Genomic DNA, 72,089 nt, shown 5'->3' on the forward strand with positions numbered 1-72,089 from the left:
TGGAAATGATGTAGATAATTTTGATTCAGGCGATGTAGATGTTATAAATGTTTCATATGATTATGGACTTAATTTATCTACTAATTTTGATCCAACTTCCTTTGAAAAAGTTTCTTCTCATGATGAGTGGAAAGAAGCAATGCATGACGAGTATGATGTTCTCATCAAGAATGGGACATGGAAGTTGGTGGACCCTTAAATTATAACTAAACCAATAAATTTCAAGTGGGTCTACAGGAACACGTATAAATTAGATGGCTCACATGAAAAGCACAAAGAAAGGCTCATCACAAAATGATTTGCACAAAAAGAAGGATTATGAGGATACTTTTCCCCACAACAACATGGGCTACCATTCATACTCTATTTTCCTTGAGATCATAGAATGGATGGAAAGTTCATTGAATAGAAGTGAAGATTGATTTCTTCAATGGGGACTCAAAATATAATGTGTTCATGTCTTAGATGGGAAGTTTTGTTATGAAAGGTCAAGAACAAAAAGTATGTAAACTCATCAAATTCTTATGAAACAAACATTGCAAGGTTGGTATGAAAATTTGAATAAGCATCTTCTCAAGTTTAATTTCAAGAACTTTAATCTTGATGATGCAACTTTGTTTTTCAAGGAGGTTGACAAAACAATTGTATATCTTGGAGTATATATAGATGATCTAGTGATAACATGGAACAATGAAATATATATTGCATCCATAAAGAAATAGTTGAAGAAAGGATTTGAGATGAAATACTTGGGACATCTTCACTCTACATGGACATTGAAGTGTCTCAACGTCTAAAGCACATATTCATCTCCAAAAATAAGTACATTAGAGAATTTTCGAACAAGTTTGGCATGGTTTAATTTAACTCTCTTTCACTCTAATGCAATAGATTTTTAAGCTCACATCAAAAGAAGGGAATGAATTTGAGGATGAAATGAACCATAAATAACTTGTGGGAAGTCTTATCTACCTTACCACCATCAAACCATATATTTAATTTATTATTGAGATTCTTTCTAGGTTTATGCTAAAACCTTGTGAAGGACATTTGTCTATTGCAAAAATAGTTCTGAAATACTTAAAGGGAACTTAAAAATTTGGAAAGGTAGATGACTCCAACCTAATTGAATATTCTGATTCAAACTTTGATAGGGATAAAGAAAATGGAGTGTCAATTTTAAGCTATCTCATGAATCTTGGATCATTTGTTGTCTTCTAGAGGTCAAGTAAATAGTCAATTCCAACAATTTCCACGACATAGGCAGAATATGTGGTAGCTAAAGAAGCAAGAAAGGAAATTGTGCAACTCAAGAAAAGGATAAATAAGTGACTACTAATCATCTACTAGTCGACAATATTTCTGCAATCAAGTTGGCCAAGAATCATAGATTACATGATTCAACTACACATATCAACAAAAAGTGCCATTTGATTTGATATCATGTAAAGACAAAGACTATTCATTTAAGTAAGACATTGTTCCACAAATGAGCAAATTGTGGACATCTTAACCAAAACTCTTAGAAAAGAAAAGATTTAAAAGTTCAGAATGATACTTGGACTCACAAACACCCCATCGACTTAGGCGAGGAATATTAGACACATAATTATTTAAGGTTATCATATTATTATTATACACATTACAATGGTAGATGAAATGAAGAGTCATGCGGAAGACTTATACTCCCTCATAGAAGGTGAAGTAAATAACCACCTCCTTGTATATATGCACCTTTGAGTCAATGAAATAAGCAATAAAAATGTGGTTATTCTAGTCAACAACGATATTAATATCTATTAATTACTCTAATAGACATGTATATTTTGGAATTGGAAGGGATCTTCAAGATTGAATGGTGGGGATACATTTAATCATCATCCTCCATTTTAATCTGCATTGTGAAATGTTAAATTCAATTGAAAGTTAATAATGTTATATGTAGCAACCTCTAGTATTCCCTATTGGCTGTGAATCCAGTGGCCCTCCAAAACAACAATTTTTATGCCAATTGCTTGAGGGGTTTTTTCACAAAGTGAGGGGATCTTAACATCTCTATTGTCACCTCTGAATGGGACATAATAACAATGGGCATAGAGCCCAAGCTAAAAGTGACAAGCTTCTTCATGCCATGAACACAAGTCAAATAATTGATATTCCGATGGGAAAGACCCACATCATGTCCATCAGACTTCCAGTTATCAACCATACTTTGGGCCCATGAATGACTACACATTTCTTGCATCAATGTTTCCTACCAACCCATTCGCAACCTCCCGAACTCAACTAGTGTTACAGGGAAAAGTGTCTATATAGAACTGCTCTATCCCACTAAGGTGTGACAGCTGCCTTAGAAACAAACAGAGAAAAGCTACTTTCGTTTTCCCTTTATGAATTATGGATAGAGAGGAATAAGAAGACCAACCTCTGTCTTGCGCTAATCTCCTGATTTGATTCCTCTCTTCTTTGATAGTCTTCAGCTACCTGCTCCCTTGCACGCCCAGCTTCACAAAGTACCTGTAAGATCACAGAAGCATAGCACTATACAAAGACATGGATCTATAATCATAAACAATCTAGGATCAGATGTAAATTGACCATACAAATGTAACAAGCATCAATGACACAAGAGCATGGAGGAAAACTTGAATAGCTTTTATTGATAAAACAAGAAAGAGCCAAGAGGAGTTACAACTAGTTGTTCTGACCCAGCATCAACCTCCCAGCAAAGAAGCCCCTCTTCACCTCAAACAAAGCCTAGATCACCCAACAATCTGATGTTTGTCTCAAGAAACCAACAACAATTCCTTACAATATGCAAAATTCCAGCCTCTGGATCTCTGGGATGAGGGATCCATATATAGATGTCTGTAATGGAGATGAGTAAGCTCATGGTTTGATTAGTGTCTTCCCTCTGATAGTTCTTGCTTCCACTTGGAGATTGATGGTCTCTTACTCATCCTTGGTCGAATTCAGTGAGGCAAGTGTCACAGGAGAAGATTCTGGAAGCTTCCATTGCCTCTCCACCTTGTGGAATGACACTGCCATTTGTCATTTCTCGCCCATCGCACCCCACAGAAGGGATATTTGAAATGCAACGCACCCTCAAAATGTATTTAGGTGAGATGCAACGCACTTGGCCAGTGGAGCAGCTGAAATGATCCTGTTTTGACCAATTCTAAGCAGTTTTTCATGGAGAACTTCTGGGAGAAGCTGTAACCTATTGACCTTGTTCCTTTAGGGGTTAGAACAACACTTTTAGGGACTTAGGAGCCCTTGGTTTATGGAAATTTCATGCTTGGGGTTGTAGGGCCCAAAAATGTCTATAACAGTTGCCCCCTAAAGCATGAGGTCGTTAATCTTTTGGTGTCGGGTGAAATGCTTTATTATGAGGATCTGAAGTTCTTTCAATGTTGGGAGGAGACCTGTAATAAGATACAATACAATACATTATCTTCATAATATTTTCATGATCTAGATGAGGCGGGCATTCCCATGCTCAGCTTTATAAATTCATTTTCATGTACATAGGACAGACAATCGTCTGAGTGTAGACTGATGATTCTGATAGAGCCATCATCCTTTTGATTGGATGATTATCTGTGCGGAAATGATGTACATTTGATGTCTTTATTTCCCTGAATATATATCGCAACCCGAATGGATGAAACTAGATCCGGGGTCTTCAATCTCGTTCGATCTTCACTCGAAGTACAAGTCGATCCATGTGAAAGTTGTTCTGGAGTCGAACATGGAAAGACATCGCCTGATTACCAGCCAATGATGTAAGTTGTTAACAGGCGCGAGAGGAATCACCGATAATGATAATGACCCTCAAGGTACTATAGTACAATTCACGTGGTGTGAATAAAGGACTTGGCGTCGAACACCACACAAAATCTTTCGGTCGAAGGCCATTGATGTAAACCTGTCGCTGGAAGTGAGAAACTTGCCATTGAGGCATGCAAGCTTCAAAGTACTAAATGGGGTGTTTCTAGATCAACTTCTTGGATAATGAGTTGATGTCGACAAGAAGTGATCCGTCACAGGAGGGCCTTAATGAATCCCACATCAATGACACGGAACGGAGCAAATGACTTTAATGGAGGTGAAAACGATCTGGTGATATAAGGTTCAGGGTGGCGGTCATGAAAGAATGGAGTATAAATGTATGGTAGTGGGTGAGACACAGGTGAATTCTCTGAATGACTTCTCTTGAACATATCAGTGACACTGTTGTGATGGATTGGTAGCATTAACCCCAAATGTGGATGGTATGATGGGACCATGGTGATGTGACCGGTGAATGAAACAACCCAACCCGACTCGGACACGGAGTGGAAGTGTCATGTTCAAGAGCGACTTGCTACCAACAAAGTTTCTTCAAGTTTTCTTCCCAATTTTTCCCCAGTCATTGCTGACCAGTACCTCTTTATTTTTGTCAAGCTTGAGGAGGATAACATATGCTTGTTCTATAATTTGCCCTTCGAGCAAACCCATCGCTATGTTTTAACGAGCCTAGCGATAGTGAAACTCGTTCTCGTCTATAGACAAGTTTGTCGCTATTAATCTTTTTAACGAGTTTAACGACAAAGATAACTTGGTCCTTTTCAATTTTAGAGAGTCTGAAAAGGAACGTAAAGGTAACTCCAAAATTCCTTTTTCGTCATCTAATCCCTTAAGTCCGAAAAAGTATAAAACAATACAAAAGGGATGAATTTTCGATACTTTTAATGAGCCAAATAAAACAAGCGCTCGATCTTTTTGTGTAATAATCCCTCAGGTCCAAAAAGATTAAAATTTAGAGAAGTGATAGCACTTCCTGTCCCTTTAACGAGCTGGAGAGGCCAATGGCTCAGCAATCTTTTCATATTTTACGAGTCAGTTGAAAAGAGCTTAAAGGAGACTCGTCTTTTGAGGAACGAGTGATAAAATGGGTAGCAACTGATTCCAGGTAAGGTTTGGAATTTTCCAATCACGACAGTGTTACAAGGATGGCTAGTGAAATCACTCTTCGCAGCTGTTCCTCAAAATGGGTAAACAATCAAATGGAGGTGAATGATCGCCCAATGCAAAAGTGGAGGTGATGGTGCAAACACGACCAAGGCTTTAATGGCTGAAGTATTACATTCACGATGGTTATTTACCGGGGAATAGTTCATTTTTTAACGAGCTTAAACGTGGGGGGAAACATTTGCTCATGGCTTATGTTTATTTTTTAATGAGCTTGAACTATGTGCTAAAACTGCTCGATGCGGGTTTATTTTTTAACGAGCTTGAACCTTGCGGTAACACTGCTCGATTAATCCAGTCATGTGATAAGAATGTCTCATATAAAAACGGAAACTTTTAGATTTTTGCCCCACATCCTTTCTTTATGCAAGTTAGGAAACGACCAATCCTACGAGTTTAAAGGGTTAGAGGACCTACAAATTTAAAAAATAAATAGTCATTCTTCGCTTGCACTCCAAAAGGCTTGCATGCCCCCAGGTATAAAACAAAGTTTCAAGGTTGCCCCTTCTTTAGTCCGTTAAAACATTTGTTTTACCGAGAGAGGCCTACCTCTTACAGGTTACCCAAAGATTGTTCTATTCACAACGCAAACAAAACACTTCTTCGGCGATGTTTACCGAAATAGACAAAGGTGAGTGAAGGAGGGTACTCCACTCACATAACTTTGACAAGAGAATCTTGTTCTACAATAACCCCCTCTTCCAATCACGGACGGGAGTACAGACTAGTCATATTTTCTCGCAGAAACCTACCCTATACCCGAAGTTTTCCTGCCGAAGCAGACCAGGGTGCATACCCCTGGGTTTCAGTCATGTCCCCTCGAATCACTCGCACTCATCGGGTGGACGGACCGGGGATTGAGACATTTCTTGCGTGAAAATACCATTTAGGGATGGTATATGACTATTTTCTCTGTATGATCCGGGGAATGAAAGCTGGTCTACGAGCTTGACCACTCTTCCTTCGTGCGGAAAACACATTACTCTAAAGAGTGAGGAGACAATTGCTCCCATGCAATAAATATAGTCTCGTCCAAGAAGTAGATTGTAATCCAGGGGTCCTTGAACTACCATTATGTTCATGTGAACTGTTTTCCCTCTCAATGTTATGGGCACATTGGGAAGGATCCCTAACGGTCGACTAGTTCCTTTATCAAAACCTGTTAGATTTCTCATCTCAGGCAAAAGCGATGGTGAACCAAGCGCTTTCCAAGCAGTTGAGGAAAGGATACTCACAAAAGCCCCCTCATCTATGATGGTACCAGCCATAACCATTCTATATATTTGAACAATGATTCGAAATGGTACACTAGCTGGTAAACGGGGTCTGCCTAGTTGATTCCAGTCGAAGGAGACAACTAGGTTGCTTGGAGGTGGGACCGAATAGACGGCCAGGTATGACTCTGACGAACTTCCTTCCTGCGGTAAAGGAACGGGTAAATTGCCCCCATTTTCGTTGGAGTCTGTGCTTATGAAAAGAATTTGGACAATGTCATCCTTGTTCTCTTCAGTGGCTGTATCATCTGAAGATGGAACCTCTGAAGGCAAGACCGAGTCAACTGCTGCCTCGACCTTTTGACTTTCGTCTATTATGGGTTCAGATGGTTTATCTTCAATGATAGATGCTTCAGCCGACCACTTGAGCGGGCTAGCCGTATTTTCAACCAGTGACGGACTCGGCAAGAGTTTTTTATATCCAGGAGGAAGTCGTAACGGTGAAACTGGACAATCGTCCAAAACTTTTTTAGCTTCATCTAAGAAGGGACAACTGTGGATGACATTATCGCCTTCGCACAGTTTACAAGGAAATCTATATTTTCCTTTTTGTCCTGGGGCTTCACTTTCACTAGTTGACGGTGTGTTTTCAACATGACCATCAGAGGTTGACGACACCGGGTTGTGAAAACGAGGAGACCAGTCCCTTAAGATCCGAGGGATGCAAGGACAATCTATGTGATAGTGGTCTCCTTTGCAAATGACACATGGCAATTTAGGCCTAGTCGGTGCAGTGTGTGGATTTTCGCTAGACGACACTCGTTTGCCCCCATTCGCTTTTGGCTCCTTCTTCTTCTTCTCTTTCTTCTTCTTCTCTTTCTTCTTCTTTTCCTTCTTCTCCTTAGGTATTTGACTTTTGGCTTTACCAGCCCCATCAAGCGAAGAGGAAGGAGGAGAGGAAGAATTAGAGGAAGTAGAAGGTTGGTGGGTAACTCTGAACTCGTCTAGTTGCTGATTCGATTGTTCAGGAATTGTGGTGTTCTGAACGACAGAGGTTGAGAAGAGCCATACAAGCAAACCAATTGTCAGTCCTGAAGCGACAATGTGGCCATATGGGGTGCACCAACATCTCCCCAAGAGCAGAAGGGACTAGGATTTCCTTCAAGGGGGATTCCTTGGTTGGTGGACTCCATTTTCTCAACCCAAGATCAACGTAGGAAAGGGGTAATGAGTATTCCGTTTAAAATAAATTTTAGACGCTTTGACACAACTTGTTTTTTCAATTTTTAAGAGTCGAGAAAAACAAAAGATGACTCTAGTCTCCTTCGATTTTTAATGAGCCTGAAGTGACAAGTGCTCAGATGGAACTTTTCTGTTAAGGAGTCTGAAAAGGAACGAAAGGGACTGCTCTAGAAATCTAGGTAGAGGGATTACAAAACCAATCGCAAAACTGCAAAATACATTTTACGGTACGGCAGTCAATCTTCCCGAATGCTGTGTTCAGTGCATTGCGATCGATAGGGCGGCAGACACGACTTCCTATGGATAAAGGATTAAGCCTATTGGGGTCTCCCAAAATATACTAGATGGTACGTGGGAGCAGAAGTCCGTACTGGCACTTATCGTCTCAAAGTGTAGGAATCACCCAACCATCAGTGGGAACAATAGTTACCAGGCTTTACGACGCCGGAATACGTCTCTAGCCTAGACGTCTAAATGTTGTGCGTTAAGTTCCAAAGCGTTGTTAGATTCATTGAATTTATTTTAAGTTTATCTTGTTTATGAAGTTTGCCTTTCAGGTTCACCGCGAGATGTAGATGTAATTCCTAAAATGCAATCTAAGATGATAAACAAACTTTTTATCTTCTTTGTGCAATGAAAATCCTAGCTACTAAGGAAAAGAAAGACAGAATCTTTTCACAAAGAGCTAAGAGCACACTCTAAATGCACTTTCCTAAATCAAGCCAATCACACTGTCTATATGCAAATGCACATGCATGTATTTGTTTTCAACTTTCTTAGTATATGAATGCTAAAAAGAAAGTTGATGCACAAATCTGAATTTCTTTTCAAGCGACAAATATCAACAAGTTTCTTTTCGAAATCAAAAATGGAGACGATCACAACACCTTACGATTTTAAAATGAATACTTGTTCTTGACACTACAAAATTACAAATTCAGACCAAAAACAATAGTAATAGGATAATCGACCATCAACAGCAATCAAACTCTTTCCTACGATTGAAATCGACACTTGCGACAGTTTCAAATCAAAGGAAGACAGTACGATTATGCTACTTTTGCAAAGGAGAACTGTAAATGACTCAACAAACACACAAAAACATCTACAGTTCTTTTGTACAAAGGAGGCGGAATAACAGCAAGGAAAAGGGGTTTCAAACAGACATATACTGATCACAGGCAGCAAAATTCAGGAATAGAACTGTAAAGAATGAATCACAGAAACCAAAACTGCACAGGGCCTAGTCTGATCAGCGCACCTGTAACACAGAGAATTTGAAATGCAGCGCACCTTATCCACTCGGGAAGTGCGTTGAAGTTCAGGTTCTCTGAACAGTACCTGCGCTGGGCCAGAAACGAGACTCTGTTTGGGTTCTGGGTCACAGTTTGCAGTTCAGTTCTTGGGTTTTGGCTGAGCAAAAAGCAATCAGTAATGCAACAATTAGGGGTAGATCTAAGGAGGATCTAAGAGCTATCACAAGGGCAATCAGATAGTTTGTGAATCAGTTGTTTAACTCGTAAACAGATCCAGTAGATGGATTGAAATAGCAGTTATCTACTTTGCATTTGTTATGGAAAATGCAGTGCGAATGCTACTTGTAGGTTTATGAAACAAACAACAAAGAATGATAAACAAACAAACTAATTATCTCCCCAACGGAGTCGCCATTTTGTTACATGGAAAAGTGTCTATATAGAACTGCTCTATCCCACTAAGGTGTGACAACTGCCTTAGAAACAAACAGAGAAAAGCTACTTTTGTTTTTCCTTTATGAATTATGGATAGAGAGGAATAAGAAGACCAACCTCTGTCTTGCGCTAATCTCCTGATTTGATTCCTCTCTTCTTTGATAGTCTTCAGCTACCTGCTCCCTTGCACGCCCAGCTTCACAAAGTACCTGTAAGATCACAGAAGCATAACACTATACAAAGACATGGATCTATAATCATAATCAATCTAGGATCAGATGTAAATTGACCATACAAATGTAACAAGCATCAATGACACAAGAGCATGGAGGAAAACTTGAATAGCTTTTATTGATAAAACAAGAAAGAGCCAAGAGGAGTTACAACCATTTGTTCTGACCCAGCATCAACCTCCCAGCAAAGAAGCCCCTCTTCACCTCAAACAAAGCTTAGATCACCCAACAATTTGATGTTTATCTCAAGAAACCAACTTCAATTCCTTACAATATGCAAAATTCCAGCCTCTGGATCTCTGGGATGAGGGATCCATATATAGATGTCTGTAATGGAGATGAGTCAGCTCATGGTTTGATTAGTGTCTTCCCTCTGATAGTTCTTGCTTCCACTTGGAGATTGATGGTCTCTTACTCATCCTTGGTCGAATTCAGTGAGGCATGTGTCACAGGAGAAGATTCTGGAAGCTTCCATTGCCTCTCCACCTCGCGGAATGACACTGCCATTTGTCATTTCTCGCCCATCGCACCCCACAGAAGGGATATTTGAAATTCAACCCACCCTCACAGTGTATTTAGGTGAGATGCAACGCACTTGGCCAGTGGAGCAGCTGAAATGATCCTGTTTTGACCAATTCTAAGCAGTTTTTCATGGAGAAATTCTGGGAAAACCTGTAATCTGTTGACCTTGTTCCTTTAGGGGTTAGAACAACACTTTTAGGGACTTAGGAGCCCTTGGTTTATGGACATTTCATGCTTGGGGTTGTAGGGCCCAAAAATGTCTATAACAACTAGGAGACAATAATAGGAAAAACATTAGCAATAAGTAGTTCAATATACATATAACACTCACACCAAGCAGAAACATTATAAGGGGATTGCAAGAAGTAGCCATGGCCATCTTCTGTGAATAGAGGAATTGTGTAGACCCACCACCCATCTTCTCCAAAGCTACAACGATTCTCCATTCCAGAAATGTCTTGTGAACGTTGACTTCAATGCAACTACACCAAAAAGGGAAGAGGTAGAGATGTGTGACTCTACCAAAATAAAGAAGGCAAAGTTGTGCATGGATATGAGAATGCTAAATGTGAATTTATAGTATGTTTGGCCTAGATTTTATTCCAAACCAACTTGGAAAAGGAAGAAACATTTAAAAAAACTAAATGAGACTCACCAAAGTATGCTAGGTCCCTAAAATACTAGTGTATTCCCTTATTGTTATTGTCAGTTTAGCCCCTTTATTGTTATTGTTTTGCCCATGTAGTACCTATATTGTTATTATTGTGCCCCATTGAAGCCCATTATTGTTATTGGTGTGCCCTTACATTATTATTTTATGTCGACTCTGAATATATTGTGACCCCTTAGACTCCTACATATACAAAGGAGGTTTTGTCATTTAAATCATCCAAGAATTCATTTATGTAATGTAAAGGAGGTTTCCCCTATTGAGATTAATGTAGAACTAGCTTAATAGAGTAACAATTCAAACTGAAACCTAGTTTAGGATTATGTTCCTATTTTCTAGGAGTCTGTTCAACTTCCCTAAATGTGTGTTTGTTATATATATTCCTCATGTAATGAATGGAGGTAGAGCATGTTCTGCAGTGCCAGTCTTACAGGTGGTGTTCCAGACCTGTAAGTTTCTCAATTGATTTAATAAAGTTGATTCGTATTTTTGTCATGGTATCAGAGCTACAAGGTTGAGGACGCCTGTACCACTTACCCTAAGTGGAGAGAGAGACCGATGCATTTGAAGGGATCCCAACATGACATTTGATGTAATAGTCGTTTCGATTTCACTTCTTCCCTTACGTGAATTTTTATCTTAAGAACGGTGTGAGTACACATTGGAAAATAGTGCTGACCATCTGTTGTAAAAACGTTGCGAGACTGTTCAGGAGGCTACTGCTGCCTGCTTTTTTTGCTAAACAGAGGCTGAGATCTCTGATTGTGCAACATTTTTGGATCAATGTGTTTTGGATGGCAGTGACAGTCTCGAGGCCACGCATTGGAGGGTTGGTTGACGTGGTGGATTCAGTCTCAAGGCTACACATTTGAGGGCTGACTGATTCATTCAAATCGTGGTGTTGAGAGTGGAGATCCAGCCCAAGATGCTCTTGGGCATACGATTGGCAAAAAAGTTGCTCGCGTGAAATTCATGGAATTGCTAGGAAATCAAAGCCTTGCCAACTGTGGATCAGCGACCAATCAACCATATCGTCCCTTACCTATCGCTTTGAGGCTGCAGGAGGATGAAAGGCGCTCGGATTGCTGAGGAGTGTTGAAAAGTGTGCAACAAGAAATTCTTGTTGAGATTGCAACAAGATGATGGAGCTTAGTGAAAAGAGTCGCCTTCACTAAGTGGGCCCGCAGGCTATTTTTGGCGCAAGTCTATTTTTAGACTATGTCTATTTTTAGACTATGTCTATTTTTAGACATATGGATCATGTCTATGTTTATGGATGATTGATCAAGTTGGGAAAAATAGATGGACTTCTATTTTTGATGAAAGTGTGAGTGATTACAGTGTGAGTGATCACAGTGTGAGTGATCAAAGTCAAAAATAGAAAAGTCAAATATTATTATCTCACAATAATATTTGGACTATAAACTTAATCTTATTCTCTTGGAGCACTTCAGTTTGAGCTACGAAAGTGGCACATGCAGCTGTCAGAAGGAAATTCGTTTTTCTTATGAGTCAGTTGAGTTGTTGCATGCATGACTTCAGTTAGAACTCAAGTGAGTTGAGTTTAGTGGACTGGAGGTACAATTGATGGAGTTGTGTTCAGTTTAGCTTTGTTAAACTGGTTGTATTTAGTCTAACTGATCAATAGACTAAAGATGAGTTGGGTGAATTAGTTATTAATTAATTCACAAGTTATTAACTCATAATGCAACTATAGAATACATCAGTTAACTCAGTTGCATGTCAGTGCATGTTCAGTTCAGCAGGGACAGGTGTTAGAGGATCAGATTGCTATCAGTTGTGACTATAGCTGTGCATGATGATTTGCACAATCAAAGGATTGAGTATGCCAATGAGTTTGCTCACGTATCTTCATGATATTATAGCTGTTTCTCACGTCCAACATAGTGTGGGTGACTATTTTGCAGTGTAAAATCGAGTTTGGGAAGCTATTCTCATCAGTTCTCGAGCAGGTTTGAGCAGTGGAGGCAGGCAAGCAGCGGGAGAGATTTGGAGATCAAATCTGAGCTGTATTGTGTGTAACAGGTGGAGATACTTGTGAGAAGTATTATGCTTTGTATTGTTACATGATTCAATCAATATAATATACAGATAGTGTGGGGTTTTTAGCGAGATGCTTTCCCCGGGATACATACTGTGTTTATGAGTTTGATTGATGCTTCTATGTGTGCCTGTGGATGTTTCTGCTTCTGTAATTTGATGATCAACGTAGAGGAGATTATGTATTATACATGTTCCGCTTAAATTGTATGATCAGGATAATCTCTGTTGAATATGTGTCATATTATTCAAAATTTCTACATGGTATCAGAGCTGGTTGATTTGTAGAAAAAGTTCTACATGGTATCAGAGCTGGTTGATTTGTAGAAAAAGTTCTACATGGTATCGGAGCAGCTTGATTTGTAGAAGAGATTTTTACAGGATATCAAGCGAGGATTGATCATCAGATCTACTATTCAGTCACGAATTCTAGATCGGAAGCAGTTGAGTTGGTTGCTGGTGGAATTTGAATTTGCAGCAGTGTTTTCTTGGTGACAACGCAGCAATGTCTTTCAACGGATTGCGATTGGAGTATGCTCTTGAGGGCAGCTCAAACTATATTGCATGGAAGGATAGGATGGAGGCAATATTGGATGATAACGGGCTGAAGGAGTTCATAGATACGGATATCCCAAAGCCTACTGATGCTACTCAAGCTGATGCTTGGCAAAAGAAGATCGCAAAATGTCGAAGAATTCTGTTGGAGGGTGTGAAGGATCACATTGTGTCCAGCCTCCATGGAAAGGCTACTCCATATTTGATGTGGAAATCACTAACAGAATTATTCCAAAGCAAGAGCGATCAGAGGAAGCTGGCGCTCAAAGATAAACTCAGAAACATCAAATGCGAGAAGGGAGACAATATTCCCAAGTATCTCACGAAGTTCACTCAGTGTCGAGATGAGCTGGGAAGTGTGGGGGTTACTGTCGATGATGAGGGCTTGGTGAGCTTGGCTCTCCTTGGTCTTCCGAAGAGTTGGCATTCCTATCAGGACTCTGTCAATGGTCGGGAGAAATTGCCAGGATGGGAGAGACTTTGGTCGGATCTTGTGCAGGAGGAGATCAGGCGGAGCACCAGAGACGGTTCTTCATCCATGCAGGATGAGGAGAACTGTGCCTTAGCGAGTAAGGCGAGGAAGGGGAAGGGGAAGGTTTCTCTTTCCGAATCCAGTTCTTCCAATGATGGGAAGAAGGTTGACAAGGCAAAGGTGAGATGCTTTCGTTGTCATGAGTTGGGTCATTATGCTACTAATTGCCCAAAGAAGAAGTCCAAGAAGGGATCCGGGGAAGGATCTGAAGGTGAGGCAGCCTCACTTGCTTCACAGTTTGAGTTGGACTTCACACTCTTCGCATGCATGGTTTCATCCATGATGGGAAGTGGTTGGTTTCTTGACAGTGGAGCTTCTTTCCACATGACCGGTGACAAAAGTTTGTTCAGTACTTTGGAGGAGAAAGATCTCCAGATACTCATAGGGATGGGTAATGATGAGAAGTATAGTGTCTCAGGTGTAGGCACGGTTATTTTTCAGAGGGAGCATGGAGCTCGCCTTACCTTGACCGATGTCAAGTATGTACCAGGACTGAAGAGAAACTTGGTGTCGATCGCGATGTTGGAAGACAGAGGATATGATGTGGTCTTTACTAAGGGAAAGGTTTTCCTTAGACACATCATCACTAGACAGGTGAAGCAGATTGGTTCACGGGTCAAGAACCTGTATGCTCTTGAGGTTCAAGATGCATGCAAAGCCTTGAGCAGCAAGGCAACTGATGGAGACTTGGTGGTTGAGAGGGAGCGTATATTACCTCTCAACATGCAGAGCCAGAAGAAGTCTCAGACGATTGTGGAGGAGCCACGATTGGTGCAGCAACTTCAGGAGGTTGTGGAGGAGCCACAACAGGGGAAGCTGTGTGGAGATGGAGTAGAGACATCTACTCATCCAGAGACCTCCAGTAGGGGGAAACTTCGAGCCAGGTGGGCTGAGGGATCGCATGCAGCCATACCTCCAGGTAGGAGGTGGGGTGATGTGGATTGATTGTCCCAAGGAGGAGGGGCAGGATCCTTGAGGTACCCAACCTCTTGGATGAGACCTTGCTACGGGAGCCCCGATGTGTAGTAGCAAGAACTGACTGATTGGGTAGAGACAGATGCGGATGGAGCGGCAGAGAGAGCGACAGTGTAGGGAATCCCAGGACAGCGCATAGATAGCAGGCTGTAGCAATGCGAGAGGCACAAGTGTTTTGCACAGTGCTAGGTGGCACAGAGAGGTGTGCAATGGTGTGAGATGCATGGAGATGTTGCAGTAGCGCAGATGTCAGAGAGGGAGCACTTGTCAGCAGCAGGTAGAGCTTCAGCATCAGAGGGTGTTTCTATCCCAACAGGGAGGTCAGTTGGGAGGTGCAGTGCGGATGCAATGCTGGGAGATAGAACCAACAGCAGCACGGATGCAGTTAGAGATCAAAGTGACAGAGGCTAGAGCAGTCAGATACTGAAGAGCACAGAGATGCAGAGTTTCAGTCGACAGAGGCAATAGCAGTCAGAGACTTTGATGACAGAGCAAGTGGACCGGCCAGATGTGTTGCATGGAGAACATTCCAGAGTTACAGGATCGGGTTTGAGAGGAAGCCTTTCTTGTTGAGAGGGAGTGTTGAAAAGTGTGCAACAAGAAATTCTTGTTGAGATTGCAACAAGATGATGGAGCTTAGTGAAAAGAGTCGCCTTCACTAAGTGGGCCCGCAGGCTATTTTTGGCGCAAGTCTATTTTTAGACTATGTCTATTTTTAGACATATGGATCATGTCTATGTTTATGGATGATTGATCAAGTTGGGAAAAATAGATGGACTTCTATTTTTGATGAAAGTGTGAGTGATTACAGTGTGAGTGATCACAGTGTGAGTGATCAAAGTCAAAAATAGAAAAGTCAAATATTATTATCTCACAATAATATTTGGACTATAAACTTAATCTTATTCTCTTGGAGCACTTCAGTTTGAGCTACGGAAGTGGCACATGCAGCTGTCAGAAGGAAATTCGTTTTTCTTATGAGTCAGTTGAGTTGTTGCATGCATGACTTCAGTTAGAACTCAAGTGAGTTGAGTTTAGTGGACTGGAGGTACAATTGATGGAGTTGTGTTCAGTTTAGCTTTGTTAAACTGGTTGTATTTAGTCTAACTGATCAATAGACTAAAGATGAGTTGGGTGAATTAGTTATTAATTAATTCACAAGTTATTAACTCATAATGCAACTATAGAATACATCAGTTAACTCAGTTGCATGTCAGTGCATGTTCAGTTCAGCAGGGACAGGTGTTAGAGGATCAGATTGCTATCAGTTGTGACTATAGCTGTGCATGATGATTTGCACAATCAAAGGATTGAGTATGCCAATGAGTTTGCTCACGTATCTTCATGATATTATAGCTGTTGCTCACGTCCAACATAGTGTGGGTGACTATTTTGCAGTGTAAAATCAAGTTTGGGAAGCTATTCTCATCAGTTCTCGAGCAGGTTTGAGCAGTGGAGGCAGGCAAGCAGCGGGAGAGATTTGGAGATCAAATCTGAGCTGTATTGTGTGTAACAGGTGGAGATACTTGTGAGAAGTATTATGCTTTGTATTGTTACATGATTCAATCAATATAATATACAGATAGTGTGGGGTTTTTAGCGAGATGCTTTCCCCGGGATACATACTGTGTTTATGAGTTTGATTGATGCTTCTATGTGTGCCTGTGGATGTTTCTGCTTCTGTAATTTGATGATCAACGTAGAGGAGATTATGTATTATACATGTTCCGCTTAAATTGTATGATCAGGATAATCTCTGTTGAATATGTGTCATATTATTCAAAATTTCTACATGGTATCAGAGCTGGTTGATTTGTAGAAAAAGTTCTACATGGTATTAGAGCTGGTTGATTTGTAGAAAAAGTTCTACAAGGAGGAGGCCAGACTCATTATCTATGGAATCGACAAGCGATGCATCAAGATCCATTGTTGAACGTTGTGTTGAGGCTACTATACGATCTGTGACATCCACTGCTATACGATTTATTGAAGCTATTGTAAAGCTCGATCTGATCAGCGAAGGGCAGTTAGAAAGAAAACCTAGAGGCAACGTACTGGACTACATTAGTGCCGGTGGCGGAAGGTTATAACAGTTTTGTGGCAAGGCCATTGCTGCGGGTTCGGGTTCCTTCATTGTTGTCATGTTGTGCTATGGAGTGTTGGATCTGAATCCACGTGGAGGAGGCAGCTAACTGCGTGGTAACATCTGCTAACATCTAGCCAGTACTGCATGGTAAGCAGTTGGTGCGTGGTAAGGAGGAGAAGACCGCAAGAAGTCGAGACAGTCGTGGAGAAGACCACTTGGAGGAGGTCACGGGAGGCCGAGACAACCATGGAAAAGACCGCGTGGAGGAGGTCACGGTGATATTTTTTTAAGTCACGTTGAAAGGAGACTCAGTTTTTTTAATTGAGTTTTTTCTTTTTAATTAAAAAGTTTAATTTAATTCTTTAATTGAAAAGAAAAGGAGGGGCTTTGTATTATTTTGAGGGGCTTATTATTTGATAAAAGGGGGTGTATTTAAAAAAAAAAGGAATTTGGAGTGATCAGTTTTTTTAAGAAGGTCCGAGGTTATTTTTTAATTGTTAGGGCTGAAAGTTTTTTTTATTCATTCAAAATGAATAATCAATTAGCAGAAGCTTACCTCAATGAAAACCACAAGCTGGATGGATCCAATTAATTTGATTGGAAATTCAAGCTGCAGACCCTACTTGAGGGACACAATGCATGGACAATTGTGAATAATGATGAGGTGAAGCCGAACCTCATTGCAGGAGGAACAACAGCAACAATCCAAGACTAGGAAAAGATTGCATTATTCCCCATATCCATGATTGCAAGACTGCACCAGAGATCTAGAAGACACTCAAGGATCTCTATGAGGTCAAGAACACCAATCGATTGTTGTTCTTGAAGAGCAAGATTCTCTCCATCAAGATGGAGGAGAATGAGATAGTTGTAGCATTCATTTCGCGGATCAAGGAGCTCAAGAACAAGCTCGATGACATCGGTGAAGCTGTTTCAGATACAAATCTGGTCATGATTACCATGAATGGTATGACTGATGAGTATCAGATGTTCATCACTAGATTGAATGTAAGAGAAAAAGCCCAAGTGTTTGAAGAATTGACAGGGATCCTCATGCAAGAGGAGGAAAGGCGACTGAATCATAAACCTCAGAGTTCAGATCTAGCCTTAATGGCGAAGAAAAATCCTTTCAGAGGAAAACCCAATGCAGCACAGAAGAGCAACGCAGCGCAGCCCCACAGAGAAAGATGCCTCCACCTCAAGGTACGTCTTTCAATAGAAATGACTCTGCGACCAAATGTTCTTATTATGGTAGAACCAACCATATAGCCAGATACTGCATGAAGAAAAAGTTTGATGAAGGCTGGAAGAGACATAAGTAGCATGCAGGTCATTTTGTTGATGAGGAACAAAGTTAGAACATCAGACTGTTCATATCTGACTCTACACTTTCGGCTAAGGAGGATGAAGCAGATACCTAGTTTGTTGACTCAGGGGCATCCATCCACATGAAAAGGAAGAGACAGTGGTTTGAAGAATTCAAAGAAACCAGTAGTGGAACAAACATCTATCTTGCTGATGATAGAGGGTACCAAATCAAAGGTTATGGTAATATTCCTGTTGTTTTTCTTGATGGAAATATTAGACATATCCACAATGTGATGTATGTACACAGGATCAAAAAGAATCTAATCTTTGTTTCTACTATAACTGATCAGAATATCAAGGTAGAGTTTTATAAATTATATTGTGTCATTAAAGACCTGTTGGATTGTATGAAGCTTATTGCATCAGGCATTCATGTGGGAGGATTATACAAGCTAAATTGCAAAAGCGCACCACATCAGGCATTGAAATCATCAACCATGACTACAGTGGACTTATTGCATCAAAGGTTCAGCCATATTAACTTCAATGATCTGCTGCTATTACAAAAAAGAGGTATGGTCGAAGGTCTTCCTGTTTCAAAACCTGTTCATATTGACAGTGATGCATGTGCACTGGGAAAGTTGCACAAAGATGAATTTACCATGAATGTTGAGAGAAGGAAGGGAGATATACTCAAGTTGGTACACACAGATTTATGCAGGCCTATGCAGACAAGATTGCTAGGCGATGCATACTATTTTTTACTTTTTATTGATGACTGTAATAGATTTACTTGGGTGTATTTCCTGAGGAAGAAGAGCAACACTTTTGAATACTTCAAGGAGTTCATAAGTATGGTTGAAAAGAAGACAGGTAAAAGCATCAGGATTCTCTGCTCGGATCAAGGGGGAGAGTACAAGAAAGCTTGTGTACTAAAATACTGCAAAGATAATGGGATACAACAACAGTTTATAGTACCCCACACTCCTGAACAAAACAGGGTTGCACAGAGGAAGAACAGAACCCTTGTGGAGTGTCCTCGTGGTATGTTAAAAGGTAAGAATATTTCTAATGGCTTTTGGGCTGAAGCGATTAATACTGCAGTATATCTAAAGTATAGGAGTCCAAAAAGAAGTTTAGATTTCAAAACTCCTTTTGAAGCTTTATTTGGTTATAAGCCTGTAGTTAAGCATTTAAGAGTTTTTGGCAGTAAAGTCTTTGCTCATATCCCAAAGGAAGATAAAAGGAAAGTGGATTCAAATTCCATCAAATGTATTTTTGTTGGGTATTGTACAAAATTTAAAGCTTACAAATTGTTTAATCCCTTTACTCATAAAGTTTTTGGGAGCAAAGATGTAGTGTTTCATGAGCAGGTTAATGATGGAAGCCATGAGAGTGCTAATCAAGATTGGCACGTGCCCTTGTTGGTGGAAGAAGGAAGTGATGAATCTGGTGAAATCAATGAGCAGATGTAGCAATAGCAGCAATAGGAAGGGAAAGAAGATGATGCAGTTGTCAAGCCAAGTCCAGAAAATGATGATCAGATGAGGTTTGAAGCTACCCCACCACTCGGGAGATCAGGTAGGAAAGCTCAATTGCCAGCATGATATAGGGAAAATTATTTTATAACTAGTATGATGAATGTTGTTGAACCCTCTAGTTATAAAGAAGCTAGTCAATATAGTGAATGGAGGGTTGTTATGGAAGAGGAATATGAATCAATTCTCAAAAACAAAACTTGGGATTTAGTTAAATTACCTAAAGGAAAACAACCCATAGGATGCAAATGGTTGTATAAGCCTAAATTTAAAGCAGATGGGAGCATAGATAAGTATAAATCTAGGCTGGTTGCAAAGGGGTATTCGCAGCAAGAAGGCATATATTATGATGAAACATTTGCCCATGTAGCTAAACTAAATACAATCATAATGCTAATTTCTTTAGCTACCAAACACCATTAGATGATTCACTAGATAGATGTTAAATCTGCATTTTTAAATGGGGACTTAAAAGAAGAAGTCTACTTAGTGCAACTTAAGGGGTTTGTCAAACAGGGTGAAGAACGTTTAGTTTGCAGATTGAACTAAGCGATGTATGGACTAAAACAGACATCCAGGTCATGGTATGACAAAATTGATTCATTTTTCCTGCAGCATGGTTATAAAAGGAGAAAAAATGACCCTAATATTTATACCGTGTTTGATAAAGAGGGGAGGATTGTTTTGATTTCTTTATATGTAGATGATCTAATCATTACAGGCAATGTGATAATCTCATTAAAGAAATCAAGGAGCATATGTCACAAGTCTTTCAGATAAAAGACCTTGGAGAGCTACATTACTGTTTGGGTTTGGAAGTTTAGAGGGATTCTGGACAAACTTTTTGCCACAGAGTAAGTATGTCAAAAGTTTACTGGAAAAGTTCAGAATGGATCAGTGCAAAGCTGCAGCAGTACCTTTACAACAAAATTTAAAACTTCAGAATGATGATGGATCTAAGGAGGTAGATGCGACGTTGTATAGATAGCTGGTTGGGAGTCTAATCTACTTGACTACAACTAGGCCTAATTTTACTTATGCAGTCAGTGCATTGAGCCAATTTATGTCAAAGCCCCTTGAGAGCCATTGGGTTGCAGCTAAAGGTGTTTTAAGGTATCTCCAGGGAACCTTAGATTTTGGTATTGTTTATACTGATTTGTGTGATGTTAGATTGACAGGTTTTTCAGACTCCGATTTGGCTGGAAATGTAGATGACAGACGATCCATAACAGGCTATGCATTCAACATTGGATCTGGGGTCATTACATGGAGTAGAAAAAAGCAAAACACAGTATCCTTGTCTTCTGCAGAAGCTGGATATCAAGCTATGTGTGCAAGGACATGTGAAGCAGTTTGGTTGAGGAGGATTCTCCTTTATGCTGGAGAAGAACAACAGGTTGCAACAATGATTAAATGTGACAACCAGAGCTCCATCAAACTTGCAAATAATCCAGTATTTCATAAGAACACAAAGCATATCGATACACAGTTTCATTTTGTCAAGGAGAAAGTTCAGTCAAAAGAAATCCCCATTGAATATTGTAATAGTTGTGACAATGTTGTTGATATTTTTACCAAACCTCTTGGTAGAATCAAAGTTGAGTTGTTTAGGGAAGTGTTAGGCATATCTATGAATCCATTTTTGTGTTAAGGGGGAGTGTTGAGATTCATGTAGAACTGGTTTATTAGAGTAATAGTTCAAACCAAAACCTAGTTTAGGATTTTGTTCCTATTTCCTAGGAGTCTATTCAACTTCCCTAAATGTGTGTTTGTTATATATATTCCTCATGTAATGAATGGAGGCAGAGCGTGTTTTGCAGTGGCAGTCTTACAGGTGGTGTTCCACACCTGTATGCCGCTCAATTGATTTAATAAATTTGATTCGTATTTTTGACATCCCCCTCGAAGAGGCTAATTTTGAATTCGTTAATCTATCTCTTCTTCTATTTTGTGAGCTAGTTGCATGACATTTGGTATCAGAGCTTTGGATTCTAGGGTTTCGCTACTTCAAACAGGGCATCGTGGAATTTTCGCTATAATTTTTTTTCTACGAAGCTTCAAAAGCTGAAATTGAAACCACATGGAGAAAAAATCTTGGTGAACCTTGTATACGAATTTTAGATCTTGTCTCGCTATATTTTCGAAGATATGATCTGAGGAAGTTAGGGTTTTTGTAGGCTCAAGAATTCCATCTCAAACAGGTTACCTTGGGAAAATCGTAATCACTTTCTCTCTGAGAAACAGATTTAAATTTCATAAAAAGTGACAGAAAATAGGACAAAGTGTGTTTTTTTGGGTATCATTTTCAAGGCCGAATGTCGAAACAGTGACATGTGGCACTCCGTACACGTTTGCTCTACTGAACTAGTCTATAATTAGGTCATCGTGGGAGATTGGGCATAACTATTTTATGAAGAATCCAATCTCGATCAAACTTGTGGGGTTGGAAAGAGGACCGAAAGGGATATCACAAGATGAAATTTTAGACCTTGGAGGTCCCAAATTACAGAGATACAACAAATTCAATATCGAGCTCCTACAAAGCGAAAAAAAAGTGTGTAGTTTTAAAATTTGCGTAAGTTTTGTTTAAGAAATTAGTTTGAAGTAATTCAAAGGGCAGAGTGAAGCATAATTATCTTTTTTTTCCCGTAGAAAAAGTCGTAATTTATATTCATGTTGAAATAAATTACATTTTGTAGATGCTTAGAGCATATGCTGATAGCTGTCCATGGTTAGGACTAAACTGAAAACTGAAAAAATAAAAATAAAAAATTTGCAAATACATCAAGCCTATATTTTCCTGCCCTTCTTCTTTTCCACCCTACGCCAACCCTGTGAGTCAGGAGGGGGAACAATGATGGCCTGCGGGTGCTCTTGTATGTTCACTGGAGATTCTTTGTCGGATTCTGATCCTTCAGATCCATGAGTTCTTTTATTGCCACTAAAATCCAGCTGTGGAATTATCTGCTGCTGAAAATGGTCCTCCATTTGAGGGTCTGGTGCTTTTTCTTCCTGTGTGCCGTTCTGTTCCATATTTGTATCAGGTTCCTCTTGGTTCACTGTATGCTCTGTCCTCTGCATATCCTCTTTTTCCCTCCAATCGGTGTGCTGCCATCCATTCGGCTTTTTTGGTTGTTTCTTGTTCACTTTGGGGTCCTTCTTGCCCAGAGGGCAGGTGTTTTGAAGATGCCCTGTTTGCATGCATCTAAGGCACCTGAATGCTGTATTTTCATAATCAAGCGGTTGTATCCTCTGCGTATTATTATAGTTCAATGTGATGTGATCAGGTAGCCCCAGACTTAGATCCACTTCTACACATAATCTAGCATAGGTGAATATTCCTTGGTTAATTCTTTCTTCATCTGTTTTAAGGAATTTCCCCAAAGAATTTCCAATGGCTGATAAAACTTTGTTGTGCCAGAAGTGTAGAGGGAGGTTATGCAATCTCACCCAAACAGGAACTGTTGTTACTTTCATAGTATTTGCATCAAATTCAGGGAACCAGGGGATGGTGAAGAGGCCAGCCTTTCCCCAAAACCATGGCCCCTGATTGATAATGTTGTCACGTTCTTGTTCTGTTGTAAAGCGAACTATGAAGAAACCCTTTGAGCATAGGTGAACTTCACAGTCCTGTGACCATGTTGAGAGGATCCAGTGATGCAGGGCATCTGATTTTGGCCAGAACCCATTAAATCTACATATAACAGCATGAGTGGCTAGATCAGTGTGTATACTAGTTACCTCCGGTGAAGTTACTTGGATCGTTGGAGATTCCAGTGTTTGTTCCACAATATAGGGACCTGGTAGCTCTGGTGCTGGTGCTGGTTTGGGTTGAATGTTTTCCCCTTTACCGTTCACCGCGTCCTTGAAGGAGCCTGTATTCTTTGAGCTGGACCCATTGACTGCATCACGAAAAGAGCCTGGAATCTGTGATCCGCTGGCTGCTGCACCTCCCCGAAGCCTCATGTTGACTATAATGTTAGATCCTGGCTTAATGTTGTAGTGGCCTATTGTCCAGTGATCTTGTATCGATCTGCCTTCTGAGAGCAGATGTTGGTATCCTTCCGGAAGGCCAATGTGATTGGCAATGATTTTCTTCAGTTTTGAGACTTTGTCTGAAGCTTGTACCCAGATTGGGGTTGATTTCCCAGAGGGGGGCTTTATAAAGATTTGGAACCATAGATCTGTTGAGGATGCCTTCAGATCCACTGAGTCTGCCTTATCCAGGTCCGATTTTATGGGTTTGGTTTTTAGATCTGGCGGGCTCCCATCTATCTTCTGCCTGGATCTGGACAGATCAGATAGATCCTCCCCAGATCTGCCATATTTGGCCCGATCTATTATGGGAGAGGATAGAACTGCTGCATGCAGGTCCCTTTCTTTGTTTGCCGCTTCCGGGTCGATGTAATCCCTACCGGATTTTGCCTGATCTGTTGTGTATGAGGGCAGATCTGCTGCTTTCGGGCTCTTTTCCTGTGAACTGAATTCCTGGGGAGGACCGAAACCCTTGATGGACTTCTTGTCGGTGGGATTGACCATGACGGAGACGTTGCTGACTACGTCTGAGTTGTCCTCGTATCTGAGTACCTGTCCAGGGTACTCCTTCTCTTTGCTGGGGTTCCATTTTGACGGGATTTGTAGGGTGAAACCCTCGCTTCTGTAGGTGAGAGCGGGCTGCCTGCTCGTTGCGAGAGTCCTTGTGATTTCTGCGTCGGCCCGCTTGAGAGCACGGCAGGAGACTGTATTCTTGGATGGAATGAAGGACGAAGACTTGAAAGGACTCCCGCGGGAGGAGAAAGAGGGAGTGCAGAGCACGATCGCTGGTGTAGCAGAAGCCATTTTTTCCTAGGGTTGAGTTCTTCAATCAATTCTATCTCAGCCTATCTTCCAATAGGAATTAGTTAAATTCGAGTGAAGCATAATTATCATTAATTGATGACCCGAATAAATAAAATGGAAACCCCTATTAAGAAACCCAACATCTCTAGAATAAATGCAGCATGATATATCAAATTTATGAGACCAAGTGCAACAAATTTCGCTCTCGCAAAAAGTAATGAAAAATGAATTGGAAGCCATGATAAATGTTAAGATAGATGGTATAAAAAGGGACATGGGAGTTTTGAATGATGGTTTAAAATTAGACATGGAAGCAATGATGAATGGCAAGATAGAGGGGTTGAAGGAAGGTTTGGAAAAGTTGCTAGAAGAAAGGCGTCCCAATGGTGACAAGGCAATCCACGAAAATCATGATGAAGACAAAAGGAATATTAATTACAATTTTAGAGACTCCAATGTGGGGTTTATGAACCACCATATTCCAAATATAGATATGAAGAAGTTTGATAGCAAGGATATGGTAACTTGGATACTACAGATGGAGCAATATTTTGATGTACATGATGTGCAACCCTCACAAAAGGTACGTATTGAATCTTTATATTTAGAACCCGATCAGTTTGTATGGTAAAATGACTTTGTTCTCATAAAAAACTTGTCACCTGGTCAATTTTTACGGAGGAATGATAGCACATTATGAAGACACAAAGAGCAACACGTTCTTTAGCCAATTGATAAATCTCAAACAAAAGGGTTCAATGGCGGAGCACATTGAAGACTTCCAAAAATTGAATATTAGGGTAATCGACATTCCAGAGGAGCATACGATTGATGTCTTCATAGGGAATTTAAAAGATAACATTCAACATGAGGTTCGCCTTTGGGAACCTAATTCATTGGAGAAGGCATTCAGGATGGCAAGAAAAGTTGAAATCAAAATTATGGCAACTAGGTAGTCTACCACTCACAACTATAAAGATGGAAGTGTTTCTAGTCCTAGTCTTCAACAACCTACAAGGTTGAAACTGCAACAATTGGAGGAAAAAAGAGCAAAAGCTATTTGTTATAGTTGTGATAGAAATTACACTAAAGGTCATAAGTGTGTCGAGAAGAATTTTTTCTACATAGATTGTGAATACGCGGAAGAAAATGAATAAGAAACATCAAAAGAGGAGGATATACACTAGGAACCAACCCCAACGAAAGAAGAAATGAATCTAACCATATCTTGTAATGCATTGGCAGGAATTACCACTCCTCAAACTCTCAAGATAGAAGGACATATCAAGAATAAAAAGGTAATAGTGTTGGTTGATTCGGGTAGTACCCATAATTTTATTCATTGTAAGATAGCCAAGGGATTGAATTGCTTCCTATATCTAGCACCAAAGTGTCAAGTGATGGTTGCAATGGAGGAACCTTAAATTTCTCTAGAAAGTGCCATAATATCAAGCTATCCATGGGATGATATGTATTGAATAGTCCAATGCTTTCCATTCCAATGCGTGGTGCTGATGTTGTACTAGGAGTCCAATGGTTACAATCTTTGGGCATGATAGCTTTTAATTTTCAAGAACTTTCTTGATTTTTTTTTGGGAAGGAAAGGAATTTGAATTAAGGGGTATCGCAGGGAAACCAGGAAAGATAATCAACTCTAATGGCATGACCAAGCTTCTAACGAAATAACAGCGGGGAGTAATTGCACAATTATGTTCACTAGAGGTTTAAACAACAAAATCATATATTTCTCCAGATCTCCAAAAAGTCTTGGACAATCATTCCAAGGTATTTGACACTCCCAAAGGCCTCACACCTATTCGTGATCATGATCATGCTATTCATTTGATTCCAGGAAGTGTTCCTCCAAACATCAAGCCTTATAGATATCCCTATGCCCAAAAGAGTGAAATTGAACGTATGGTTGTAGAAATGCTAGAGGTTGGAATAATTAAACGTAGTCAAAGTTCTTTCTCTACTCCAATAGTATTGGTGCATAAGAAGGATGGATCATGGCACATGTGTCCATATTATAAGGAGCTCAAAAAGCTCACTATTAAAGATAAATTTCTCATTCATGTCATTGATGAATTAATGGATGAATTACATGGAGAAATTTACTTCACCAAGTTGGATCTTCGTTCAGGATATCATCAAATAAGAATGAAGACTAAAGACATTCTGAAAACAACATTTAGAACTCATGAGGGTCATTATGAATTTTTGTCATGCCTTTTGGCCTTACCAATGCACCTTATACATTTCAAGGTTTGATGAATTCCATTTTCAAACCCTTCCTGAGAAAATTTGTGTTAGTGTTTTTTGATGATATACTAATCTACAACAAGTCTTGGAATGATAATGTTCAACATGTTGGCAGGGTGCTCAAACTATTGGAGGAGAAACAATTATATGCAAAAACCTCGAAGTGTTTGTTTGGAGTACAAGAGGTGGAATATCTAGGTCATATTGTATCTCATGAGGGTGTTAAATTAGACCCTAACAAAACTAATTCCATTAAGGAATGGAAAATCCCCACATCCATAAAGAATCTGTGAGGATTTCTCAGGTTGACAGGGTATTATCGCAATTTTTTTAAGAATTATGGGAGAATAGCTACACCTCTAACAACATTACTGAAGAAATGTGCATTTTCTTGGACTCCAAAAGCAACTAAGGCCTTTGAACATCTTAAAAAGGCAATGTGCCAAGCACCGGTCTTAGCTACGCCAGACTTCACAAAAACATTTATGGTGGAATGTGATGCCTCAGGAAATGGAATTGGTGTTGTTTTAATGCAAGAAGGAAGACCCATTGCTTTTGAAAGTCGTCCAATCAAAGGAAAGTATTTACACAAAGCTATTTATGAGAAGGAAATGTTAGCAATACTACATGCACTTAAGAAATGACGACCTTACCTAATGGGAAGACACTTCAAGGTAAAAACAGATCATCATAGCCTTAAATACTTTTTAGAACAAAGATTATCTTCAGAAGAATAGCAAAGATGGGTCATAAAGATGTTGTGTTATGAGTTTGAAATCATCTACAAAAAAGGGAAGCAAAATTTTGTTGCAGATGCACTCTCAAGAAAGGATGAGGATGTGGAAGCATTGCTTTGTGCCATTTCTATTATCCAACCAGATTGGATAACTGAAGCAAGGGAAGAATGGAAAAATGATGAAGAAGTGTGGGCACTCATTCAAAAATTGCAGCAAGATCCCAATACGTATGATACATTTAGCTGGAAAAATGATTCATTATGGAACAAAGATCAGCTATACCTTTGTAATAATTCCCAACTTAAACAAAAGATTCTTCTAGAATTGCACACCTATCCCTTAGGAGGGCACTCGGGATTTTTAAAAACTTACCATAGGGTTAAGAAGGATATTTTTTGGGATGGCCTTAAATTTGATATTCAAAAGTTTGTGGCGGAATGTTTGGTTTGCCAACAAAATAAAGTTGAGACAATTAAGATCACAGGTCTGTTACAACCTTTATCCATTCCAAGTCAACATTGAGAGGAGATTTCAATTGATTTTATCACAGGCTTTCCCAAGTCCGAAGGAAAGAGCGTCATCATGGTGGTAGTTGATAGAATTACCAAGTATGCACACTTTTGTTCATTATCTCATCCATTTAAAGCCAGTACACTTGCTACCGCATTTATGGAAACAATTCAAAAGCTACATAAAAAACCAAAGTATTGTAAGCAACAAAGATCCCATTTTCACTGGAAATTTTTGGACAATTATTTTCATGTCTGGGTACTCAATTAGCTCATAGTTCATCTTATCATCCTCAATCTAATGGGAAAATTGAGATAATGAACAAATGTTTGCAAGTATATCTTCATTGCTTTGTATCTGATAAACATACATAATGTGTTAAGTGGTTACCTCTGGCTGAATGGTGGTATAACACTTCCTTCCATACTGCAGCAAAAATGACCCCATTTATGGAAATTTATGGATATCATCCACCGTCCATCACATCATCTTTAAGAAAGTTCTAAGGTTCAAGTAGTGGAAGATCACATCGAGCATCAACAACAAGTTCTCCAACTCTTAAAGGATAACCTCACTTTGGTGAAAAATAGAATGAAACAACAAGATGATAAACATCACATCGAAAGAAGCTTTGATGTAGGCGACTGGGTATTTTTACGGCTACAACCATAAAAACAAATGTCCCTCAAGCAAGCTAAGAAGGATAATGAATTATCACCAAAATATTATGGTCCTTACATGGTGTCGCAAAAGATTGTTACTATGACATACGAATTGGAGCTTCCGTCATCTTCCTGAGTGCACCCAGTTCCATGTGTCATGCTTAAAGAAGGTTATAGGTGGTAAGCTCCTAGTTCAAACAATATTGCCAAAACTTAACGAGGAAGGAAAAATCGTATTGGAACCTGAAGCAGTCACGGAAACAAGAACTCGACAACTATGAAATCAATCAATTGCAGAGTATCTCATCAAGCGAAATAACTTACCTGCTAAATATTCCACATGAGAGGATGAGAATTTTATATAGAAGCATCCAAAACTACTCAAGCATTGAGGAAAATAGCTTTTTGAAGGAGACGGGCATGTTAGGTCCCTATAATACTAGTGTATTCCCTCATTGTTATTGTCGGTGTAGCCCCCTTATTGTTATTGTTGTGCCTGTGTAGTACCCATATTGTTATTATTGTGCCCCATTGAAGCCCTCTATTGTTATTGTTGTGCCCTTACATTATTATTGTTATGCTGGCTTTGGTTATATTGTAACCCCTTAGATTCCTATATACAGAAAAGAGGTTTTGTCATTTGAATCATCGAAGAATTGTTCATTTATATAATTTAAAGGAGGTTGGCCCCTTGAAGAGGCTAATTTTGAAGTCGTTATCTATCTCTTCTTCTATTTTGTGAGTTGGTTGCATAACAGAGTACAACTTTAACCAAATTTGAAGATCAACACATTCACATTATAAATTAGTGATAAGGTTAGGCTTTATGGAGTGACTTCAATCTTCGATTTCCATTTTTTTTCATCACATGTTGATGAGCTACTAAACTGCCACTCTTTTTGTCTGTTTAACTATCTCCTTTTGCCCCAATTTACCTTCTTTTTTCGACCTCTGACCATTATATACTCTCTTTATTGCTCTTAAGCTCACATGTATATACATATACCTGGCTACAACAATGACAATTTTGATCAAGCACCAAGGACACAATCTTGATTAAAGGACAAAGAAATTTATTGTTTTGAACCAAGGAGCTTATTGTTATATCAAAGATTGATGACTTTTACTGTCACAATCAAAGACTACAAAACACAATTATTCTGAAGTCACACGGGACATCCTTGTGAAGACAGTTGGATAGGTTGAATTTGTATGCTGGCACCAAGCATCACATGCCATTTGGTCAATTTGCGCAACACATATTTGGTTAACACCTGTGAGGAACCATAAATTTTTACAGGGATTAAAATAATGGTATTTCTCCAATATCTGATCAAGTCCTAGCATCTCAAAAGCAGCGAAAAAACATAGTTCCAAGATGAGTGAGGGCTCAAATTGAAACCCTCACTTCAACTCGACACGCAAGGTTGTATAGCCACATACAATTTCATATTAACCACAAGCCTAGATATGTAACTGTCTTTTTGTCTTTACTTTAACTAGAATCACTAGATTGCTATTTTTGTTTTTGTTTGGTCCATTGAAAGAAGTCTTTTTGTTATCCACATTCAAATGAAGATTCTTGTGAGAATTTTGTGTATGTATGTATGCATGTATATATGTGCTATCAACGAATTTGGGACTAAACATAAGCTTGTGTTGACAAACTAATAGTGTGAAGGCACAAGCTAACTGTGGGGAGGGGCCCCTCAAGGTGTGGTACTCTGCCAATTTATTTTTCTGTTTATTCTATAAGTAGGATTAATTCATTGGTTGTTTTGCAATAGTTCTTATGTGTTTAAGTGCTTTTATATTCAACTATTTGGTTATTGTAATTTTTATCACATTAGCTAATGTGTGATTTTATGCCCTTTTTTTTACTTCATAGATTAGTAATTATTTCAAATTCGGCTAATTAGGGGATGTACTAGCCTACTCTAACGCAGATGTTGTAGAGTTGTTAGGATTCGAGTTCACCCAATGACACTAAGCTAGCGACCCTCTAGTGACATCTAAGTGCATGAGGCGCCATTTAACCATATAATGGGCTATCCTTAAACCTCTTCTTCCTTTTGAACATGTGTCCCATCAATTTTCTTATTTAAGTCAGAATTTTATTGTTTAAATCATTAAAAACGTAACTTTCCTAATGTATATTGCACAAAGTGGCTCACAAGCTTACCAAACCTTGTTTGACGAATTAAATGCATTATGTAGCTTGAGTCCCTATTGAAATAAGAAATATATAGATCCACGGTCACCATGCATGCTATATGCCCTCCGCTTCTGTTAGGGCTTATCTACGTTGGTAAGCCATTTATACCATATGAGTAGGGTAGTATATATAATAATTGCCCATTGACTTCTTTAATTATCGCATTCAAATCAGAATATGTATCACTTCACCATTTTCCCAGGCCGAAGCCTCTGAGAGCCTATTTTCTCATTTCGTATTCTCCCAGTAGAGTTATCTGAAACAGTCCTTCGATGTCTCGGCGCCTCCTCATCCTTATGTTTACTGGGTACTGTGCTTCCCTATTCCCCTGCTTAGTATGTTTGGACGCACAGTATGAGATTTGCCAAAATACAGGCAGTGCATGTGGAAGTATGAATATCACATATCCTTTCGGTGTAAGAAATCGTGGATGTGGTCTCCCTAGCCTTCAAATCGACTGTGTGCAGAACTCAAGTCCAGTAATTGAGATTCATGGCCAATACTACACAATACTAAAGTTTGCCGATGATACCAACAACTTCGTTATTTTCAGGAATGAGAGCTGTCAGTTTTCAGATGCTCCCATCAACATAGGTTCAGACTCTGCAGACACTGTCTTCAAATTGACAAGTACAACCAACTGGACTCTAAACGTATTCAAGTGTAATAAATCTGTGCATGATACAATGGAGGGGAAAATCAAGGAATGCAATGCTAGTGTCTATTACTCTTCTTCTTGGGATAACCCACTTGCAGGGTACTCGCTTCCGGGATGTGAAAGGCAACAAGTTCTGGTTGGGGTGGGAAAAATGGAATGGGTTTCCAATGATACAATCAGAGATGAAAGCTGTTCATCAAGTGGAGGGATACGAGGTTACAACATCTCTGATTCAACTGAGCCTTTCGTCTGCTATTGCAAGGATGGTCCCAGTACCAACAAGTGCCCCGGCCACAGTATGCTCTGTTTTAAATTTCTGTAAAAGATGTTATGAATTTTACTCTTTGAAACCTAGGAAATGGGTTGTTGAAATTAATGTGATTGTAACCTAGGAGTTTTAGATCAGTTGGGTCCATTGGTTTAGTCTTTATCAGATCATAGGTTTAAATTTTGTGGGGAAGAGATGAAGAAGAAAACTATTTGGTTTAGTCTTTATCAGATCATAGGTTTAAATTTTATGGGGAAGAGATGAAGATGAAAACTATTTAGGGAATTAAATTTCCCAAAGGGTGTCTGGACTTGACCTGCTCACATAATTCCGGTGAATGGCATATCATTGTGGATGAATGTAATGGTAGGTTTTGAAAGTATTCTGGAATCTATCTAATAGACAATCAATCTTTGAGCTGCCCATCAAATCTTGAAATATCCCCAAAATCTACAATCTAATTAAGAAGAGGTTAATGTCTGCCGATCTTGATCACTTTCATTTGAAGCTTTCAATCTCACTGAAACCTTGACATCTCAGACAAGAAGATATTATTAAATGTATGTGTGTACCCTTCCCGTTATTTCTGATAGGTGTTATGGTTGTATTGCAGGTCCAAAAAGCAAGTCGGCCATTATAATAATAGGTAAATTTATGATTTCTTCCTTTTCTGTCTCTGCGCTTTAACCTCGAGTTGATATGTTCTCTATTGTTCTCTTGGGGTTCGACAAAGATCATATTGATAGATCAATTTGTTCATTCCATCACAGGTTGCTTTGCGGGAGGAGTAGCGCTGACAGCAATAGCACTGGTACTGTTCTTAACGTTTTATGTGAAGAAGAGACATCCTCCTCCTGGTAGCTCCACTTCAAAAGTGGAGAAATTCCTCAAGGAATATGCTTATGAAATGCCAACCAGATATTCACTCTCTGACCTCAAGAAGATCACAAACAACTTTGCAGAAAAGTTGGGAGAAGGAGGTTATGGTGTGGTGTATAAAGGAAAGCTTAGTTCCAACGAAGCTCCAGTGGCTGTTAAGATTCTTGATAGGCATAGACACAGCGAGACCCAATTCATGAACGAAGTGGCCACCATTGGACGGGTCCATCATGTCAATTTGGTTCGTCTGTTGGGATATTGCTTTGAAAGCCCTACAAGCGCACTGGTATATGAGTACATGGTTAATGGATCTCTTGATAAATTTCTTTTTGCAGAGGAAGAGGGGCAGCAATTCTTAGGGTGGGAACAACTGTACTCAATAGCCTTGGGTGCAGCTCGTGGAATTGCATATTTACACCAAGATTGCGAGAAGCGCATCATACACTTCGACATCAAGCCTCACAATATATTGCTGGATGCAGACTTCACCCCAAAAGTTTCTGATTTTGGTCTGGCAGTACTTTGTGGAAAGGAAGAGGACCATATATCAATGACAACAGCAAGAGGGACACCAGGATATGTTGCACCAGAGGTGTGTGACAGTGATATGGGCCCTGTTACAGATAAATCAGATGTCTATAGTTTTGGAATGCTTTTGCTAGACGTTGTTGGGGGAAGAAAGAATATCGATCCCCTGGTGAGCCGTCCGAGTCGGTTCTATTATCCTGAATGGGCTTTCAAGATGCTTCAGAATGAGGAGCTGGGGATGACATTGGGAGGACGAAGAGCAGAAGAAATTGAAGCAGAAGATGTGGAGGAGGCGAGGAGGCTGATGACTAAAGTTGGGCTCTGGTGCATCCAGTACAAATCCACAGATCGTCCATGTATGAGCAGGGTTGTTCAAATGTTGGAAGGAAATGGAGGCAACGTGAGCAACCCTCCTTTTCCTATCAATTGCTTCTTGGCTGCATCTGAAATGCCTTTATTTTCTTCCACTGGAGAAACTTCTTCCAACCCTCCCTTTCCTCTCCATTACTCCTTGGCTGCCCCTGAAATACCTTTATTTTCTTCCACTGGAGGAACTTCTTCCATGGAGGTTAATTTGTAGACTTGTATGTGGGTGTTTACATTTTGTTGACATGTCTTTTGGCTATGGTAATGAAAGGTGCGACAATGTTTGCAGTACAGATATGGCAACCATTTAGATTTTTTAAGTAGATGTCTGAATGCCAAGATAATATTTTAGACTGAAAGTATTCTGCCCCTGCAGTCATTTAGGTAAACAAACGATTCCATGGTTAAGAGTATTTCAGGCCAGCCCATAACATGCAGTGATTGGTTTATGTTTTTGATCTTTCACATCATGTTTTGCTCGGATAAAACCAGTCCAGTCACTCCTCGATGCCATTTCTTCTCCTGCTAACTTCTATAACTAACTACGTGTGCCAGTTTCGAGAGGAACATTCGCTTAATTTTGATCTCTTTTTGTGAATTGATTACCTTTCTAGAATTGACTAATATTGACTAATATGGGACAACTGCAAATCAATTCTAAATACCAAACCTCTTCAGAAGTTGGTGGAGTTGGTGTGAGACTTATTTTTATATTACTTATATCTTTCTACACTATGACCTATTTGAGAGGAACAATCTTTTAACCTTGATGATCAAGATATGCATCATGCTTCTCAAATTATTTTTGCAGATTTATGGAAAAGAGTTAGGTAAATTGATTGACCTGGGTCTCAATTAAATTCTAAAATAGTTTTGATTGATCTAACTCTTATGAATTAAATTGTAAAATATTTTAAATCTTTTTAAAATCTGCAATGGGCATAAATTCAACACTGTGGCCCATACTTTTATTGACTTCTCAAAATATTTTTGAAATGTGCAATCTGCAGAAATTCAACACTATGGCCCTACTTCACTGACTTTTCATTTTATTAAGTTAAGTTCAATAATATGATGATATTGTCCTACTTCACTGACTTTTCATTTTATTAAGTTAAGTTCAATAATATGATGAGATTTTTTTAAGGTGTATTTCTGCTGGATTTTGATTAAAATTAACTAGAAAATATATAGTGAAAATATTCATTTTGTCTATAAATTAGACTATCTCGTTTTTTCTAAATTATCTTTTGTAAAGAAAGTAAAATAAATAAACATAAATTATCTCTGGTAAAAAAAGTAAAATAAATAAATAAACACAATCATTATATATAAGTTAAGTGATGATGTTTTTTTGGAAATGGAGAATAATATTGATTTAAATTTTAATATTGAATTTTAACATTATAATTAAAATTAACCAAAAATATTTCGTGAAAAGGGTCCTTTTTTTTAAACTACCTTTTGTAAAGGAAGTAAAATAAATAAACACAATCATTAAGTGAAGTGATGATGTTTCTATAAGAAATGGAGAATACTATTGCAAGTTTAAATTTTAATATTGATTTTTAACATTATTAAGGTGAGTTTAACATAATTAAGAAGTTTAAATGACACACAAAAGTGTCAAAATCAAGAGGATGTTTATTTTTATACATGTTAAAGCAGGTTATATTCAGTTATCATTCAAATTACTTTGACTAATATTAAATCTTAAAAATTTCTAAAACAATTGTAAAGTAATCCGAAATTATTATATTAAAATTGTTTTTTTAATTTTTTAAAATTCAAAAAAAAATTGATTGATACAAATTATTGAAAAGACTATTTTTATGAAATTTATTTTAGAAGCGTTGGACATAAAATTTATTTTTGATTGGTACAACTGAAAAGACAATTTTTATGAAAATTATTTTAGAAGTGTTAGGCATAAAAAATATTTTTTTTAAAATGTGAAAAAGACATCTGCCCTATAATTATAAATATAAAGTGACAAATCACAAATAAAAAATTATTTAAAAAATAAAATAAAAAACCTTATAAAACCAAATTTCCACAAAGTTAATTATAATTATTCAACCTGACGTGATAACTGCAAGAATGATTTCCAGATTTAATTTTTTGGTAGTGTCTGTCCCAAATCCTGATTTTTTGCTATCCGCACAGACGTCATTTATGTACGTCCCACTAAAGGCTGCACCACGTCCTATTAAAAGCTGCACTGCACTTCACTAAAGCCTGGAAAATCTCACTTGCAAGTCGTGGGATGGAGTAAATTCAAGCGAGGAGCCATTGGCCTGGTTTAGTTATTTTATAAATTTGGCAGGATGATATTTAATTTTTAAATCTCGTTAGATTTTACCATGTTTATATTTTTTAATATTTATTTTATTTAAAAAATTAAATGATAAAAGAAATTTTAATAACATGTTATATTTAATTCATGTTTAATTTTTATTTTTTTTTCGAGTTATATTTAAAGGACAATTTTTTATTAATCTTTTCATTTCTAAAAATATATCTAAAAGACCAATCTTAATCAACTTATTACTATTAATGATTTTTATAATTATGTCATTTTTATAGAAAGTATTAAAAGATTAAGAAGTAATTTGGTTTAGAATGTTTTGGTTTAGTATTAAAAAAATATTTTTATATAATGGTTTTCATTTTAATTCTTCTTCTCATGTATCATTATAATTATAGTTTTACTTATAGTGTTATGAGTTGGATTTCTTTTAACAATGTAATACATTTTCAAATGTTCAAGTTAAGAACTTATTTTAAAGGTATTTTGTGGAAATTGAATCTGCTATCACATGATATTTATGTGTTTCTATAACTCTATATATAGAGTTTTATGGGTTGGATTTCTACTAGTGACATGTGAAGATAGCAGATATTTATGTGTTTCTATAACTCTACATATAGAGTTTTATGGGTTGGATTTCTACTAGTGACATGTGAACTTTGGTTAATGTTAGGCTTTGGTTAAGAACTCATATATATAAAGGAGTAAAAAACTCTGGAAAAAAACCATGATTCATTTCAAAACTATTTTTAAGGTATAGTTTAATTATTTTATTCTATTTTTTGTAAGGTTCGCAGTGTAATTTTGGTTTTCTATTATTTAAAATGTATTTTTTAAAATTTAAAATTTATATTCAAGAAGAATATCAATATTATTTTTAAGTCTCAGGAGACACTTAAACAAATTTTCAAAGGTAACTCGTCTCACTATTAAAGCATTCACCAAATTCCCTACTCTTATGGCAAATCTTATTCCGTTCAAACCCTTCTCAAAGAACATATCATTTACACCCACCATAATCACCTCAACCAATATGTGATTATTGAACACTCTAACAACACTAACATCATATTTGTCTTGATTACACTAAAGCCATGACGTATGCTCCTCATTATGACCTTTATTGTAACTTAGAGAAACCTTATAAAAAGAAAAATATCCTAACAACTTCAACCATGAATATATAAATCTATTCAAACTTGGCAAATTATTATTCAATGTCTTCACCTTTAAATTAATAGTTTATCAATTTATTATATCTTTTTATTTCATCTTTGGGTTTTTCTAGCTCCATTGATTTCCATCTTATTCTTATGTAATTATGCCATTACCTTCAAATTTGATAGTGTCTCTTTACTTCTCTTATTTCTATTATCATCCCCTTACTTAAACATCATTAATCATCCTTACTTTGATATTCTCTTTATCTATCGATTACTTTTTGCCTAAGAGGCAGGTATTAAGCAACAACGCTGCATATTACACTTGTTAAAATTACAAGGAAGTAAATCAAATAAATATACTATTATATAAGCGAAAATGATGATGTTATTGTAATGAATTCAGATTAATATTGATTTCTAATTTTAATATGGAAATAGGGCTCCAACAAGTGGGTAAACCCAAATAAGCTAGTGACTTCTGAATGAGCGCGCGTAGGTCTGACCTAGCCGCCTCCGCAACCTTCGTTGCCTCTTGCAGCCTCCCCACTTGGCAGCCTCCTGCTACTGGGCTTCCTTCCTCTCGACCTCGGCCCCTCCTCGTGATCTCTCACCTTCCTGGGCAGTCCCTCGCTCTCCTCCCCTCTCTCGGCAGCCTCCTGCTGCTGAGTTTTTCCTCCATCATGCCCCTTCTGGCAGGGGAAGACTCTTCTCCTCAGCAAGGAATCGATGATCAAGAAGCAGCATTTGCATCATTAATAGCAGAATATGGAGCTCCAAAAGCCAGGCCATCTACAAGCAAATTCGTGAAAAAGTTAGATGACATACCAGAGATATCCTTACCTCCAAATCTCCCTAGAAAAGCTGCCATATCTTTAGCTGAACGAGGTTTGGTTGGACAATTTACAGGGTTGTGGCCCTCCCCCAGAGCAGTTCAAAAATGGGTGGAGAGAAATTGGAGCGCTAACATACAAGGGAAAATAGCTATCAGGTTCTGTGGAAGGGGATATTACACGTTCCTATTCGAAACTAAAGAAGACAGGAATCTAATATTCAGAAATGGACCATACTTCATGGATTCAAGAGGCTTGTACCTGAATAGATGGTCACCAGATTTCGACCCCGAGATGGACATCCCAAATGTTGTGTCAGTCTAGGTCAGGTTGCCACACCTCCCCCTCCACTGTTGGGGCGATGAGTCGGTCAAAGCTATTGGAAATGTGGTTGGCAAGTATATAGACATATGTGAGCTAAAAGATAACATGCACGCTTGCGCTAGAATCTGTGTGGAAGTAGATTTGGGGAAAGGGCTATCGGAGGCAGTAAAAATCAAGGTGAATCAATGGACTCACATCCAACAGCTGGACTACGAGCAAATTCCTTTCAAATGCAAGGTATGTCATGAATATGGTCATTTTGCAAATAGATGTAGCAAAATAAAGGAAGTAGAGAATGCTGACAATGTAGAAGCCTAAGAAAACACTTGGGAACAAGTAAAAAGGAAGAAGCCTCATAATAAACAAGCTGCTCCGAACCCTACTCAGTCCCATGAAAACACTGCTTCAACCTCTATCCCTCCCATAAGCATGATCCCTTCAGTAAATATGTCCCCCAACCCATTCGAACTCCTGGAAGAAGACCTGCCATCCCCTCGTTCTCTTACACAAGTCAATGCTCTAGCCATCATCTCATCTCCCACTCAAAGCTTATCCTCTCCCCCACCCACCATTGACCGAATCCTCACTAGAAACAAAGTTAAAGAATCCAACATCGCTTTGGATCAGTCGAAAAAAGCTGGTAGGAAATCCAACAAAGAACTTAGAGACGAGGCAGCAGCAAAGGAAATGGCCATTGGCACCCAACAGCCAATGGATTCCTTCCTCAGCAAACAGAAAGGAAGTGGGGAGAAAAATCAGCAGAAGGAAAAGGGCGGAACCCACCACAAAGCAAGTAAATAATGATTATGGTCTCTTGGAATAGCAGGGGTTTGGGCTCTGCTTTCAAAATCAATGCAGCACGAGACTTAATAAAGTAGGAACATCCAGACATTTTAATGATCCAAGAAACCAAAATTAGCAATCAAGAGATTCAAAAATTGATAAAAACTCAATTTTTTTTGAAGGAATAGCTATAGGAGGTATTGGCACGCTGTGGAACAAATGGAAATGGGAACCTGTCAATCAAAAACTCAACCACTGTTGGGTCATGACAGATTTGAAAAACAAAAACACAAATGAAGAGTATACCTTTATAAATATTTACTCTCCAAACCACTACAGAGACAAAGCTCTATGTTGGGAATCAGTAAAAGAAGAAGCACAAGAAGTTCAAAGAAGTAATCTAGTCATAGGAGGGGATTTAAATTTGATTCGAAATATAGATGAGAAGCTGGGAGGTAATTACTTCAGCGATCCTTCAAGAGTAGCCTTGGAAGATCTTATAGAAGAGCACAAACTACTAGACATTCCTCCAAGTAATGGGAAATTCACCTGGAGTAATAAAAGAACAGGAGCACATAATATAAAGGAAAGACTAGATAGGATTCTAATTCAAGAGAATATAGCAGCAAGCTTTTCGTCCATCAAAAGCAAAATAGTGCACACTTCAGCCTCTGATCATAAGCCGGTGGTGCTGATTTTGGACAGGTTGGAGAACCATGGACCGATCCCTTTCAAATATAGCAAAATCTGGGACAGCAAGGAAGATTTTGGTAAAATAATAAAGGAAAGTTGGGAAACAGATGTTATAGGCTCCCCCCATTACGTTTGGGAAACTAAACTAAAAAATGTAAGAGAAAAATAAAAACATGGGCAAGAGAAAATGCTCTTAAGGAAAAAAATAAAAAATAGAGCTGCAAAAGAAACTTGAAAATTGGAGCAAAGAAAAAGAAAATCAGCAAGACACCGAACAAGAATATGCCCATGAAAAATAATTTTTTTTTGGACCTTTACAAGAAAAACAGGCAAGAAGAGGAGGAACTCAGGCAAAAGTCAAGATGTCTTTGGCTAAAAGCGGGGGACAAAAACACCGTTTTTTTTTTCACAACAATCTTAAGATAAGAAGAGTGGGCAACCAAATCGATAAAATCCAAGTGGAAGGACAGGAAATAAAGGGAAGGGAGGAAATTAAAGAGGCAGCTCATAATTATTATAAAAACCTTCTATCAGCAGGGGATTAGCAAGTGGAGAGCGAAGATTTCCTTCAACAAATCAACAACAAAATTAATGAACAGCAAAACAGTGAACTTGAGAAAGAGGTCACAGAGGAGGAAATAAGAGAGGCAATTTGGAGCATGCACCCGGAAAAAGCCCCTGGGCCGGATGGTTTCACCATTGCTTTCTACAAGAACCATTGGGATACAATAAAAAAAGATCTAGTTAGAATGATTAAGAACGTTTAAAAAAAAAATAAAGTGGGAGAAAACACCAAAGCTTCTCATTTGGCACTCATCCTGAAAGAGCCAAATCCTATCTCCTTCGATAGATTCAGGCCAATCTCCTTATGTAACTCCTTTTACAAAATCATCACGAAAATATTGGCAAATAGACTGAAAAAATAATTGCCTTGTATCATCTCCGAAAATCAAGGTGGCTTTGTCCCAAAAAGGCAGATAACAGATAATGTAATTCTTGTTCAAGAAGCCATTCATAGCAGCATCCAAAGAAATGAAAAGGGTATGGTCATAAAGCTGGATATGGCCAATGCTTTTGACAGAGTAAGTCATCACTTCCTTGTTTCTGCTCTTCAAAAGTTCGGCATCTCTACCAAGTTCATTGAGATCATTATGGCTTGCATCTCCAATCCTTGGATTGCTACGTTGATCAATGGGAGGCCAAGTAGATACTTCCGTAGCACAAGAGGCTTGAGACAAGGATGCCCGCTCTCCCCGTTTCTCTACATCTTAATGGCGGAAACGTTAAGTATTCAACTTGAAAGTCAGAGAGAAAAAAGGAAAATCACTGGTATTAGAATAGCTAGAGGGGTTAAAGAAATAAATCATTTGCTCTTTGTTGACGATACTCTTCTTATTGGTGGAACTTCTAGTGTTATAGCAAGGTGGTTCAAAAATGTTCTAGATGACTTTCTTGCTGTCTCAGGAGGTCTTCTAAATAATAAAAAAATGCAGAATCTACACTTGGAATGTGCCAAATAATACTATGCAGAGGATCTCTCAAATTATGGAAATCCTGGTTCCGCTGAAATGGGGTCATTTCATATATCTTGGGTTACCACTGGCAAAAGAAGTGGTAAAGACAGAGATTTGGAACAAACAAATTGAAAAAATGAGGGGAAAAATTCAAAGTTGGGGGATGATGTGGCTAAATCTTGCAGGCAGAACTATCTTAATTAAAGCTCTCCTTTCAACTTTACCAATTTATCAGTATGCTATAATTTTGGCCCCAACTAGCATACATAAGCAAATGGAGCTTATCATTAGAGGTTTTCTTTGGCAAGGTGGGAAGCAAGATTCCAAAAAATTTAGTCTTGTTCGTTGGGACCAAGTGACCCTCCCTTTCGAAAAAGGAGGCATCTCTATTAGACTCCCTAGTTCAACAAATAAGGCTCTCGGTATCAAGCTTGTTTGGCGAATGCTAAATGGGAAGGATCATTGGTGGGGCGAAGCTCTGTCTAGGAAATACCTCAATTGTCAGAGGTCAAAGATGCTTACTGAATTGATCCCAGATCATCCGTGTACCCAAGTTTGGAAACTTATCAAGAAAATTATCCCTCAAATCAAAGAACATATTTCTAAGAACCCGGGGAACGGGAAAGACACTTCCATTTGGAATGATAGAATAATGGGGGCAACTCCTTTGACTCAAAATCAAAATTTAAGAGGTCTGAAAGATTGGATGGAGGAGAAAGGCACAACCTCTTTATACTCTATCTCTGAGTGGGAACAAAACAGATGGACTGCTTGGAGAGAGCTGCCTCTTCCAAATAGATTGACAAATTAGTGGGAAGAGCTGAAGCTTCTGCTTACAGGAGCAGCCCCCATAAATAAAAAGAGCCATGACAGCTATATATGGGACCCAAGCGGAGGAAATTTCATTGTTAAATCAGGATACAACTTCCTCCAAAATTACAACAATTATGAAAATTGGAGCCTTTGGTCAGCTGTTTGGAAGAATGAATGCCTTCCCAAAATTAATTTTTCGCTTGGACTCTTCTGAAAGGCAAGATCCTTACAGCGGAAAATTTAAGGAAAAAAGGAATCCATGGGCCCTCTATGTGTGTTCTGTGTCAAAAAGAAGAAGAAAGTACTCAGCATCTTTTCTTGAATTGTGCCATTGCAAGGCATTACTGGAAACAACTTATCAGTCCCCTTGAAATGAACATTGACACAATTGAGCAGCTGTCAACTTTAAATAAGAATTGGGTACAAAGCTATCCATACGCTAAGAAAGCAAACTCTGCCATAATGCGAATTTGGAAGTGTCTCCCCTCCTCCCTTTGCTGGCACATATGGCTAGCAAGGAACAAATGCATCTTCAAAGGCAAAAGCCAAACTCAGGTTCCATCTTAGCCAAAACTTGGGGACAAATTGCGGAGATGGTCAGTGCTAATGGAGTGCCAATCACGGATCAAAATAGTTGGCAGCAAGAAGAAAAGGATTGGTATAATAAAGCCCTCATTGAAGGCTCTACAAGGAACCAATCTCCAAAGAAGACAGGAAGAAACCTTAGAGATTGGAAGCTACGGGGAAATGAAAAGGAGATAGAGGGTTGGATCAAAAATCAAAGAAATCACATCCTTTTCTTTGATGGAGCTTCAAAGAATAACCCTGGAAGAGCAGGGGCAGGTGGGTTAATTCTCGATCAGAAAGGTGAGACAATTTCCTCCTATGAATGGGGGCTGGGGACTATGACAAATAATAGGGCGGAGGCTTACAGCCTACTAATGGGCACCAGCATCCTCAAAAAGCTTCAGGCAAAAGATCCCATCATTATTGGAGACTCAGCAATTATTATCGCTGCTATGGAAGCAGGGAGAGACTTTAAAAACCAAGCCTTAAATAAAATCAAGCAAATAATTTTGGACAATATCAAAATGTTGGGAAAGGTTGTTTTTAAGCACGTTCTAAGAGTCCACAACCAAGCAGTTGATACACTTGCCAACAAGGTTGTGGATAGGAGGGTTGGGACTGTGAAGGAAAATCAAGAAATCTATGACAAATCAATACCTTAATTTGTCCCCTCTGGAGGACCGACCCAAGGTTCATTGCAAAGTCAACTACAATAATAAAAAAGAAGCCAACACTAATACGAAGAATCAGAAGGAGACCCCCCATCACATGACTGATAGGAAAATCTTAGCCTATCCGCCTTGTGCAGTGAGGAAAATCATCATCATGAAGATTTCCTTGCATCGTGATTTGCTACAGAGGAAATTTCGTCTTCAGGACCAGAACAAAGCTGATATAAGTCATATCAATCACAGAGGTGCCCATACTGTTATGAAAGGTAAGTCGGGCAATTATGGTACTCAGGGGATCACTCCCGAGAAAGTAGAGAAGTATCATGAGAAGAGTATGCTCAATCAAGGTTATAAGAAGCATCCCAAGTGCAGGATACTCCATCAGAAGAACCACCTCCGCACTGATAGAGTGAGAGAGCTTTGCTGTAAAAAAGAGCGATCGGGTAGGCAAGCTCAAGAGGGAAGTGGGCCAAGTGTGTGGAGAAAAACTCGCAGCATCTTCAACTTGCAGGATTCGGGTAGAGGTAAGAAAGTGGTAGTTTCTATCAGGGGCGATAATCTTTATATTATTCACCTTGTTTTGCATGTGGATTTTCACTGTAGCTTCATCATTGAGACTAGAGTGAACAGGTCCTGGTTAATCGCAGTTTTGTTTAACATCTTTTGGCAGCTCTCTCCTCTTGCCACCCTGCCTTATAATACTGCCCTCTCTAATCAGATCATGTCTCAGTTGAAAAGATCCTACCTTCTCCCTCTGCTTAATCAGAGAATCCTTCCAGCCTTGGCTCACTCTTCCTCTTTTCACCACAGCTGTGCTATCGATCCTTCTCAAAATACCAGAGACTTTTGTGTGTACTACCTCTGGTTGAACTACTCAGACCTCTCAAGTCCTCTCAGAATCCCTACCTCCAGACAGCTTCAGACTATCAGACTCGAAATTCTCATCCCCTGCTCGTTCATCTCTCAGAAGCAGTTCTAGAGTGTCTACAACAGCGACAAGCGAATTCAGCTCTACTTGTACACCAAAAGGAACTCGCAAAAGGAAAAAAACACAGCTCAAAGACAGAGTGTTGCTGACCAACATTACAGCAAGCACAGAAGTCCCCAGCAAAAGAACAACAATCAGAAAAGTAGCACAGTTGCCAGGTCTTTAAAAATGTCTTGTAATCCTTTAGAGAAAGTGGAAAAAAATGACAGTTGTGCGTTGTGTCATGCCAATAGATTCATGATTGGGCGCTTTATCCAAACACTCAAAGATCTCCGTTCTGAGATGAAGAGTGTGAACAATTACAAGCAGATCAAAATAGAGAAACAAAGAGCTGAGATTGAAGAGTTGAAAGATAAATGTTAGCATCTCGAGGATGCAGTGAATTATATAAACTCTCTGAATCAAAGTGAACAGGGTGAAGCCTCTTCAAGATACAGCAAAAAGAAGGGTCAATACCCCGAGGAATCTGTTAATCAATTTTGGTGATCTTCTTGTTATATTCCCCATATGCTTTGCAAATTTTGTTTGCTGCTTGGTCAGTATGTTTGGCAATATGTGTATCTTCTTTATCAGTTTTTTAGAAACAAGGTCTATTATGTCGAGGTAGGGACTGCGCTCCCCTTTTGCACCTCCATAAAAGACCTCTTGCATCCGAAATGTAATAGGACCTAGTCCTTCCTTTGCTGTTTTTATAATACAAAAGTACTCGATCTTGTTAAAAAAATAAAAAAAATTAATATGGAAATAATAGATTTATTTTAATTTGAAATTTATTGAATATTAAGGTATTAATTTTTTCGGAATGTAATGTTTTTAAAAGGCATAATCTAACTTATAGACATAATGGTTTTTTTGGATGGGTTTCGACTATAAAATTCCTATAGAAATTGTGAATTCTTATTATTTAAAATGCAATTTTGAAAGCATAAATGGATTTAGCACCTTGAATGCCCCCGAGGCACTCTATCTTCGCGAATTAAACAACTTGAGTTTATGACTTTCAAAAATTTGACTGAATTTTGGACAAAATTGACCGATAAAAAAAAGGCTAAAAAAGGGGCCATTTAGTGTATTAGTTAGACTATGCAATTTTAAAGTATAAAATTTGATAGGTGTTATCACATTAAAAATTGATCATTTAATAAAAAACGTTAGGATTATCAAAATACACAATGTTAGTAAGTGTTTTACTTATTAATTTTATTTTATTTTATTTTTTTATTTTTTTTTAGTTATGAAAATAACCAAAAGGAACCACTCGTTATTTTCATTAATTTTACTCATTTACATGAAAATGACCTATAAATTCATTGATTTTATTTTGTTTTCATTATTTTACCCATTTATGTGAAAATAATTTAATCATTTTCACTCATTATACCCATTAACAAGGAAATAATTTATTTATGAATTATTTTTATTAATTAACTCATAATCATTATTTTAAACTTAGTTATCTATTGTCGATTCGATAAGTAGCTTCCAAAATTTTGCTTACACTTGAATTTTGGAGACTCCTTGTGATCCTATGATCTATCATTCCTTGATTCTCCTTAGTCGCTTCATGATCGGTTATGATTTGCTAAGTGTTTAAGTCTTCTTTTGAGATTCTAACTGTCGAAACCACTTGCTTTCACATCCTTAGCCTTTGATGCATTCATAAGTGCCCCCTTTCTAGCAAGCCTAACAATGAATATGCACCCCATAAAGTCAAGCACTGCGCAATCCTTGATGATAGCCATTGCGCAAATCTTGATAATAGTGACTGCGCAGTTCCGAAGGACAGTTACTGTGCCGTGTTTTGTGGATTATGATTGCATAGTCATACAAGACAGTGCTTGCGCAATCTCTCGTGACAATGATTGTGCAGTTCTTATGGATAAAGATTGTGCGATCCCCAAGGAAAGTGCACTATGCAATCCATGTTGACAGTTTGTGTGCAACATTGTTTGACAATCACCCTCACTCTTAGTGTCAATTATATAATCATCCTGGTGAGTTTTCTTAACTGTCGCTTTTATGCACCTTTGCTTTCATAAGTGTCTCTTTTACTTTTGTGACTATCATTTTTGCTTGATTTCACTTTAACAAGTGTCGCTTTTTCTTTATTTTCTCTTTGGCATGTGTTTCCTTCACTTTTTCTAGCTTTTGCAAGTGTCATTTTCACGTTTTTTTACTGTCGCAAGTGTCGCTTTTGGTTTCTTTCACTCTTATATGTGTTGCACGTTGGCATGCCACTAGAGGAAGTTCTAACACGTTATTATGCATTAGATGGTCATATATATCATAAGAATATGCGCTAGACACTCTCCCACAACTTAGCATTGTTTCTAGTTTCTTTGAAGCTTGTATCGTAACTTGTATTCGAAGTGTCGCAAAGCTATGTTTCAACTATCGCACTTAGAGATAAGTGTCGCTTTCTTGTCATTTCAAGGTGTGCAGTTGGATTTTGAGTATTTTGAATTCTCTTGGCTTGTGTTCATGCTATTTGAGTGTGAGATCATTGTTTTAGGACTTGTTTGCATGTCTTTTTCTCTCTTGTCTCACTGATCCCACACTTTGTCATGTTTGGAGAATTCACTATCTTTGCAACTTGCTAACTCTCTCTTGGAACTATGTACTGCGTGGTCTTAAGTTAGAATGAATCACCCTTGCATCTTGGAATTGTGCACTGCACAATCACTGCCTCCAAGTACTATGCATTGTGCAGTCACAATGCTCAGTCTCTGCCTCTTGCATCTAAAAATTGTGCAATCCTTCCTCCCAGCCAACCTTCCATTATGCATTGTGCAATCTCAATCAATAGTCAAGCCTTGCTGCCTCCTTGACCTGCACAACTACACAATCACTTGGCTCAGTCTTCCCTGAACTGTGCATTGTGCAAACACAATGAGCAAGTCTGCCTCATTGCATCACTGTGTCACTCAACTGCATAGTTTTTTCTTATAGTACTTCAGCGACTATGCATTTTGTAGTCACAATCACCAGACCCTCTTCATTACCCTTTGAAACTATAGACTTTGCAATCCCTAAGCCTCTTCCTTAGTCTTGCACTTTTTCCCGGGTTCAATCAATGAACTGCATGAGGAATATGATAAACTAGGATATTTCCATACTAATATTGGCTTGTCATCAATAGACTGCATCTGTAGGTGTTATCATTTCAACATGACAAGAGGATCCTCAAGGGAGGTCATCGAGGAGAGGCTACAAGAGAGAACTTGCGAAGAAGAAGCACCAAAATAACCATCATGAAGAAATTTTGAACTATGACAGAATGGTGGCATCTCATGTTGACTTGGAAGGTTCTGATACTTATCTAGATCCTTTGGAGGATGAAGATGCAAACTAAGCAAAGATCCATCATGAAGAAGATATAAATATGGTAACTAGGAGAAAGGATTGGCATGAACACATCACAATGAAGTTCCATTCCATCAATTCCAAGTCACAGCTTTTCCAAGTGTCATCACAAAGTCATATGTGTCAATGTATCTTGTTACATCATTTATGGATGTAATTGTTGTATTTTCAAAATGAGAAAATGTAAAATGTGTGGAAGACCAAGGGTCCCACATGGAATGTGAAGAGTCACTAGAAAGTTCTAAATTCATGTAGAAGCTCAAAGGTCATATAGGAATTCGAAAAGTCATAGTAGAAGCTCAAGAGTTATGAGGGAGGTCAAGAGTCACATGGGAGGTGGGAAGTCACCTCATTTGTTATAAATATACCCTCATAGCTCAAGAGAAGGGACTTTAGACTTTTTAATTTGGACTTTTCACCTTGGCTTCTCTAGTTTGACATATGAGAGAAGATCTTTCTTTAGAGGAGAAAGTGGTGACTTAGTCTTCCACTATTGGGGCTAGTGTTATAGCATTGTAATTGTATATTTTGGGACTTTCACTTAATATATGAAGCTCTCAGAGTCAATGCACTTTCATGCATATGTTGTGAATGATTTTGGGACTATTCTTTCATTGTTTGCGATGTGTGTTTATGTTAACACATACTAATGAAAATGAAGGGGCGTCCAAGTTTCTAGTACAATCTTGGTGAATAACATCCCCTTGTGTGTAGATATGATTATAAGTTTTGGGAATAGTTTGAAATATGTCAAACATAATTCCTTGAGCTATCTATCACATTTTGAAATACCCCCAAAATCTATAATCTAAATCAGAATAACTTAGTGTCTGGCCCATCTTGATCCCTATCATTTGTAACTTTCAATCTCATTGCAACCTTGACATATAAGACAAGAAGATATTGTTAAATGTATGTGTGTACCCTTCTCGTTATTTCTGATAGGTGTTATGGTTGTGTTGCAGGTCCAAAAGATAAGTCAGTGATTATAATAATAGGTAAATTTATGATTTCTTCCTTTTTTGTCTTTGCACTTTAACCCCAAGTTGAATTGGTCTCTATTGTTCTCTTGTGGTTCAACGAATATCACATTGATAGATCAATTTTTTCATTCCATCACAGGCTCCACTAGGGGAGTAGTGCTGACATCAATAACACTGGTAGTATTCTTAAGGTTTTATGTGAAGAAGAGAGAACCTCCTCCTAGTAGCTCTATTTCAAAAGTAGAGAAATTACTTATAGAATATGCTTGTGAAATGGCAACAATATATTCCCTGTATGGTCTAAAGAAAGTCACAAACAACTATGCAAAATAGTTGGGAGAATGAGGTTATGGTGTGGTGTATAAAGGAAATCTTCATTCCAACAAAGTTCCAGTGGTTGTTAAGATTCTTGATAGGAATAGACACGGTGAGACCCAATTCATGAATGAAGTGGCGACCATTGGAGGAGTCCATCATGTTAATTTGGTTCGTCTGTTGGGATATTTCTTTGAAATCCCTACAAGCACATTGGTATATGATTACATTGTCAATGGATCTCTTGATAAATTTCTATTTGCAGGGAAAGAGGGGCAGCAAGTCTTATGGTGGGAACAACAATATTCAATAGCCTTGGGTGAAACTTGTGGAATTGCATATTTACACCAAAATTGTGAGAAGCACACCACACACTTCAAATTTAAGCCTCACAGTATTTTGTTGGATGCAGAATTCACAACAAAGGTATTTGATTTTAGTCTCTCAATATTATGTGGAAAGGGAGAAGACCATATATTAGTGACAACAATAAGAGGGACACCATGATATGTTGCACCAGAGGTGTGTGACAAATATTTGAGACCTGTTACTGATAAATTAGATGTCTATAGTTTCAGAATGCTTTTGCTAGAGGTTGTTGGGGGAAGAAAAAATATCGATCCATAAGTGAGTCATCTGAGTCGACTATATTATATTGAATGGGCTTTCAATATGCTTCAGAGTGAGGAGTTGGGGATGATATTGGGAGGGGGAAGAGCATAATAAATTGAAGCAGAAGATTTGGAGGAGGTGAGGAGGTTGATGAGCAAAGTTAGGCTTTGGTGCATCTAGTACAAATACACAGACCGTCTATGTATGAGAAGGGTTGTTCAAATATTAGAAGGAAATGGAGGCAACATGAGAAACCCTCCCTTTCCTATCAATTACTCCTTGGTTGCATATGAAATACCTTTATTTTCTTCCACTTGAGAAACTTCTTCCAACCCTCTCTTTCCTCATAATTACTCCTTGGTGGCCTTTGAAATACCTTTATTTTCTTACACTAGAGGAACTTCTTCCATGGAGATTAAATTGCATACTTCTATGTGTGTTTTTACATTTTGTTGCCATGTCTTTTAGATATGATAATGAAAGTTCTGACAATGTTTGCAGTACATATATGGCAACCATTTAGATTTTTTAAGTAGATGTCTAAATGCCAAGATGATATTTAAGAATGAAAGTATGATGCCCTTGCAATCATTTACGTAGACAAATGATTCTAAGGTTAAGAGTATTTTAGGACAACCCATAACATGCAGTGACTAATTTATGTTTTTGATCTTTCACATCATGTTTTTCTTATATAAAACTAGTCCAGTCACTCCTCGATGCCATTTCTTCTCCTACTAACTTCTATAACTAATTGTGTGTGCCAGTTTCGAGAAGAATATTTGCTTAATTTTGATCTCCCTTTATGCATTGATTGCCTCTCTCGAAAGGAACAATCTCTTAACCTTGATATATGAGAGAAATGAGATAGATCAATCAAGATATGCATCATGCCTGTCAAATTATTTTTGTAGATTTCGAGAATCTTCATAATTTGGTAGACAAGAGTTAGGTAAATTGATTTACTTGGCTCTTATTAATTTAATTCTAAAATATTTTTAAAATCTGTAATCCTCAAACTGATTGGCCTAGCTCTTATCAATTAGATTCTAAAATATTTTAAAATATGCAATCTACATAAATTCAACATTGTGGCCCATACTTTTATTGACTTTTCAAAATAATTTTGAAATATGCAATCTGGATAAATTCAACATTGTGGCCCCTACTTTTATTGAGTTTTTATATTGTTAAGCTAAGTTCAACATAATTAAAATGTTAAAATGATACAATATGATGATATTTTTTAAAAATTACCTATTGTAAAAGAAGTAAAGTAAATTGGCCTAGATCCATCTTAACTCTGGATCTATTAAGCGTTGAGAGGGATCAAAACTATCAAGGTGTAAACATTTCCACAAGTTTCCCATTCTATAAAGAGGTTTGCACCATCTTAACTCCAGATCTATTAAGCGCCGAGAGGAATCAAATATCTCATGGTGAAAACCTCTTTTTATAATGGAAAACTTGTGGAAATATTTGCTTCTCAAGAGATTTTATCCCTCTCGGCGCTTAATAGATCCAGAGTTACAATGGATATAGGTTGGTTTATATATATATATATATAAGCTCAATAGTTAAGGCAACCTACTTGAAGCTCTGTTGTTAGACCGTAAAACCTAATAAGTTCCTTTGTTATACTATAAAACCCAATAAGAATATATACCTTTGTCTTTGCAGGAGTCGAGGATATCAATAATACTTCGTTTATTTTTTTTTGATGTTATCATTTGATCTCCTAAATACATCTCAATAACAATTTTATCCAAACTAAGTTTTTATGAATATATGATAGACATATTCCAGTGAATTTTCATGCGGAGCTTAAAATTAATGGTTGGCACAATCTAAACTTAGCAATTCCAATAAAGTTTAATATAAGCAAAATGTAGGACTACATATACCATATTTTATTTTTTCCGTGCTTGCTTTTCTCTTCACACTCAAGAGTAAAATTTCAAACATATAAAATAAAATGAATAACATACAAAACAACCTAGAAAAATATAATCTTTGAAGGCTATGTAACAAAGTGAGAAAGATGTTTTTTTCCCAAGTTTTACCTAGAAGACATGCATTCACAGAGTTATAAAGTCTTTGTGTAGCATTCCTTTATTGAGTGGCTTCCTTTGCCAAATTGGATATAAAAATTGCTCAGGGTTATGATATTTGTTGTGGAAATTAGGATTTATTTTGATCTAGCTAAAAGCTTTTATTGCAATGAATGTCTCACATTAGCGAAGAATACCTTTAAATAGGCTACATTAGAGAAGAATACCATAGGAAAAACCATGGGTTGATAAAAATTGGAGCCCAAAAACCTCCATCCGTAAATTTACAATTTTATCTCAATTTTATTTTAGTTATTAACTATTTATTTTCCTTTTTATTTTTTATTTTAATTTTATTTTTTTTAATGTATTTGATCATTAGAGAACAACACCATGGGTAAAACCATAGGTTCAGAAAACCTGGAGCCCAAAAACCTCCCTCCATAAATTTATAATTTTATCGCAATTTTATTAAAATTATTAATTGTTATTTTTTATTTTTATTTTTTATTGTTATTTAACCATTAGATAAGAATATCATGGGCAAAACCATGGGTTGCAAAAACCTAGAGCCTAGAAACCTCCGATAAATTTACTATTTTATCTCAATTTTATTTTAATTATTAATTATTATTTTTTCTATATGTATCTTGATGAAGTAAAAATGTTTCATAACATAATATAACATATGTATACTTATGAGCCCAACATTTAAAAAATATTCACATATTTAACTTCTACACATCTCATATCTAATGCCTACACATCTAACACCTACACATCTACCCCATATTGGACATAGAGTGCCTCTCAACACAATAAACATAATCATTATATATAAGTGAAGTGATGATGTTCTCTCTCGTGATTTCCACAGCTCTTTGGATGAACATTGAAGCTTGTTTGACATTAAAATATCTACACATGAAATAAATATGGAAGGAAAAACATTCCAAGAAACTTCTCAAGCTCTCAAAGAAATCCTCTTCCCATAAAAGTTTTCCCATTTTTCTGGTTATTCTTCCATTAGTGGGATTAATAAAAATCAAGTCTTTGCACTGCATTCTTAGATCAACAACATTGTTCTTCCGAAATCAGGAGCCAATCCCTCCTAATGCAATGATAACCGGGTTTTGAGGTTTCTCTATGAGTCGAATCTCTTAATTGATTCCAAAGTTGCTTCAAGGGATGAGTGCAGTAGCTCCCTTCATTATGATATTTTACTTCTTGTTCCTCCTCTCTCAGCCATTCATTCGGATCATACAGAGTTCTCCAACATTGTGGATTGTTCTCATTCCACTCGTTCCGGAGATTGCTCCTTTTCTGGTCCCTCCAACCAAAGCTTGGCTTCGAACATTACTCCCAACCCTATGTGCTCACCACCATCCAGTGAATCATCATTGGATGGTTAACCCTCATGTCCAAGTCTTCTTGTCATTATTCTTTGATCCTTGCTGCCTGTCGAAGTGTCCTGCAATCTCAATCAATGAGACATACTCGCTTGAAAAATCTCTCCAATCAACCCCGTTCTCTTTGAATCTGGCTTATCCCGGTGATTAATTCATCTCAAATCCCTCTAGTCAATGGCTAGCTTCAAACGTTGGTCCCCAACTCTCACTTTATTCCATCTCCTATTATGCCTTAGATCATCATCTTTCTTTCGTGAACCCCTTTCCTCTGTGTTGGTGAACCCATTCATCCCATCCGGGATCCTCATCTCATTCTTCGCCTTTTTATTCTAATATCTTGGATCATCTCAATACTAACAACAAAATTGGTATTAATAACATTAACTATAATAATAATAATAATAATAATCTATTTTATATTAATAATAATAACAACAATTATATTAATATTAATAATAATAACAATAATAATATATTTTCTATTGATTCTAACAACAATATTAATAATAAAAATATAATTGTTTTCACCCCTTTTAATAATAGAGTTGTTAATATTTCTCGTTTTTCTTTTGATCCTCCTGTTTATAGTCTTTTAGAGAAAAGTTAAAAAAAAATTCCCTTGCTCCTAGGAAAATCCCAGTGGAAGAGATTATTTGTGACATTGAATTCACGATAAGGGACTTACCGGACTCTACTAAGGATATCATTAAACAGGACTATGCAATTGTCCTAAGAAAGACTAAGCCCCCTAAGAACAACCTTAGCAAACCTGAGTTTGAGGCTCTCAAAGCTTTGAACAATAACAAGGACATCATTGTTCTTAAAGTTGACAAAGGAGGGGTTGTTGTTATCTTAGAAAAGGAATATTGCAAGAGAAAAATGTTAGATCACCTTTGTAATAGCGGGAGCTATAGTAAACTTAATAAGAATCCCTTAAAGAATATTTCTAAAACAATTTCTCTAGCCATAAAATCTAGTAGCACTGTTAGCTCCCCTAGCCAGAAGTTGATTGAGAGTAGCCCTCTCACTCCTAGGATTTACGGTCTTCCAATGATCCATAAGGAATGGGTTCCCCTGTGTCCCATTATCAATACCATTGGAGGGCAGACCTATATTCTTGTTAATTTTTTAGCTAATAAGCTAAAACCTCTTGTTGGCTAGATTGAATCCTTTGCCAAAGATTCATCTTCGTTTATCAACAAATTAAAGAGTATTAGGTTAGATCCTAGTGATAATTTGGTGAGTTTTGATATGGTCTCCTTGTACACTAATATCCCCATTAACGAGGCCATTGAAGTCATCAAGCGCATTATGGATCCAGATACAACTTATTTGGTTGAAATATGCATTACTTCTACATTCTTCAGTTTTGAAGGTGAATTTTATGAACAAACTTGTGGTGTTCATTCTCAATTTACAATGACCATTTCATTTTCAATATTAAAATTGCATTCCATTTGAGCCCTACCACTCTTGAGTTCTCACATCCATTTCTAGAAAACCATTGAAGAGAGAGCGAGAGATATGCTTGCAAGTATAGAATCAACAAAAATCCTCCGATGAGGAGGTCGAGGAGCACAATTTTAGCTTGGAGATCCCCCCCATAAGTGTAATAAAAAGCCTTAATTTGGGTATTCTTTGGAGTTCATTACATATGACCTAGCTCATATTTATGTTCTTTTACTTCAAACCTATGAAGAAAACATTTGAACGTGTAATTATTAAATAGTAAGGTTTCATTTTACTTGTTGGATTAGGAGAAACCATTAGATTTTTTTGTTTTCATAACCCTTATTATAGAAAACATCAAACAAATTAATGAATCCACTAGAGATCTAAATGCATTCAGGTCTTGGGTTATGTCCAACTGGAAAAATATTTCTTTCTCCTTTATTTTTATCTCCATTTTCTACATTTTTTTGTTATTATTCGCTTTGGTTTTTCCTTTTATGTTGTTGTTCTAGGTTGCAAGTTTCAAGAGACTAATGGACAGAGCCTCAATAGTAGTTTCCAACAAACAAAGCTCCTAAACTAGCTAACGCACTTCTTCTTGGGGAAACTTGCATTGGCTTCCCTCAATTTTCCTTAGCTATACCTACATGAGAAAAGCATAAAAATGTTAGATACCTACACTGGCTAATTTTCCAAAAAACTTAGATTTTTTTTCTTCTATTTTTTCCAATTGTTAATCTACAATCTAGGGTTTGGATTTCCTATGACAACATACCCATAGTAAGCTTAGATATCTATAGTACCAAATATTAGGATAAGGAAAAATACCTCTAGGGAGTTTCAAGTACCTGTTGAAAAATGCAGCAAAAATTCTCAATTTGATTTTTCCTTGATCAAATTGAGAAATTTCAAATTTCCACATCATCAGACAACTTGGATGCAGTTAACTTGTGTGACATGGCTTGTGTCACCGAGTTTACTTAGTAAATTCGAGTTGGAGGAGTTAGAGTTCATTTAAGCATGTGTGATTGCTAATTTGTAGCAATCAAGGTTAGTTATTTCAAGTTGTTTCCAGTTAAATTGGTTCTAACTGTTGGAGGAACTAGTGGAAGGTCAGTGGTGCAGTGGGACTTTAGTCTAACATAGTGATCATCCAGTTAACTAATCAATCAACCCAAAATAGCTAGTGCATGCAAAGAATTCGAGTTCCTAGCTATGGTGGGGATTCCAAGGCAATGTAACATCGGTTGTAGACTAGTCTTGAGTGTACTTATGTTGCATGCAGTCAAATGATCAACCTTAGGAATTGCGCAATCCATTTTGGGGAAATTCTTAAATAATAGGGGCCAAATTTCTCAAGGAATTGCGAAAGGAAATAGGGGCTCAAGTAGAGGCAGAAATTAACTAAGTCTGAGTCAGAGCTTCTTAGTGAGTAGAGAGATAAGTTATTCACTTGCATATTATGATTAGTTGAGAAAATAAATTGTAATACATCTCTATTCATCATATTAATGCAAGCAAGCAAAGGTGTTTTTAGCGGATTGCTTTCCCCTGGAAAAAATATTGTGTGCATGTTTGTTATTGATGTTCTAAATTGTGAATTGAATTTCATAGAGCAGTAGAGTAGGTTTGTGTCTTGTGATTTTGATTAAAAATTCATGAGAAGTTGCAAATATACACCATAATTTATACATGGTATCAGAGCAGGATTCACATTAGAGAAGGAATTTCGAAGTTGTTTCTCAGGAGGATCGAATTTGCAGTTCAGTGTAGCAGGATCTCTTCAAAACTGATAAGATGACCTTCAACGGGTTGATGCTAGAGTATGCCTTGGAAGGTAGCTCTAATTTCATAGCATGGAAATATCACATGGAGGTGGTATTGGATGACAATGGATTGCTAGAATGCATCAAGAGAGATTTTTCAAAACCAGCGAAATCTTATGCCCATAACCTAACCCAATGGAAGAAATATGTAGGCAAGATGAGGAGAATAATATTGGAGGGAGTACGGGACCATATTATCACCAATCTCGACGGGAAAGAAAATCCTTATATAATGTGGTGGGCACTGATGGATCTGTTCCAAAATAGCAACGACCATAGGAAATTGGCGCTAAGCATAAACCTCGAAATATCAAGATGCAGAAGAATGACACTATTTAGCAGTATCTAAGCAAGTTCACACAAGTTCATGATGAGATTGCAGGAGTTATTGTTATTGTTTCAGATGGTGACTTGGTAAGCCTAGCCCTTCTAGGCCTTCCTAAGAGCTGGCATAGCTACCAAGATTCGGTGAATGGGAGGGAGGAATTACCGAATTGGGAATGCTTATAGTTTGATTTGGTACAGGAGGAAATAAGGTGAAATACCAGAAATGGGACTTCATCTAAGGGAGAGGACGAATAAAACTTTGCATTGGTTGGAAAGGGAAAGAAGGGAAAAGGGAAGAAATATCAAACCAAACCAGAATCCAGCCAAGGGGGCAAGAAGAAAGATTTGTCACAAATTAAATGCTTCCATTGTCATGAATTCAGGCACTATGTCATGAAGTGTACACACAAAAAGGTAAGCAACAAGACCTCAAGAGGAGCAGTAGGTGAAGCCTTGACTTCACAGTTCAAGCTTAACTTTACCATTATCACATGCATGACTAACATAGTAAGGGGGAGCATGTGGTACTTGGGCTCAGGTGCATCATTCCACATGACAGGGTGTCGAGAGTTTTTTCAGTGACTTGGAGAGAAAAAATTTGTAGATGCACGTCAAGCTAGGGGATGACGGAAGGTACATCATGACCAGCGTTGGTACAGTCACCTTTCAGAGGGAGCCAGGATCTCCTCTCAGACTCAAGTATGTCATGTTCATTCTGAGCCTAAAGAAAAATATCATCTATGTTGCTATTTTGGAAGACCATGGTTATGATGTGATCTTCAGCAAAGGAAAAACATTCTTGAGACATATAGCCATGGGACAGGTGAAGCATATTGGGGTTCATGTGAAGAACCTGTATAAGCTGGATGTGGAAGACTGTGTTGCATTAAGAACCAATGTGGAGAAAGTGGAGGGGCACGATGTTGGTGAAATTTGGCACAAAAGACTTTTCCATTTGCATCATGGCGCCTTGAAGATTATGCAGCAAATAACCACTGACCTCCCTAAAGGAGAACTTGAGCAACATGATGTATGCAAAGGGTGTAACTTGGGGAAGTACACAAAATCCACATTCCATGATCTAGACAGCAAAGCACATTCATTCCTAGAAAGGATCCACTCTAATGCCTGTGGACCTTTCTCGAAAACCTCCATTGCCAGACACAAATATTTTGTCATTTTTATTGATGACTTCTCACAGAAGTGCTAGATCTTATTCATGCGGAAGAAGGATGAGACATTCTCCAAGTTCGTCGAATTTGAGGCACTAGTTGAGAAAGAAACAAACAAGAAGGTGAAGGATCTCAGGAGCGATAATGGAGGTGAGTACATGTCGAATGAATTAAAAAAATTATGTGGGAAAGAAGCCATTTGACGAGAGCTGACAACACCCTACAACCCACAATAGAATGGGGTGGATAAGAGAAATAATTGTAGCATTATGGGACTTGTGAGATCTATGTTACATGACCAAGGCTTACCTCTGCATTTGTGGGATGAGACATGCAACACAGTAGTCTATTTGCATAACTAGAGTCCTCATCAGATTTTTGGCATAATTACACCGGAGGAGGCTTTCTCGAGGATAAAGCTAGATGTGTCGCTCTTCAAGATTTTTGGAGCCTCTATATACTACCATGTCTCCAAATAATCAAGGAATAAGATTGAGTTGATAGTAGAATTGGGGGTATTTGTGGGTTACATAGAAACTCCCCACAACTATTGTGTGTACTTTCCATCCCTCATAATTAAAATTGTGTGAAGGGATGTAAAATTTGATGAGGAGAAAGAGATGTGGTGCTCTCTTGAGAGGGAGTTTGAGATCCCACCAAAAGAGAATATTTTAGCTCCAAAGGAGGAGCCTCCAGAATTTGTTGAGTATCCACAAGTAGAGGAGTAGAGAGTGAAGACTTCCACTCAAGCAGAACCATCCAGAGAAGGTAGAAAAAGAGCTAGGGAAGTTGATATACTTATGTAGGATGCGAGGGAGAATGTGGTAGCTCCTTCAAATTTGTGCAGGCATAGAAGGTCGCTTGATCAGTACACTGGCTACATGGCTCTGATGACTGAGCTAGTAGAGATTGAGCCATACTCTTTCAAGGAAGCAGTAGAGAAACTTGTATGGGTTGATGCAATGGTGGAGGAATATGAATCCATTGTAAAGAAAAATGTTTGGGAAGTGGTCCCAAGACCAATAGATAAATAAATTGTGGGTTTGAGATGGATCTTCAAGGTTAAGCATACAACAAACAGAAGCATATAGAAGTATAAGGCCAAATTTGTGGCCAAGGGGCACTTTCAAGTTGAGGGAATTAACTATGAGGATACCTTTTCTCTTGTATCAAGGTACTCATCCATTAGAACAATTCTTGCTCTAGCTACACAGATGGGGTGGAAGATCCACCAAATAGATGTAAAAACAACATTTATCAATGGGGATATTGAGGAGGAGGTGTACATTGATCAACCAAAAGGTTTTCATACATTTGATCGGGAGCCTCATGTGTGTATACTCAAGTGAGCGTTGTACAGTATCAAACAAGCACCCCGAGTTTGGTACATTAGGACCGATAGTTATCTCACTGGTTTGGGCTTCACCAAAAGTGAAGCAGATGCAAACCTCTATCACAACTTGGTAGAAGGTAAATTGCTTATTATTTTCTTATATGTTGACGATTTAATTTTAACTCGTGATGATAAGCTAATTAGATCTTGCAAGGAGGACCTTGCAAGGGAATTTGAAATGAAGGACATGGGTCTCATGCACTACTTCCTCAGGTTGGAAGTGTGGCAAGGTGATGGGGAATTGTTTGTGTCTCGAGGAAAGTGTGGAAATGAGATATTACAGATATTCCACATGGATATTTGAAAACCCATGGAGACACCTCTAGTGACCAACTAGAGGAAGGAGGATGCCACTTTAGGTGAGGAAGTGGATGCTACCATTTATCAGCGACTAGTGGGTTCACTAATGTATCTTGTGACCACACGAGCAGATATGTGCTATGCAGTCAAACAACTGAGCCAAGTTATGGTTAGGCCAACCAAATTATTTTGGAAGGAAACTAAGAATGTTTTATGGTACATTAGGGGCACTGACCAGTTTGGACTATGGTACAGACGAACAGAGGGAGTGAAGTTGTGTGGCTTCATAGATGTAGATTGGGCGAGGAGTCCATCCCACCGAAAGAGTACATCAAGTGGAATTTTCAGTGTTGGGTACGCACAGTTTCCTAGTACAGCAGGAAGCAAATATTTGTGGTGCTCATCTCGACAGAAACATAATACATGGTTGCAATTCAAGCAACATGTTCAACAATTTGGATGACAAAGATACTTGTGGGGCTGTTTGGTCAGATGATGAATTCAACTGTGATCTATTGTGATAATCAGAGTTGCATCAAGCTCTCTAAGAATCTTGTATTTCATGATTAATCCAAGCATATAGATATTTGGTATCACCATTTACAGGACCATGTGCGTAGGTGGATAATGTTGCTACAATAAATTTCGATAGAGGAACAAGATGCTGACATTTTTACAAAGGCATTGTCAAGAGGGAAGTTTGAGTTCCACAGGTACAAAATAGGGTTGGTTGATAATCCCTTTCTTGCTGAGAAGGAGTATTGAAAAATGCAACAAGAAATTCTCAATTTGATTTTGCCTTGATCAAATTGAGAAAATTTGAATTTCCACATTAGCAGACAACTTGGATGCAGTTAACTTGTGTGACATGGCTTGTGTCACCTAGTTTACTCAGCAAATTCAAGTTGGAGGAGTTAGATTTTAGTTAAGCATGTGTGATTGATAATTTGTAGCAATCAAGGTCAGTTATTTCAAGTTGTTTTAAGTTAAACTAGTTCTGACTATTGGAGGAACTAGTGGAAGGTCAGTTGTGCAGTGGGACTTCAGTCTAACTCAGTTATCATCTAGTTAATTGATCAATCAACCCAAAATATCTAGTTCATTGAGAGAATTTGAATTCCCCAGTTGTGGTGGAGATTCCAAGGCAGTGAAACATCAATTGTAGAATACTCTTGAGTGTACAGGTATTGCATGCAGTCAGATGATCAACGTTGGGAATTGCGAAATCCATTTTCGAGAAACTCCTAAATAATAGAGGACAAATTTATTAAGGAATTGTGCAAGGAAATATACACTCAAGTAGAGGCAAAAATTGACTAACTCTGGGTCAGAGCTTCTCAGTGAGCATAGAGAGAGGTTATTCACTTGCAGGTTGTGCTCAATTGAGCAAAGAAATTGTAATACATCTCCATCTCTATTCATCAGATTAATGCAAGAAGGCAAAGGGTTTTTTAGCAGATTACTTTCCCCTAGAAAAAATATTGTGTGCATGTGTGTTATTTCTCATTGCATGTTTGTGATTGATGTTCTAAATTGTGAATTGAATTCTGTAGAGTAGTAGAGTAGGTTTGTGTCTTGTGATTTTGATTAAAACTTTAGTTACAAATATACACCATAATTTCTACAGTACTTTTCCATCAAGTCAAATATCATGAACCAACAAGATAGTTTGTTCCTGTAGATTGGTAAAAACACATCTTTAGAACTTTTAGGTCATTCAATCAACTTCATATTTTGAGTTTTTGGACTAAGGAAACATCTTAAAATGTTAATATTTTATTTGTAAATTGTCATGGATATTCCACTGGATGGTTCTTCGAAAAAAATCTACTAAATCTGAAATCTACACTATGAAGGTCTATTTATCCTTAGATTTTTGGATATGTTAATTATTTTTTATGCGTATGCAAGAACATTATAATTATGTAGAAAATAGAGAAAAAATATAATAACCACTCAAAAAACACAATAGCACAATATATGACCTGGGAAACCCTTTGAGAAGAAAATCTAGCTAGAAGGTAAGGCTACCCCACTCTCTTTTCTCTCAATGAAAATGGATGCAAGTATAAAGAAGTGAGACCTATGTCTTGTGGGATACTATAGTGCATAAACCTCTTTGTTTTCTCTCTCCATGTCCACTCTCTACTACCCTACTCAGCTATGGAACAAAATGCACTTGAATAAGATGGAACCTCATTTCCGCCTAGTGGCCCAATTATAACACAACATGATATCCTACTAGTGATTAGGTTTAACTCCTTCAACTCTTAATTAGAGTTATTGATCCCGATCTTTGGGGGAGGCCCCAAAGATCTAAAAAATTGAAATACCAAAAGAAAAGAGGAGAACACACAATAACAAAACCACAAAGAAACCTTTTTTCTTTTATTAAAACAGATAATAACTATAAAGGCTACATTGTGGTGGAAAAACTCTCCGTTTACAAAATGTGACTTGTTACTTATAGCTTTTTTTGGTTACAATACCATAGGTAAATTCCATGGTTGGGTAAATACCATGGATGAATGAATACCATGGGTGGATGTCACTTATAATACCATGGGTAAATTTCATGAGTGGATAAATACCTTGGGAGGATGAATACCACGGGTGGATGCCACTTACAATACCATGGGTGAATGAAAACCATGGGTGGATGTCACTTACAATAGCATGGATAAATTACATGGGTGGATAAATACCATGGGTGGATGAATACCATGGGTGGATGGATGCCATTTTCCATTCGGATCATTCCTCTATCCTTAAGAAGCAATGTTCCCCATTGGGTGAAGTTCCCTTTGGAGAAGCATGCGTTGAATATGAAGAGCCACTAAAGAGAAGGGTTTTGTGCGGTTAACACGTAACCGTGATGAAAAAATACCCGAGGAAAGAGATACCCTGTAATGTGACCAAATGTGATACTGATAGTGTGCGACATAGAAAAAGGACTTTGATGAAGTGTCGGTTTGAGGATGACCCATAACCATGACAAACAAAGATGAGGCTAGAGATACCTTGTAATGCTTGTGACCAACTGTGATACTAACAATGTGCGGCCTAGCAAATGGACTTTGATGACAAGGATTTTGTGTGGTTTTCCACCACAATGTAGCCTTTACAATTATTATATGTTTTAGTAAATAAATAAAAAAGTTTTTATGTGGTTTGTTACTTATAGCATTTTTTGGTTACAATACCACAAGTAAATTCCATAGGTGGGTAAAAACCATGGGTGAATGAATACCATGGGTGGATGTCACTTACAATACCATGGGTAAATTTCATGAGTGGATAAATACCATGGGAGGATGAATACCAAGGGTGGATGCTACTTACAATACCATGGGTGGATGTCACTTACAATACCATGGGTAAATTACATGGGTGTATAAATACCATGGGTGGATGCCATTTTCGATTCGGATCAATTACAAGAATGACTCTTCTAGGATCTTCTTCATCATGATCACATGGCTAGCTTATTTTCCATTAATAATTGGGGATAACATGGTATCTTCTTGAATTATTGATTTGAATTAGAGTATGGTATTCTTTGTCATCCATAAATTGGAGGAATCAACTCATAGGACCATTTTTACCAGCGGGACCCAATTTAGTAAATTGAGGTCTAAAACCTTCCAGGAGAATTTTCAAGCATCAAATGATGATTTTAGGGATAAAAATTTGTTGCTTTAGTGTTGTGCCCTTTTTTCCTATTCTACACACAGAGACATTTCCAACAATGCAAGAATCACCTCAATCGAAGTTAATATGCAAAAGTTATGGCACTCGAAAGTTGACCTTCCTGTTTTCACCATGGATGCCACATCAGTCCCCATTATTCATGGAAAATGGGCTAGCCACATGATAATGAAGAAGAATAATCTAAAAAATTATGTATTTTAACTATGGTTAAAGAGTTGAGGGAGGCAAACCTAACCACTAGTAGGCTATTGGGTTGTGTTATAACCACGCCACTAGGAGGAAAATGGGTTCCATTCTTTTTGAATGCATTTTTTCCATAGACGGGTAGAGTAGATGAGAGGGATAGGGAGAGATGACATAGATAGGATGTGTGCATTGTAGTAAGTCCATGGGCTAAAGGCCTTAATTTTTTATCCATTTTCTATTCAGAGAAAGAGAGTAGAGCAACCTCACCTTCTCGCTAGGTTTTCTCTCAAAACAACTTGTGAGTTTTTTTCATTGTTCTCTATTTTTTGCATAATTATAATTTGCATTCATACAGAATAAATAGTAATTTACATATCTAGAAATCTAAAGAGAAATAAACCATTGTAGTGTAGATTTCGAATTTTTAAGTATAATTTATCAAATCTATTGTGACGAAATATTTAGTGGAATTTGCATGGTATTTTATGGATCATATTGGTATCAAAGTGGGTTTCATTGGGTATAATTTGGAGATTTGTAGGGAAGCTACATCAGGTAAGCCAAAAGTCATAAAACCCCACTCATGGGCGACAAATCTATGAATAACCCTCGTGATCTTGCAGAGGAAAGGTTTTCACAGCAGGAAGATAAAGTTGCAGATATAAACCATAATATGATTCTTCTCATGTCGACACTTAGGAATAAGCTTGGGATATTTGAATAAGATGAGGGTTCTGCAACAGAGGACTAATCAAACGAGAGATCAAGAGATTGGGAAGAAATAGAGAATGATCCAAAGAAAGGACACAAAAGAGATCAACTTAATTTGATTGTTGTGAACCATTCAAAGTCCCTATTCAAAAAGGAAATGAAGGTTGATATCAAGTTGTACGAAGGTGAGACCGATTCTCTAAAGCTAAATCACAAGTTGTAGCAATTATAATTTTATTTCAATGTTCATCATATATAGGAAGAACATAAGATTTCATTTGCATGGATGAAATTAGAGGGTCATGCATTGACCTAGTGGGAAAGCCACAAAGACCTCGAGATTGGAGGGAGATCCTCCAGTGACTATGTGGGAAGACTTTAAAATCCTCATAAATTCACAATTTTACCTTATTGGGCATGTAGAGGACTAGTGGATCCAATGGCATTATTTCTCAAAAGTAGGGGAAAAGAGTAGAGGAGTACACCACAGAGTTCAGAAAGATGGCCATAATGTTGGGTATCTCCCCAAAGAACCCAAATGTAATCCTCAATTATCTAGGGGGTATACGCATGCATATATGGACGTAAGTAATGCTTTTAAGCCTAAATCGATGGATGAGGCTTGTGTACATGCACAATACCTAGAGAACATAGGTAAGAAGAAACAACAATCAAGTGGATCGAAGTAGAAGGGGAATTGGGATGCTTCTAAGGAGGGGAATAAAAAGTAGAAAGGGGGAAATATAAAAATACAATAGCCACAACACATTAGTGCAAGGATCTCAACAACGACTGCAACCATTGTAATATTGATGGTCATACAAAGGAGAAGTTTTGAAAGTTGCATCTAAAGCTTAACCCGAAGAACAAAAATAAATATAATAAGAAGAAGAATCTCATGGGCATTGATTCGAGCATCCATATTGAAAGAAAATCGAAGATAGATGAGAAGATTGCATTTACATCATTGTAGAAGGAGATGAATTTGAGTAGCTTTCGGAAACAGGAAGAGAAAGAAATTACCATACTCTTCCACATAAAGATACATGTTAAGAAGACAAATATTGGTGCTCTATTTGACTCTCGATCACAAGAAAATCTCATTGTAGTAGATCTAGTCAACAAATTGGGATTGGAAGTTCATGATCATCCAAGTCCATATCCTTTGGGATGGGTAAATAAGGATTCAAAGTTAAAGGTAACAAAACAATGCAAAGTTAGATTTTCTATCAATGTTGTTTTTATTGATGAAGTAAAACTAGATGTAGTTCCCCTTGATGTATGCAGAGTGGTATTTGGAAGTCCCTACATTTACATGAAATATACAATATTCATTCGATAATCCAACCAATACCAACTCATCATGGAAAATCGTTCACCATCAGCACATACAAAGGCAAGTTGAAAATTTCGTTGGCAAGTTCTAACCAAGGCAAGAAACTGATTATTTCTAGCAAGAATTTTGTTCTATTGTTTTTAAGAGAGAATATTTCTATAGAAGAGTCAATAAGAAAAAAGGCATCCCTGGAGGGTTGTACTAAGAAATAGAAATAAAAACTGGAAGAGTTACTGCAAGCATACATGGATTTGTTCCAAGATCCTAAGATTTACCACCCAAGAGGGAAGTGGAGCACAAGATCTAATTATTTCCGGATTCCCAATTGTCAAACATTGGGTTGTACAAGTAGTTTGTTATAGAACCAAGTGAGGTGAAGAAATAGTTGCAACAAATACTATAACAGGGTGTTGGTTTCTACAACATACTAGACACTAGGCATTACAAGTGGATGGAGTTTCTACAGTAGTTTCATTTAGTGATCAAGTATAAGAAGGGAAACACAAACAAGTTGGATGACATGCTTTCAATTCTACTCACATCAAAGATAATAGATTTGGAAACTATGATACACATGGAGACATTGACCCATGATGCATACATAGAGCCATATTCAAAGGATGAGGACTTTAATGAGGTGTTTCAACAATTGCAAAATCAAATTCATGTGCATGCATTAGGGGAATTTTGAGGTCTAAAATGGGCCTCCTAAGAAAAATGTAAAACAAAAATAAACTTTATAAGAACCAATAGGATTCAAGATGATGATGTCAACCATGGGGGACGATTCACCATTTTTGGAGTAAAAAATTAAAAAGATTAAAAAATAATAAAATAATAAAACTACTTTTTCAACTCATATTTTCGACTTATCTCCCTAAGGTTTTACTCAAATTTCTAAAGGGATTACTCATTGGATGCAAAATTTAATTCTTCATCCAAGGAGTACCTATGTTGCATACTTTTGATGGACCTTGCTACACGAAAAATGAGAAATACATGAAAAAATGTGATTATAATAATGTTTTTTCTTGTATTTATCATTTTGTGTGTAGTAGGTTCCATCGAAAGCATGCCAAATGGGTACTCCTTGGACGAGGAATCAAATTTTGCATCCAATGAGTGTTTCAGCTCCAAATTTGAGTAAACCCTTAAGGAGATAAGTTGAAAATACGAGTTGAAAAAATAGTTTTTTTTTGTTCCCTCTAAAATTTGATGATGTAATCTAATCTTATTTTATTATTACCACAATTATTTTATAATTTCCTTAGGAGGCCCATTTTATACCTCAAAATTCCCCTAATGATGGCGATAACATTGTTGACTACCATCTCCAGGACAAGTTATTCTACAAGCTAGATAAGGTATGTGTTCCTAAAGGTGAGAAATTGTAGCTGATTAGGGAGGCTCACACCTGCAAGGTTGTAGGGAACTTTGGTGTAGGGAAGACAGTGGCCAACTTGCAGAGGTATGTGTATTAACCCAAGATGCAAGAATAGGTAGCTAGGTTCATAAGAGGATGCATGCTTTTTTGTAGCATCAAACCTAGGAATAGGGGACAGGGTTTTACCATCCCTTACCTATACCCACTCATCCCTGTAAAAGAATTTCCATGGATTTTGTGGGAGGTTTACCAACAACCAGGAAGGCACATGACTACCTATTCACAGTAGGTAATATGTTCAACAATATGTTTGTTATGATGTCTTGTAAGAAGACCATTAGTGAGCAAGAAGCATCAAACTTGTTCTTTGAACATGTATGGGTACACTTTGGAATACCAAGGAGCATTGTTTCGGATAGGGACATGAGATTTCTCAGTGCATTTTGGACTACAGTGTGGGAGAATATGGACACAAAGTTGAAGAGATTGACATTATTCCATCCTCAAGCAGATTGGAATACATAACTAGTCAACAAGAATTTTGTGCAACTTTTGAGGGGTTACAATCAAAAGCATTCGAAGACCTGGGATGGAAATTTGGTATATATACAAAAAATTATAGCAAATTTGTCGATAATTCTATCAGTAAGTCCCCATTTGAAACTTATTTTGGATATTTTACCTGAGATATAAAGGCTACAAGCAAGAATTTTTAAAGGTAACATGTCCATATTTTCTATTATTTTGTTTCTTCATAAGAGCAAGTTAAAATGTAATACTTGCAAAAATTGACATATGTTGTAGCTTCTCTCTAGTTTTGTAGAAAAATCATAGGTTGACATACTTTGAGATATAGTTCATCAAAACCAAAGGATGGAGGATGTGTAAAAATGTCTTGAGAAGGTTATCCACCTATTGGGCACAAATAGAATGAAATTGTGTCATGACCACAACTTGGTCAACACCTTAGTCAACAAGGAAAAACATTGATAGATCATGTAATAGGTTCATGTGGCAGAGCATCGTGGCATATTAGCAAAGGATCGAGGGCAGAGTGTTGTGGATTGTGATATGATGGTGAGATATTCATGCTTATAGTGGTCAATATTTGATCTCCAAGATCCACGAATTTAGTATACCTAGGGGGATAATATGGGGTACAAAGGGAGGTACCTAAGGGAATAATATAATAATGGAATGGGCCATAGTAATAAATAAGGTGGTTAACCCGTATCATGTAAGGGACCACAAGTAGTTAGCAATAATGTAATAAGCCCATGGTATTAGATAGATGGTATTGAGGGAACCATGGCAATGTCCCATGGTATTGTATGTATGAGGCCTATATAGAGGCTAGAGACTCCCCATTGAGAGATGTCCAGGAATATTGTATGAACAGGAATATGGCTTGTGGAGTGTTCTCCTTCCTTAAGGAGTGAATGTATAATGTTGCCCTACCTTAAGGGTTTGATCAATAAAGAAGCATTTCTATCTATTTCAATCTTATTGTTTCTGGGTTTATTTCTATTATCAGATATTTTTGGGTTAGATCTATAACAAGTGGTAGTAGAATATAATTGAAGATATGGATTGTTTGTAAAAAAATACCCAAGTTCAAAAAAAAAATCAGTCGAATTGGAGTCCGGATGAGGGAGATATCGTTGATTTAAAAAGAGCTATTTTTTAGAAATTTTTTGTGACGACGGGACAAGTGCAGTGCGAATCGGAAATTCTAGTACCTAGATCGGGATTTCTATCATATGGGAAGATGCAAAATGGTTGTTCCACTTTCGAAAATAGGTCATAATAGGGATTCTGAGCAATATTGACTCAATTGTGACAATTTCAAATTTTCACCAAGTAAATGATTTTTTTCAAAACCCTCTTCATGGCTTCTAGCAAGGTTCTATATTTTACAGGAAAAATTAATGGTCCTACTGTTGAAGAATACATAAAAAACAGAAGTGGTTATGGAAAAACAATTGGAAATGGTGGGTAATGGAGCAATTTAGAGATGAGGCGGCCACATGGTGGGGATTACTTAACAAAACGAAGTGTTACATCCTACCTGATGAAGCATTTGAAAAATTCCTTTTAGACAGATGGTCTCATGCTAGAAAACAAGATAATGAGAAACATGTGGGGTATTTTCTACTGGTATCTCCTTATTGTAGGTTCATGGATTCATTCACAAGGAGAAGATCGTTGTGTCTATAAATCCTAGTTGTAAGCATAATTTTATCAATGTTAATTTGGTAAAAAAATTGCAAGTTCCAGCAAAACACATTGAAAACATATAGGTTGATAATGACGATGTTCAAGTTTATAAAGATTTGAAGCTTTCTATGGATCAGAAGGTGTTGCATTGTGAATTTTATACTTCAGATATGGATAACATGGATGTTGTTTTGGGATATCCTTGTATGGAATCTGTGGGTACTGTTAATATTAATGTGCAGAAGAAATTTCTAAAGCTCTGGTATAAAAAGAAGAAAATTACATTGCAAGATATTTCCATTAAGACCCAAACAGAGAATACGGAGGTAGTAGCACAAAGTTCTAATGACACTTACACATCAGATGATGAGCCTTTGATGGTTGACAATCAAACACAATAGAGGCTGAAGTAGAAAAGGTTATAGGTACTGATACATTAGATGAGGACTCAGTGGTTGAAGTAATATTGGAAGATAAGAAACAACAATAGGCACCACAACATGTACCAGATACCAATCAGGGTCCATTAGGTGGTAAATTAAAGAAAGATACATTGTTGGTTAAAACTTCATCATATCACCACCGACATCACCCAACAAGAAAACAACCAACAAGATGGCAACATTTTAGCTACAAGGACAATAGCCCCCACATGGCATATAGAGAGGGGCAACGATCCACCTGCTATACATCAACACAGAAGAGCTACGAGGGTCAACTTCCATCTCAAGCGAGCGAAGCACCAGCTGGATCAAGGGTTCCCCTTTCTCTTGGATGGCTAGATGCATGTGCATGGTACCAATGGACTACTCTTTTGAGTAGATCTTATTATTTGTGTTCTTCCCATGTTTTGGGGACGAAACATGTTAAGGGGGGTGGAATGTAGTATAGCTAGGGGGGATAGTATGGGGTACAAAGGGAGGTACCCAAGGAATAATATAATAATGGGATGGGCCATAGTAATAAATAAGGGGGTTAACCCGTATCATGTAAGGGACCACACGTAGTTAGCAATAATGTAATAAGCCCATGGTATTAGATAGATGGTATTGAGGGAACCATGGTAATGACCCATGGTATTGTTTGTATGAGGCCTATATAGAGGCTAGAGACTCCCCATTGAGAGATGTCAAGGAATATTGTATGAACAAGCATATGGCTTGTGGAGTGTTCTCCTTCCTTAAGGAGTGAATGTATGGTGTTTCCCTACCTTAAGGGTTTGATCAATAAAGAAGAATTTCTATCTATTTCAATATTATTGTTTATGGGTTTATTTCTATTATCATATATTTTTGGGTTAAATCTATAACAACGGAATTCTAAGTCATCACTACTTTGTTATGAATTATAGCAATATGATTTTAAGTCTATTGTTATTTTTAAACATTATAAATAGTATTGTTCCTTTGAGAAGGAACAAGTTAAGTGTTTATTGTATGAACTTTATGCCATTAATATAGTCTTGATCCATTGGAGTTATATCTTCTTTGTGCATAAATGCATGTGTGATTTAAGTTAACAGTCAGATTCTGAAGTTTTTCTAGCACACACGACCAAACCCGGGGGACCCCCTGTACTAGCACGTTGCCTATTATTTGAATAAGTTTGTTTCTTTCTCGTTTCACTGCCATTTTAGTGTAGTTTATGTTTACAAAGACAATACACTATTTTACAGTATAGTCCTTAACAGTTTCAACAATGTTTACAACCAGATAATAGTTTTATGCATAGTGATCACTTAGGTTTACAATTCATTGCTTGCAGTGTATTTTGAATTAATTCAATAGTGTGGAATTTATTTGCTTATGTGTGCCAATATAATGAAACTTGATCACACAGATCTTATGAGTGAATATAAATTATTCTTTGAAGCCACAAACAATCATAATCCATATTTTTGAAGAACTTTGTTGTTAAAATTATCAATATTATCTACATGGTTATGAAGATCTATAAGTGTTTTAGAACCATGATTATATTGAGTTAGTTAGTTATCAATTGATTTTAGTATATTAGCATCCATTTTCAATAACAAGTTTTATTAATTGCATTAGAAGTCAAATCCTAGCATATATTTTGCATTACACTTCACAAGCTTACAAACTTGGATTAATAATTTAATGTAACAAACTTCTAATACAATTAAATTGACCTACACTTGTTATGTTTGGAAGCCTGATAAAGCAAAGGATAACCATATAGATAAGAACTATGTTTAAATGAATATCTTATCCATATTTGTGAAAACTCAAATGAATGCTTATGCTTAGAAAAAAAAAGGTTGTAATACACATGTTCACTAACAAGTGTTTTAGGAATGCTAAGGTTTGCAGGTGACCAGACAATGTTGACATATATACAAGGAGAATGGATGAAGAGGACCATGTTGCGATTGTATATGAGGAAACATTAAGGAATGTTGTTACAATGAAAGAGCACCTAAAATGGTGTAATGTTCCTAAATATGACACCTGAAAGGCTATGAAGACCAAGATGATGTTCCTTTATGAGGAAGGGATTGTAAGGCCCCCATCACTTGACCCCGATGATATTGTAATTGTTATTAAATGTGCTATTTATACATATATATGATGTAATCTAAATGGGAAAAATACCAAAAATAAGCTTAATTTTAATATAATACTAACTGACGAATGGATGAAGCCTTGGCACAAACCATGAGAAGCAATGAGGAGGAGGGAAGACAACAAAGGGGGTTTAGAGAATTAATATTTTCCAATGAACTATTGGTTGTGCCAAAGGATTAGGGGATCTAATATTGTCGAAATTTCCCCATGAAAATATCAAATGGAAAGGTGTAATAATAATTGTTAGTAGTTATGAGAGGAGTGGGGTAGTAGTACCATTAATGCTTAGAGATATGGACATTGTACCACTAGAAGACCTATAGGGGATAACCAAAAGCTTCTAACTTGACCCTGATGCAAAAAATTGACACAAATTATATCAAAGAAGTTGGCACATGAAATAGGAGAAAAGACAGAGAGTGTGTGCAAGACAAAGGGTGGAGTAAAAAAACATTCCCATGAAGAGAGGAAGCACTCAAGAAAATACATGCACAAATAAAGAAAAAGAACTCAAGTGCAAAAAGGAGAAAGA

The 72,089-nt window shown here is 37.6% G+C and overlaps 1 protein-coding gene across 1 annotated transcript; it reads left to right on the forward strand.

Annotated features, from left to right (window-relative positions):
- The first annotated feature begins 31,005 nt into the window (after positions 1-31,005).
- LOC149174296 (rust resistance kinase Lr10-like) lies at positions 31,006-33,857 on the forward strand. The gene is made up of 3 exons (XM_089422566.1): positions 31,006-31,819; positions 32,405-32,437; positions 32,562-33,857. The coding sequence occupies exons 1-3, from the start codon at positions 31,138-31,140 to the stop codon at positions 33,776-33,778; spliced, it is 1,932 nt and encodes a 643-aa protein (XP_089278692.1). The 5' UTR covers positions 31,006-31,137; the 3' UTR covers positions 33,779-33,857.
- Positions 33,858-72,089: the final 38,232 nt, after the last annotated feature.

Source organism: Pinus tabuliformis, chromosome 4_1 (assembly GCF_031772625.1).
Source record: "Pinus tabuliformis cultivar Carrire ecotype Pingquan chromosome 4_1, CPIR1, whole genome shotgun sequence".
NCBI lineage: Eukaryota > Viridiplantae > Streptophyta > Pinopsida > Pinales > Pinaceae > Pinus > Pinus tabuliformis.

What these genes read in the sequence shown, in the direction of transcription:
- LOC149174296 (XM_089422566.1), top strand. Translation starts at nt 31,138, where the DNA reads ATGTCTCGGCGCCTCCTCATCCTTATGTTTACTGGGTACTGTGCTTCC. An exon ending in CAACAAGTGCCCCGGCCACA is followed by an intron (nt 31,820 to 32,404) that starts GTATGCTCTGTT and finishes GTTGTATTGCAG; the next exon opens with GTCCAAAAAGCAAGTCGGCC. An exon ending in GTCGGCCATTATAATAATAG is followed by an intron (nt 32,438 to 32,561) that starts GTAAATTTATGA and finishes ATTCCATCACAG; the next exon opens with GTTGCTTTGCGGGAGGAGTA.